Source organism: Seriola aureovittata, chromosome 6 (genome assembly GCF_021018895.1).
Source record: "Seriola aureovittata isolate HTS-2021-v1 ecotype China chromosome 6, ASM2101889v1, whole genome shotgun sequence".
In the NCBI taxonomy this organism is placed as follows: domain Eukaryota; kingdom Metazoa; phylum Chordata; class Actinopteri; order Carangiformes; family Carangidae; genus Seriola; species Seriola aureovittata.
The window spans coordinates 14,927,090-14,999,178 of NC_079369.1; the positions used below are offsets into that span (position 1 = coordinate 14,927,090).

Genomic DNA, 72,089 nt, shown 5'->3' on the forward strand with positions numbered 1-72,089 from the left:
ATGGTGTGCGTGTGTGTGTGTGTGTGTGTGTGTGTGTGTGTGTGTGTGTGTGTGTGTGCAGGGCTCTGTACAGCTGTGCGTGTGTGGATATGTAAGTATGCTTTTGGAGACAACAGGATGGTGAAAGACCATGTCAAACATTTGGATCTCTGCTGAGCCAGATCCCACCCCTATTGCCTTATCTTGACACCCCTGTGCATCCAGGGAATGCTCGCTCTCATGCCTCCATGCACCGTCAGCACTTCAAACACAAACATACAGCTCTGGTTAATAGGCAGCCCTGCTGAGCGCCGACCAACTGTGGAATATGAAATTACAGTTAATGAAAATCAAATCCTCATCCTGTTGTTGACATTCATAGTTGGGTGTAACTTTGCTTTGTGTCACTGTTTAGGAAAGGTTAGTGTGCTGCGAGGACATTGTGTGATTATGTGAATTTACCAAAAGAAATTTGTTTGATCTTTGAGCTCCATTTTCACTTCAATACTCCTTGTCACACCCACAACAACAATATACCGATATACTGTATATATGAACTAAACTAGGCCATCAGTAGTGATGTAACCAATCCATCATTAGCACCTTTCGTCATTCATCAGTACATGCAATGTGTGTGAGGGCGCTGCGTATGTATTGAGTAAGTAACCACAGACCAAATCATTTCTGTTTCTGTTTGGTTTTGTCCCTGTCTGTCCTTTTTGCCTGTCTGCAATGACATTGTCAATTTAAAATCAGTCCGCAGTGCAGCCCCTATTAAGTGGAATACAATATTAGACATATTCTAATGAGATATTCATTTGCCATGTCTTTGTGTTGGCCCTTATTTATGTTCATTCATTGATTAACCTATTGATATACCTATTCAGCTCATGAAAATACAACAAAACACGGTCAATCCATTTAAAAGGCCATCATATTAAATGTTTATGACAGGTTACATTCCTCTAAAAAGCTGTACAACTTCTTTTCTTCTCAGGAGTTCAGTTTTTTTTTTTTTTCAGTTGTTAACACATTTGAATGATCCAGCTGGCTGAGGGAAACTGCAGAACAGAGAAAGTGCTCTTTTCTGGACACAGAGAGTCATTTTGCTACATAGCACCAATGTGTAGTGTTTATGACAGGGGAGGATTGGTGCCAGTAGTCATCACTGATTGGTGCTGTCAGTGGTGATGTATGAGTGTGAAGGGACATCCCTGACCTCAGATTAGTACATTAACCCTCTCCCTGGCCGAGGCCAGCGTGTGTCCTAAACCCTGACCCCATGTCCCCTCACACCACCACAGGGGGTCCGCAGTCACCGCTCTCCCCTCCAAACTCTGCAAGATGCCGCATTGTGTTCCCCCCTTAGACTATTGTGTGCATCGCTACATAATGTGCATTCCACGTCCCGTAATTCTCATGCTCACTTCCAGGGTTGCAGGGCTTGAGTTGACAGTGTCCACTTTAAGTGTCATCCCCAGAGGGGAGCTTGACCAGGAGCTGCAGGTAGCTTTCATGGCTGCCTAGCAGGCCAGTGTCCCGCTGCTAGAAATTTGTTGTCTCCCTCTGGGTGTCTTTTTGGTAGTGTCAACCCTGGGGCCCCTGATGGGAGATTTGTTGATATGATAACTTGATTAGGCTCCAGGATGGATGACATTTTGGCAGAGAGCCAGTCAGCAGCACCCAGGGAGGCACTGACTCGTCTCCTTAACCTCTCCTCAGGAGGCAGCAATTAGAGGTAGTAATTGGTGAATTAGCAATGTTGCTACATGTATTCTTTGGTTCCTTCTCACTCTCTATGGGTTGCGGGTGGACAAGAAGCCAAGCAGCTGAGAACTTGTGCGATCAGCACGTTCTTCAGTCAATAGTTTTGCTTCACTACATTCATTCATTTCATGGCATCACTTCTCTCTCTGTGCACCACTGAAAACACAGAAGTGACTGCCCGGATATTTTGTTGCTGAAGTGAGGTTTGGCCATGGTAAATGCCTTTTCTTATTTCTCACTAACACCATTCTTTACATGGCTCCAGGCCTGCAGTTCATAGGAGATAATTCAATTAATGCAGCCAAGGCCTGCATTTCAAAACCTGGCCTTTTTGTCTGAGAGATTTGCATCATAAAACTCTGCCTCACAGCTGAAGGTCCTTGAACGTTTTCAGCTTTTAAATTGTTAAGATAGGAAAAATGAAATATACATTCGCTTTCAGACAAGGTTACCTCGACAACAAGATGTCCCCATTGTTTGCTCATGGAAATGTTTCATAACTACACCGCTTGTTACAAAATACAAGGGCAGAGTCTGTCAAAAGTTTTAGATGTTACCTCAAAGTTTTGTTCCCTGAAAGCACAGTGGATGCAGTCAGGAGATGACTTCAAATCTACTTCAAAGATCTACGTGAAGGATGTTCATCAGTTGTATAGTTGATAAAAATTTGTTCATTTGGAAAATGAAAAGCTGCCAAATTTTAACATGAAAGTCACTTTGGCCCTGGTTGGTTTTCATGAGCTGTTCCCAGAGTACAATCAGAGAAAAATAACAGAGATACTTTATTAAAACGTTCAACTTAATTCGGCAAAACTTTATTTGACTCAAGAGGCAAGATTCTTATCTTGATGATCACTCTATTTTAAGTATAACTCAACATGAAACTATGGAGTTTGCTCTTACAGACATAAGTCTAGTCAATCTTTACTGAAATCTAGTAAATCTGTTATGTACAGTTATCAACTAACATTTGTGATTGTTCTGAAGCTGCAACTGTTGTTGTGTCTAGAAAGATCTTACAGGCCCTTTCAAGGCTTTTTAATTACCTCGCCTCATCCTGCACTCGTTTGGAGTGGAGCTTGTCGACTTTGGTGACCTCTGACCTGTCATGCACTGTCGGTTTAGTCTGACGTATTCAAGGTGTTACCATCTGTGCCGTGCCCCCACCCACCCCACCCCCCATCTCTCTCTATGGACAAGTCCTCTGTGTCCAGGCCCACTGGGCTGGAAAAGTTGCTTACAGTGGACTGTTTGTTTGGCTTTGTAAATGTCTCAGTCCTGGAGAAAGGATGGAAAGAGAAGTAGCAGGGCTCCTGGAGGACACTTGTGTTGTGTTTTTTCTTTCTGGTTAACAGTGCTCCAGAGGACTGTGGTTATCTGCACCTACGAGTTAACTTGTGACCCAGTGACCCCTGACTCTGTGTCTCTAAAAAGAACAATAGCTGTTTCACAAACTTTACTTTACTAATGTGTGTGTGTTTGTGTGTGTGTTTGTGTGTGTGTGTGTGTGTGTGTGTGTGTGTGTGTGTGTGTGTGTGTGTGTGTGTGTGTGTGTGTGTGTGTGTGTGTGTGTGTGTGTGTTTGTTTGCATGCGCTTGTATGTGAACTTTTAGCCTTCAAGCAACCAATGTATTAAGGGATATACTTTATATATTATATGTTAGTCATACATTACATTACAACAAATAAATGAATATATGAATGAATATAAATTAAGCCATATCAGTTTTGCATACAGAAGAATTCTAAACTGTTAATGTGTATTTACAGGAGCATGCGATCTCTTTTAGCCAGTTTAAAATGATAAAACACCAAGCGGAGATTATGAAAAACTATTTTAAAGAATGAAATTCTAAAACACAAGAATCAATAAATAAATAGTACACATAGTATAGATGAGGGGATGCAGATGAGAGACAAACAAAGCTGCTTAAGAAAAACTTTGAGACAAATTAATGACGATGTTGCACTGAAGCATTGTATTAAAACTGCAAACTAAGAAAAGTAGCCTTATTTTCAACTTGACACTATGCATTTTGAGGGAATCTAATGGGTTTTAAATATACTACAAAGAACCACATGTAGTAGAATTTTCTGAACCCACGAGGAGCCTGTAGCCCGCTGATTGACATTTAAAGTTCCTATAAAATATGGAAATCATCAACATTTGATGGCAACATCCTGTAACCGATACATGACATGAGGTTGCAACTCTGGCAACACATATGCACAATGATGAGCACAACTCCGTCTGAACAGAGAATATTGAGCTTGTTTTTGCCACCTAAAATGCATGATGATGAACATATGTGAAGTGGACTGAACAGGTGTGATCAGTGAGAGGAGCTTTTACATGGATTCATCTGATCAGGTCTATGTAAGGTAGTGGAAGAAGTAAAAGTATCAATATCACACTATAAAGATACTTACTTACTCATTTATAAAGTATTATCAGCAAAACGTGATAATCCAAAAAAATTTGCTGTTTTACTTTGATCCATTATAATGTATATCGAATTTCATATAGTGAACAAATGTTTTGCATGTAAATGTTAATCTACAAACTAGTACTAGTACAGCAGGAACAATAATGTAGTGGAGCTAAAAAGTTCAAAATTTATGTGACACATTTAGTGGGGTGGAAGTTTAAAATAGCGTAAAATTGAAGAACTCAATTACAAGTAATATGTACTTAAGTAAATGTACTTACTTTCCACCACTGGGGTGTTTCCAGTGTGTGTGTGTGTGTGTGTGTGTGTGTGTGTGTGTGTGTGTGTCTGTTAGCACAGAGCCTCTCTGAATGATGAGCTGACTGCACCAGATACATCAAGCACCAGATGTAAGATGATCTTGTCAAAGGTTCTTGAATCCTTAGCAGCAGCCGTGTCAGCAAATGTACAAGTGCAAATCTACCACGCTCATTTATATTCCAGCCATTCAGATGCTTATAGTTTTCGCCAAACAGCCACAGCCTTCACTTTGTCAGCATGCTGACATGTGACTGACACTCGAAGTAGACTGTTGTATTGAGAAACATCTTTTGATGGGAAATCAGTGACGTCTGTGTGGTTTGAATCATTTCTGAAGATCAGTGTACAAATCAGCAGCTTAACCAGCTAAGCCATGTCCCACAGCCTTAAACAGATGGTGCTGCGGTGTCCACACACACCCAGGAATTCTCAGTGAGGGATGCATCATCCTTGTAGTAATGACACTGCAAACAAGAAGAGTTGGCCCTAACTCTGAGAACACATCCCATTTAATCCTATTCATCATATTCATCATTCACCCTTCTCCCAAAGGAACTTGTTTTGTTATGACATGCTGATAGTGAGGGAATATTTGGCGGTGCACTGTGGTGTTGGGGATACATTCAATAACACACAGTGCATGTTGCTCCGTGGATGGCAGTACCAGGGACTTGGGTTGGCTCAGACTTTAGGATTAGGCAAGTGAAAAATATCACTCTAAGTAGGAAAATTCTGCCACCTAGTGGGTGAAGGTTTGAACAAGCTTTTACTGCAGAAAAGTAACTGAAGAGGTAATCCCCAACTATTATACAATCCTGCCATCTATAGGTTATTCTTTAACCGTTTGAGACACCGATGAAACTGAACTGTCTCTTCGGTAACACTCTAATTAGTAAATGATTTGTCCTTGTGTAATAATTTATGCAAGGCATTAAAGTACACATTATTAATCTGTAATGTACCTTCAACTAAAGAGTAGTAATCCATGTTAAAGTTTGTATAAAAATGCACAGCAAACCTACATTTTCAAATAGGAAAAATAAGAGGGATGTGATTGTTTATTAGAATGACTGGATAACATGTAAGGAAAGAAAACACATTCAAAAACCTAAAACGCATCATGGTTTGGAAAATCAGTCATGGACAGGAGATGTCCATTGTAGAAAAGGCTCTAAAACACAAAATGAAAATGTTTTTGTTCTGCCTTTAATCTTGTTTATTATGGTTGTAATAAAATTTGCATCAGTAAATTAAAGGGATTAAAAAATGCATTTGACCCTTACCATAACAAAGGTATATAGGCCTACAGTATCTAAAATGACGCAAATATATAGTATTAAAAAGGAAAGAAAAACTGGAACATTTAGTTTGGTGACGGGGATGGAGTAATGTTTAAATCACTTTCAATCTAGAATATTAATATTAAATAATATTAGAGGGCAGTAGTTTTACTTTCACACATATCAACCTTCTGTCTTCAAAACTAGCACAGTTTTAAACTGTTCTAATGTATTAACATTTATACTTCCACAATATTTTACAAAGAATGGTTGTAAAAAACTGATTTAATTTATTTTAATTAGCGAGATTGTATTGAGCATTTCATAAATTAGTATCTTACTGTATCTAATGTGCAATATTAGTGAACTGGTGTAATTGCAGTGCTGTAACTTTAGACTAGATTTATAACATTTTATTATTTATTTTACTGAGATATAACTCTTAGTAGATTTCAGCAGAAAATAGTTTACAGGATTACTGCCAAACGTTTATATCAAAGTTTCTTTAGTTACTCTTTCCAGAATTCCTTATCTGCGTTCACTGGTGCGCCCTCTTGTGGAAGAATTCCACAACTACATGCATTTGTAAATATTAACCAATAGAAACAAATAGTATCCACAATGAGGAGCAGGAGTCTAATGCAGATTATCTGTGGCAGTAACCATTTAAATCACTTAATACAATATATCCAGTATATTACATCATTTCATTTTATTCATTAGGATCACTATTAGATCATTGAAAGCAGAGAGTCAGGTCATGAATGTGGTTAACATCATGGTGACATTACTGCTTTCAATTCTCCATCATTTATGAAAGCAAGGGAAGACAAGTCCACCATAAGATGACACTTCACAGTATATGAAATACTATAGACCTTTCGGTTTCCGAAAATGTTCCGCGCGGTTCAGTAAAGGGTGCGATAACGTTCCCCTAAGGTAATGCAGAAAAGTTTTCTAAACGTTAATTTTAGGTAAAATATGTGGTACGGGGAACGTTCCGCGAACGTTCCTATTATGATAGCCTATTTTATTTATTTATTTTTTTTTTTTTTTTGCCATTTTTGTCCATTTTTCCCCTCGTGGGGCCACCACTCCCCCTTGTCACAGCTTTTGTGAAGAGATGAAACCTGGCTGAAATGCAATACCCATTATTCCAGATCTGGTCTTTTGTTTGTGGTTTAAAACTGGGGCATTATGATGTTTCTTCCCAGGAACACCATCTCCAGAGCTGGATTTTCTATTCTACTCACTCTGACAATGACGACAGCTTGTTTTGTGGCTCTGGGGCTGAGAAGCTGGACCATCAATGGTTTTGGTCAACTGCTTTTCTTACTGCTTCTTGGAACCGTATTTGCTGGTAAGAAATGTATACATTTACACTAAAAATATATGCATGAAAAATAATTTAACTGTTTTGTTCCATAGTGTTGTTTTCCACACATGACTGTGATGTACTGTTATTGATATTTTGTGATGGTGTAACACACAGTGATTGCTTAAGCATAAAAATATGTTACAGAAATGCGATATGCATTGTTGTTCTCTGTTTCCCAAAAAAGGATAAGGTGTGATTATGACCCTTAACTGTTCTAAGAGAAAATTCACCCAAGAACATTGACTTTGTAATTCGACATTCAAATATGTGACATATTTTCCATTTCTGGGTCAAACAAGACAAAATGTGTTTTGAGAAAAACAGAATACTGGCAAAGATCAACAATCACCAATTATCACCAACCAGTTACTTTGACTGACATGGAAAATGTTAGCATCCCTTCTCTGTGCTTAAGGTCATTCTGGAAAATGGAAACCACAAAGTAAAAGGGAAGAAACCCTGAGGAAAAGTGGGAACCCCAAAAATCCAGTTAATATCACATCATGATATTTAACAGTATGAGTGTATTGCTGGGTGGATTTTATCTTTAAATAAAGCTGATTACTGTGACTTTGAACATCAGAATTTGTCTGTGAACAAACATGTATCTGCAGTGTTGTTGACTTATTATTGTGTTGCTGTTCTGTTCTGAAATTTTAATTTTAACAGTGACAAACCATAACAGTATTAGAATGAGAGATCATCTTTTTCTGTCTGTATTCTGTTGGTTTAATGTTCACTGAACAAAATGTCTCAGGTTCTTCAGAGGTATCGGAGCCGTGGAGAGGAACTGCCTCCAGGTCATCCGATAAACAACCACTCCCACAGCATTCCTTCGCCGCAGGTTATCAATGTTTCTCTGTACTTGCCTGAAGAGGAAACCAGGCCAAGTTAATATTAGTGCATTCCTGCCACATATTCATCCATCATTTTACCTTTTAACCATTTTAAAACCAAAAGCTCACAATTAAATATCCTGTCTTCTCTGTGATGTGCCCACAGTCTTGCCAGTGCCACTGCAGATTCAATATGACACCAACCTGACAGAACATAATGTCCACAGGAGGAGAAGCTCTGCCTCTGCTGACACTGAAGACTCTGTTTTGCCTCCAAATGTTCTGACCGCCTCTCATCTCTCTTCTCTCAGAGACCTGGTGTCAGACAAGAAAATCACAGGTTGCGCAGCTGCCCCACACCCTCACCACAGCATGATGAAATGTTATCCGACCTGAAGATGAACTGGATCAGCTACTACATTTTTGTTTTTGTGTCACTCTGCTCTCATGGTGGATACAAGGCAAAATGATCAGCCTTAATTTAGCATTTAAAAAAAGAAAGTTAACTCTGTGTTAGCTTTATTCGTATCAGCTCTATCTGTGATCACAAAACTCCTCAATCAAACCTGACAGCTGCACTCCTTACTGAAATGCCTTTCTTATGAAAGCTAAAATAACCTCAGCTGGGTGGTGTAAGGCATTGAGTTAGAGTTTTAATAATAATTATAGTAGTTAATTTTAGTAGACTCTGGTATAGTTCACAACCTTCCTGACCCTATCTGATGTTTCCGGACACGATAACTTCCACGTACTTAATGTAAGCCACCTATCCCTTGGCTCACATTAGTTGTTTTGTTTTTTTAAAGTGTAATTTTGAAGGCTTATAGACCTACTGGTACTGATGTTGTGCAACAAAAGAAGAGCAATAACACATTCAACCAAAAGCACTGTTACACTCTAGAGGTTGAAACACTGCGTAGTTCACTGCTGCGTAACTTTAGGTGGTGGGGATAGAAAATCCACTCAGGTAAAGCTTTCAACCACAAGATGGCAGCAAAAGAAAGACTTTCAGCTAGGATGCTACTTTTTAAATGCAAATATTTTTATGCCAAAGCTGCTGAAAGTAGTCACTGTTTCCACTGAGGTATTGCAACTGGATGGAAAAGCATGAACATGAATAAGACTGTTTCACATGAACAGACTCATCTTCATTTTGTGTTTGCACTGAGTCAAAATGGGAGGAAAGTCAACAGGAGCAAGTAAAATAAAGCAAAGTAAAGAAGCAAAATATTGTTGAACAGGTGTGTTCTGTCTAAAGGGCCAGAAACTTTAAAAATAACAGTGGTGTCCAGAGGGGGGAGAAAAAGAAGGAAGCAGAGTGTATAGCCAGCTATTGTTTAACACATCCGCCCACATCCCTTTAGGCAGACCATCATGGGATGGTGAAAAAAGTCCTCACTTAAACAAGTTCAATCATCTTTTATGTTTCATTTGCTCCTTTTGAATTATTCATTCTGTCAAGGAAAGACATTGTCTCAAAGTTTGTAAGAAATGTGTTCTGGCTTGACCCCACAAGGCATAGTGAAAAACTCTATATAAGAAAGATATAAGTTAAAAATACAAAATATTCCAATATATTATTGAAGCATGAAATGGAAAAAATGTGAAAATAAATATGGTTTTATTTTCCTTTGAAATAGGGAAAATTCTCCAACAAACCAAGGAAGAACAAAATGACTGGTTGATATCTGATATTTAATAAAAGGCCAAAGTCAGTTCAGTGTAACCCAGGTTGCAACAATTGTTTAACCTAAATATGAATATTAGCTGTAAAAACAGTTGTTTGTGTCATTCTTCTAGTGTAAGTCATATGTAAACTTCCCATTTTTCTTTTTCTTTCTTTCTTTCTTCCTTTTCTTCTTTGGTTTAAAGTTCGTTTAGGTCTCCGTGTATCTCTCAGCGGACCAGATAAGCTTCTTGACCCTCAGCTCCTCCTCTCCCTCAGCAAAGAGGTCAGTAATTCTTTTAAAGTCAAATAATAAAGCTTTTTGTAAATCAATATTGGTAGAAAAGTAAATAAAATTAAATATATATTTTTTTTAAGAGTAAAAACCCAAAGAAGCAATTAGCCTATATTATCAGTTAGACTGTAATGACCTGAGAAACCAGCGCATGGAGATTTTGTCTGAAGAGATGCCAAACAACAAAGTCACTGCCCAACTAATCAATGATCGCAGAGTCTAAAGGTCAAAGGCTGAAACCTGTGTGTTGGTCAGACTGTATGGTATATCATTTATTCATGGGTAAACAATGAGGCAATCCCACACACCCACTCAGCAACTGAAGTTATTTCATTTGTCTTTAAGTCCATGAACTTAGTGGCATTTCAGACCGACAGCACCTTTTAATTACAACGGAGGCATGAGTGGATTAAAGGATTAGAGTCTGGAGAACTCAATTGTTGACTTTTGATGTAGTGGAAGGTGGAAGGTATTCAAAAGGTCAAGCATTACTGAAACTATTCTTGACAAATATGTGGAAGAAGCAGGAGACACAATTAAAGCTCTTGTGCTGAAGTTTGTGCTTATGACTGTCGTGTCCTTGTTTTTTCTTTTCTGTGGGAAGCCTGGACTCTACAGCACTGGAGGGAAGGCAGGACTCTTTTCCATGAGAATAGTGGGAATAAAAAAAGTGAACTCTACAGCCTGAGATTTCATCATCCACAGCTTACACCACGTCTTTTGCATTACTTATGAGACCTTAATGAAATAAGGACAATGCTATGTCTTCTTGAAGACCACGTTATATGATCTTTTTGAGGAAATTAATTAAATTTTATCTTCAAACCGATGTTTTGTGTTTAATTAACCATTAAAGATTAACTACATTGTCTTGGGACAAGCCTGCGCTCCATGCAGCGACTGACAGTTGGACACGCCCATTAAATGGATAAGCCAATAGCAATAAGCGCTGAACATTTATTCCCTCCCTTTTACTGGTGTTCATGATGACCGTGAGGAAGTTCACCGGTCACTAAGGCAGCGATAGATGACTTGGCTGTCCATTGTAAATAAAAACGGATCAGCGCAGCCGTCATTGCGCAAGGATGGAAGACCCAGAGTCCCTGGAGGACACTCTGCCCGAGGAGGAGAGGGAGTTTCAGAGGATTATAGCCCTGATCGGTGGCAAAGAGAGGATTTATTTGGTCAGCGATGCCTGTCAAAGTAAAGAGGTGGACGCGGATGACGCCGGCATATTGCAGGAGTTGATACGTGACATGTTTCACAGCAGCAGCCACGCGAACAGCAACAGACAGCCCTGCTCCTTTAATTCAAGCAATCACGACGACGCTGCAAGTGCAACCCACGGCTGCAGCAAGACAGAGGCAGCCAAATGTAACGAAATACCTATGACAGTGAGGCCCAAGGGTTTGGATTTGAGAGCGTGCCCGCGGGGAGAGGACAGGCAGAAGGAGAAGCGGCCGACGCACAACGGCAACGCTCAGAGGACAGCAACGAGGAGGGCAAACATTTACAGCCTAAAGCGAGCGATAGACTCTCCCATCATCATTTTCATCTTCAGACAGACATTTGTCAGCAAAGATTCCAACGAAGTGTGCTTGAAAGAGATCCTGAAGGACGTGAAGGCACGTACGAAACGTGCCACAATCGCCCGACCAGCCCTGATTGGATTAATACGCGCCAGACAGGAGAGCGCCGAGACGCATCAGTGTGTGCAACTCCTGGAGAGTCTAATCCGCTCAGTGTTCTACAAACATCCGCCGGAGACAATATGGGCCGGTTGTTTCATCCCAAAGACAGAGGACAAAATTCTCAGCATCAAGCAAAACACGTGCAGAGTCATACACTCATCTCAAACAGCAGGTGTAATAATACACATTGTCCATGTTATTTGAAGTAGCCTGTAGTTCGTGTAATATAATGTAAAAAATATGTAATATTCAATTTGGATTCACACATGAACTTTTTTTGCTGGAGCACACGTCATCAGGGCAGATGCTTGTTGACATGAAGTTTGAACCCTGGCCACCATGCAGCTTTGGTGATGCATATACACTAGGCCTATTTGACACCCAAAATGAACACAGGCTACAGATTCTGACACTTTTAAAAAACACTTTAAATGATGGTTCTACTGCACAAATATCACACAATATCCAGTGCCATTGGAAATAAAATAAGTTCACCAAACTTTTATATAACCATAGAATCACAAAGTATCCAAAGCAATATAATAGGCAGTTATGATATCCCGGTAGATTAAATACCTTTGTTTATGATGGGATAATTGTAAAGCCATTCATGGGTAGTCACAGTGGAAGTTCTTGCAGAAATATTTGGCAAACACTAATTTGTGTTAGTGCACTCCATTATGTAGGTCAATCCATGACATTCACAAGACCATGCACACATTTTTCTTCCCAGGCTTAGTTGCAAAGACCCAGGAACAAAGGGAGCATTCATGACACAATCAGTCTCTTACATAAGCTGCCAAATGGTTAAAGACTTTATTATTGCCTTTTAGATAATACGGGGGATAGAGGGAACCCGCTTTTCTGGCCATTCCAATGTTTGTTCTGGCCTCAACGAAGAGGAGCCGGAGGCCAGGCCAACAACTCTGCAATCACCAGGCAAAGAGGTAGCTGCACGCATCATCCCAAAGCTGGATTCTTTTCTGTATCTTTTTCTTTTCTTTTCTTTTCCTTTCTTTTCTTTTCTTTTCTCTTTCCTTTTTTTTCCCATTTTATACAACAACTTAGTCCCACCGTTCAGGGTTCTCCTGAGCTCAAGACTGGAGCCTATCCCAGGATTGCACTATTTGGGCAAAAGGCATGGATATAGGTTGCCAATCTATCACCTGGCCAACAGACAGACAAAGACATTCACACATTAACTCTCCAAAGAGCTTCTCTGTGGTTCAGATTTCATTTGGTGATGATAAACTGTTATGTACAAATCTGCACTAGAGGAAGCAGAAAAGACCAACTTTAATATACGCTACCAGGATGCAATGTGGCAAATATTTATAAATATAAATATAAAACAGTGACTTCTGTACTTTTTCAGAAATTCAGAAAATAAAAAGAAATTCTTTCCCATTACAACCACTGCTTCTCCAGATTCAGGTGGTAATGTGCAAATGAAAAACTCTGGAAACAAAAAGTAAATTGAAACACTTAAAACAAAATAACATCTGTAATGGACTGATCATCAGATTCAATATATGCACAACAGGGTAACAGCATTTTAATATTAAATTGACCATTTAGCCATGAAGGCAAATGCTACAATACTGCATGTAGGAAACAGAGGAATAGCTGAATCCCACTGCAATCTGATTTGTATTAACTTGTATGTATGAACTCAATTCTGCTGTAAGTAACTATAGAACTGTTTTTCAGGTGACACAGGAAGTGTAGAGGAAGGCACCCCTCTGAAAATCAGTTCCATTACTGTTGGACGTCATGTGGATGGAGAAGCAGCTGGAGGGAACAGCTGATGTCAGGACACATGACCTTTGGCCTGCAGGCCTATGCGGTGGACCATCCTGTTTTTACTGTGAAGAGAAAAATTTGCGTCATGGTGCTACAGAACTTTAGTGCATTTAGTATTTCTTAACGGTGCTTAATATCCTCACTGCTGAGCCAAAACGATTCTATCTTCAAGCAATATGTTGTTTAATGGTCAACTCTGTTGCCATCTTGCTGATTTACACATTGTCTTTGATATCTAATGGTTAGTTACAAAGGGATTTATTGTGTATGTGCAGATCAGTCATACAAGCTGTATCACATTAACAGCAATTTAGCTTATTATAGGTTGGGAATGCAGAATAGCGACATTTTACGGAAAAGTATTCCTTTAACATGATCCATAGTCAAACACAGGACAAGATTACCTTCTGGACAAAGAGGGCAACTGCTCCATGGGCCACAAGACTTACTGTATCAACTGCTTAATGCGAGGTAAACCAGTTAGACATTTATTTGGGAATATACACCATTAAAGCACAATATCAACTATTATAAGGGTCTTGAGACAGGTTGTACCGTATTACTGTACCTAACTGTAAAGCCTTATCTTGAAAAGGGTCCCTGTGTGAAAATCCTACAAAGACCTACATTATGTTTGTTTGACATATACAGTTACTGAGTCCATTATTAGGAACACCTGTTTATTCATGCAATTATCCAGGCAGCCAATCACATGGCAGCAGTGCAAAGCATAAAATCCTGCAGATACAGGTCAGGAGCTTCAGTTAATGTTCACATCAAACATCAGAATGGGGGGGGGAAATGTGGCCTGTGGTGGTGTAATGGTGTGGGGAATGTTTTCTTGGCACACTTTGGGCTCCTTAAAACCAATTAATTATCATTTGAATACCACAGCCTATCTGAGTATTATTGTTTACACAATTTACCATCTTCTAATGGCTACATCCGGCTTGATATTGCACCATGTCACAAAGCAGAAGTTGTTTACTGAACATGAAAATTAGTTCAGTGAAATTCAGTCACATCCACAGTCACCAGATCTGAATCCAGTAGAACACCTTTGGGATGTGCCCACTGAGTGTGTATATTTTGCATATTCCTATGTTATTGTTAAATTATCGCACACCTAATCTTGTCAGCTAAAACTGTACTCACTGCATAGAGAACAGGAGTAACGAGTTTGTAAGGGACCCAGCCCTTTTAATTTTGTTCTGGCCATGGTCAAACAATGTGAATCTTTTTCTTTTCTTTTTTTTTTTTTTAAACTTTCATTTATTAGGATTTTGTGCCTTAGATCAGTGCTATGACTATAGCATTACCTTTAACAGCAATGGTGCAGTCTGCTTTTCACTTTAGTTTTAATGTAGGTTACAAACAGGTCCTATAAATAAACACATTTAAACTTGTGTGCATCTCATCTCTGTTGAAAAAGGTTGTTCTCTCACCAGACTAAAAGTCAGATATTGATTTAGAGGGCAGCTGGTATAAGTGGAAACATCCTTCAGACAACACTCTACTGCTATGTGTTACTTTTGCCAACACGACAGCCTCACTGAATTCAATTAGTATCATGATATCCAAACTTTTTTTCCTTTATTGAACTCTTAAGCTAATATGATGAAAAAAGCAGAGCTCAATTCAAAGTCAAATACCATAATTTGGACAGCAAAAGAGACAAATAGGAATTGTTGCTAAGTGAATTGTACACAATGTGGGTTTATTCTTAAAACTTTTTACTCACCAGTCTTTATTAGAAAACTCAGAAGAAGCACATAGAAGTGTGCAACACCAGTCAATATGAGGTCAAGATCATATAATACCAATAAAGGTACTATTATACAAACAAACAACATAATAAAGTAGAGCCACAGGAATGCTACATATAGTTTTAAGGGTCATCTTTAAATAACAACATGATGAAACATACATATACTACTTGCACCTTTCAAAATAATAGAGACATAGCTTTAATTTCATTAACCAGAGCCAGAAAAAAAGGTTTGCTGTGGATATAATATTTGGACCAAATGATGAGATTGATCATGTAGAATTGCCTTACAATTCCAGCTGAAAGTGTCATTGGGAAAAAAACACAATCAATATAAATGGTTTTAAGGAGATGGTTGTAAGATAATGGCTCGAATCTGTGAATCAATTTAAAGATTACGACTTTTATTGTTTTACTTATCATATATTTGTGGGACAATAGGCTATACATGATCATTTCCAGTCGAGTCAGTCGAGTAAATAGCATGGATGTGTGGTACACAGAAAAGCCGGTCCATAAATACGTCATATTACAATATTTTCATAATCCCTTTTAAATACGATGATGTAGATGTGGGACAATATTAGACTCAATCAAAAAAACATGGGTTGGTCCAATGGACGAAGATATAGCGGATATTATAATAGTTCTTGTGTCTTTTTAGTCAGGCGCAAATCAGGCCTAGCAAAACCGGAGGTCCTTTAGAAGGGGACTTGCGGCGGTGTTGGACAAAAAGAAGTTAGCAACGGCTGCATCTGATTCTTCTGTCTTCTACAACTATTGTATCTTCTTTAATTCCCCTCCCAAAAAATCGCACGGAATTCCACCGTCGAACCAGGATCTTGGGGCTGAGGAGGGAATAAAGAGCCAGTCATGATAACATCTGCCGGTAAGTCTTAAAAAGTGTCTTTATTTTGGTAGCCGTGGCTTTAGCTAGCTGCCATTGATTTAGCTGAGTCACACAGCTAATGTAGCAAAAGGCAGGCAGCCGTTCACCGGTGACAGATAATAAATCCACCAAATTATTATTCACGAAGGTATAACTCTTTGAAATGTGTCTTTGCTGTAATGAGGCAACGATTTTAAACATCAGTTAAAGTATATTAAAATATAGGAATTCATTATAAGCTGTAGTAACAATAATGCTAACTGTGTTGTACAGAATCTCTGCTTCTCAGATAATAACATGTTCAAGTTCGTTTTTATGAAAACATAAGAATGGTTTTCGTCTTGGTAACGGTTCACAAAGAAACAGGTGTTATATCGTCATCTGTCCCTTTTAATACATCCTACTGACAGTGTAGTTTTTCTAAACACGTTCAGATTTAATCATTTACCCTGCTCTTATTGCCTCGTTACAATACTCAGAATTTTTAAATCAGATTTGGAGTTGTGTCATTGAATATAGCTGGTATCCCCTTATTTGAATATATTCCCATTTTATTTTATTAATTTACTGAATGGCAAACTTTCAATTAAAGGCACTTTCCATCCAATGTCTGTAGTCCTATGAGCCCCAGACCAAAAAACTTGTGCTACTTCCATTTAAGAGCTGAGACTATCAATTAATTTACCAATAAGCATAACATTTGAAAATTGATGTTTATTTATTGTGAATAGGGTCAAGATTTTTGATGGATTATGTAGACATGTAGAGTTTAAGTTCATCTAGAAAAAAAAGTTACACAGTGCATTTTATCAAAATACTGTAGTTGTTGGATATGATATCATATGATAAACACAACAGTAATGCAAGAACTCAGTGACATGTGTAAGGGTTTTAGTGAAACAGACAGAACCTGTGTGCTGACAACGGCTTTATAACCAAGAAATATAATAGGCTAAAATTGATGAAGTGAAACAACAAAGAGTTACACCTAGTAATTTTTACTCAGATTTTACTCAAATCATACTGTCACTAACCATTCTTACTTCAAAGGGTCAAGAGCGTCAATTACAAAAATGTCAACGAAAACATTAACGACTAAATAACAGAGAAAACTATTCAGTAACGTCTTTACGGCCAAAATTAAATAAATTGAGTTGATTGTGACACAACTTTGATGCTCTCGTTTCAATTGGATTGCATTAATGACTTACAATGGAGGGTTAATAGCAAGCTTTATAGCTCATTTTGCTTATAGAACCAGGGCTAATGACATGTTGCTTGACAGTGACATAAACCAATTAGTTTGTGTGAAAACTTTATTAAAACAGTAGTCTGCACAGCAGTATTCCACTGAGGCTAATGGGGTTAATGAGGAAACCATTATGGAGAAAAGCACTACAGCCTCTATATGTTAATGCTATGTAATTCACTAAACCGCTTTTCAATATAATGTACAAGTGACTCATTTTATGTCTTGTAAAAACGTATGATATTTAAAATCTGTATATTGATGAAAAAGGTGTATAAAATTCTTGAGTCAAAAAAAACACTTAATCAATTTTGTTTTCAATTTTTTTTTTTTAGCCGGAATTATTTCGCTCCTTGATGAGGAGGAGCCACAGCTCAAGGTAAGAACTGCTTAATAAATGGTGGACCAGTTGGCTGAAGATGGCAGACTCACATGTCGTAACACTATTCAGAACTATAGAGATTACATGCAAATGTGTTTTTACTTACTGGTAAAAGCACACAAGTTGTAGGGCAGTAGCTCCTCATGAACTGCTTTATAACAAAAGTGACTTCTGGAGGTTTTCCTTAGTCCTTTTAAGTGTGGCATGAAGTCCTCTGTACAGAAAAGGAGGCACATAAAGTATAAGGGATAGTAAGGAGTTATACTGATCCATCTGCTCTCTGTGTGCATTCTTTGGTTTCACTTCCAATGTATGATGGACGAAATGCAGTAAAAGCTTAACGTTTTCTAATTACTGTTATAGTCAGCTTTGATAAGTTCATGTAAGACTTGAATAATATAACACAGAAGTTCAAGCTCAGTATGAAATGAACCTTCACATCAACTTTCTTCACGGACAGAAGATATTGGGTAAACTGAGCTTGATGTTAAATAATGAGACAGTTTCAATCTCACACAAGTTAATATGTAAATGTATTAAATTATGTGAATGCAACATCTATTTCATTTGCAGGAGTTTGCTCTGCACAAGCTAGACTCCATCGTGAATGACTTCTGGGCTGAGATTTCAGGATCAGTAGATAAAATGTAAGTACAACTACTACGAGCTTGGAAAGTAAAACTGACTTGAGAACGTTACATTAGGCTCCTCCCTTCTTTATTTCAGTGTTTGCAATAGGGAGAAAGATTTACTTTCACTCAAAATACACCAAGTGCTTGCCAAAATCACCTGCCTTGTAAGTGGTGACACATTAAACACAGTATTGGCACACATCAGCAGATGCAGGCAAATGTAGCAGGGCAGTGCAGTTTGCAATGTGCCTCATTTTCAGAAGCAGAGTGCTGAATATCCCTGTGGTGGGTATGATTGAGAGGGTTTCTCAAGCAGATCTCGTACTCCTTCCGAGTGTAAGAGGTTACTGCTCTATGGCACAAACTGCTCCGTGGGTCAGAAAACACAGCTTGTGTAGCTTTTGTAATACATGTAAATTATGTATTTGTATTAATTTGTAATCCAAAAATATCTCGTTAGTGTAAATTTTCAGTCTTATCTAACCATTTGTTCACTCACAGTGAGGTCTTGTATGAGGATGAAACATTCCGGAGCAGGGAATTTGCTGCCCTGGTGGCCTCGAAGGTTTTCTACCACCTCGGAGCCTTTGAGGAATCTCTGAACTATGCTCTTGGTGCTGGAGATCTCTTCAATGTCACAGATGACTCGGAATATGTGGAGACCATTATTGGTGAGTGATAAAACAAAAAAACTTGACCTCATTTACCTAACTTACCTGCTTGTTTAGTGATCTCGTGACATTTCTGTTGCTTGGAGACGTGACCCTTATCCTCTGCAAGCGTGAAGTAAAAAAAGTAACTTAAATGGAAAAATAAACACATTTTTTCTTGCCATCAGCTTACAAAACTGACAGGGTTTTCTGGTAGAGAAAGCTAATAAATGACATGGAATAAGATGTTGACTTGAACTACATTGCTGTTTCCAGCAGTGAAATGGACCCTCTTTTCATCCCTTTTTTTCTGTCTCATAGCCAAATGCATTGACCACTATACCAAGCTGCGGGTGGAGAATGCAGAGCTGCCAGAGGATGAGGAGAAGAAAAGCATTGACCCTCGCCTTGAGGGCATTGTCAACAAGATGTTCCTGCGTTGCCTTGACGATCACAAGTACAAGCAGGCCATTGGCATTGCCCTGGAGACCAGGCGCCTTGACATGTTTGAGAAGACCATCTTAGAATCGGTCAGCAGCTATTATTACTCACAGCTGATTTGACTTTAGTTTGGAATATCTCCTGCTAGCTTTAATACTGAACATAATAGCTCTAAGTCTTTTACAAGAGTGTGGCATACTATGCACGATAATACCCTATAAACCTTGATAGAGCTTATGAGAATCAGTTTATTCTAATACAATAAATGGCTTAGAATTGGTCTACATTACTAGTACGAGCATTATTCTCATACGAGAGTCTAGATATTGATTACTGCAGGTGACTGTCTAGAATTACTCTCTCCATGTCACAAAACACATTGATAACTGTTACTTTTTTCTTTATCTTCTCATGCAGAATGATGTGAGTGGCCTCCTTGCCTACAGCCTGAAGGTGTGCATGTCCCTGATGCAGAACAAGAAATTCCGTAACGAGGTGTTGCGAGTTCTGGTCAAGCTCTACATGAATTTGGAAAAGCCTGATTTCATCAATGTCTGCCAGGTAAACATAAAGTATAAAGAAATTCAGAATTATTGTAATTATGTAATTATATTTGGTGGTTTTTCAATTAGTCGTAGGTTGTCGGGGAATTTTAACCTATACTTTTACACTTTTTACTTCTTAACTTACTGAATTCTTTGATTACTTGCAGTATTTTTGATGAGCATCTATTGTACTGATGCTGCTATATTATAATTTGTATATTATCATGAGCTTGATGCTCAACATATAAAATATTATTTCTCTTTGTTACCTAAGGCTACTATAGCCCTGAGTCATACCATCGGCATATATTTCATGCATTATTTAGCAGTTATAGGTACTAATCTTGTGTATTGCTCCACTTCTTCTTCTTCTTCTTCTTCTTCTTCTTTTTTCCAAAAATGTTAACCTAAAATCCATCTCCAATCTTTTTTTTCTCCTCACCTCTGTAGTGCCTGATATTCCTGGATGACCCACAGGCTGTGAGTGACATCCTGGAGAAACTAGTGAAGGAAGACAACCTGCTGATGGCTTATCAGATCTGTTTTGACCTGTATGAGAGTGCCAGCCAGCAGTTCCTCTCCTCTGTCATCCAGAACCTGCGGACTGTTGGAACGCCTATTCCCGCAGTTCCTGGCTCTACAAATACAGGAACTGTGTCCACACCTGACAAAGACAGGTGGGAAGGGGAAAATAACAAGAACACTTTAATACCTAGGTTGATGCACTGTGTCTATGGTTCCTGTCAAAAGAGCTTAGGGCTTTTTCACTGCTTATGGTTCTGTTTAGACTCTCTGTGAGTCTGCAAACCTATACGGTGTTGCCCATAATTAGTCACAACAGTGAATACAGTAAATGAGGACACTAGGAAGGTACCAAAAGTCATCAGGCAGTATGCAGAACATTGAACATATGAGTAGAAAGATTCAGTACACAAGTTAAGATAATCAGTCAGAATATTTAGCCCCACAGGCTTTATGCTTTGGTGTGTAGCCTTTTCGTACATCATTGAGTTATACTTGCTGAAATGAACTTAAATGGCCAAGTACAGTAAATATATGGGACCTGAGGTACTAACTTGAACTCGACCTGGGCTTATTTTAGGCAAATATTTTAGCTTATTTTTACTTGTCAACACTGATTAAGATGTTTTTTGTGTGTTGCAGTGATGCAATGGAGACAGATGACAAGGTTGGCAGCTCCCCTGCTGGGAAGCCAGCAGAAACAGTAAGCCCTTAAGATTGTTTTGTATTGCAGCACTTTTGCGATACCAGGTGCCAGTTGTCATTTTTCTATCAAAATAGAGCAACTTTGATTTATTTGACAGATCATCATATTGCTTTTCTGTGTTTTTGTAGAAAGATGAGCCCAAAGACCAGAATGCCAAGATGATCAAAATCCTTAGCGGGGAGATGGCCATTGAGCTGCACCTGCAGTTCCTAATCCGAAATAACAACACAGATCTAATGATCCTCAAAAACACAAAGGTAATGTAGGCTAGCAACAAGATAAAATGGTTAGAGAATATAATTGATTATAAACTATAAATAAACATAAACTATTGTTTGCTTGATCTGATGAACTGCAGATTGTGTCACTGAATGTGTTGTTACAGCTTCCATGTGAGCTTTTTTTTTTTTCTTTTCTTCATCATTCCAGGATGCAGTCCGAAATTCAGTTTGCCACACAGCCACAGTAATAGCTAACTCTTTCATGCACACGGGAACCACAAGTGACCAGTTCCTGAGGTAACTGTGCCAGAACACAACAATCTTATTCCATAGCTTGAATAGAGAGACATAAAACATACTTACTCCAAGTGACATTTAGACTAAAACTTTTGTTTGTACTTAATAGAGAAAACTTGGAATGGCTTGCAAGAGCCACCAACTGGGCAAAGTTCACAGCTACAGCAAGTCTGGGTGTCATCCACAAGGTAAATTTATGTCACAATGATGAGAATATATTGCAAATCAAAAAACATAATTAATTTTATTCCAGATTCTGTATTTAATTTTGAACATAACATGTTGTGTTTTTTTCAGGGCCATGAGAAAGAGGCGCTCCAGTTAATGGCCACCTACTTGCCCAAAGACACGTCCCCTGGCTCAGCCTACCAGGAGGGAGGAGGCCTGTACGCTTTGGGACTCATTCATGCCAACCATGGCGGGGACATTATTGACTACCTGCTCAGTCAGCTCAAGAACGCCAGCAATGATGTGAGTATTTTGATGTTTACTTTGAATGCTGGTTTATTGTCAAATATATACTTGAATGTGAGTCACAAAATAATTAGCTGAGACCTGCAGCTAGTTGAAATCACTTTGTCAGCTGGTTGGTTTTATGTTTTGTGTTCCATCTCTCATGGTCTGCTTTCTTCTTTTGCACAGATTGTTCGCCATGGTGGTGCCCTTGGCCTTGGTTTGGCTGCATTGGGCACAGCCAGACAGGATGTTTACGACCTCCTTAAGTCCAACCTGTACCAGGATGATGCTGTCACCGGTATGTAGGCAGTCGACAGTTCTGGTCTTCACCATTGTGCTTACTAAAAATAACCTTTTAACAAAAATCTATTATAAGCATTTTTACTTCCTGCTCGTCTTGACCAGATTGTTAATAACTGAAATGAATGATGTGTGGTCAAACAGATAAAAACAAGAACTAACAAACTCCTTTATCCTGTATGCTACGGCTAATGATTTTGCCACATGTCTATAATATGCATAGCTGTTTAATCTAGTGTAGAAATGTACACTAAGAAATATCTGTTGATTGGGCAATTCTGACAATATCATGTAACCTCCCAGGTGAAGCTGCAGGCCTGGCTCTGGGTCTGGTCATGCTGGGCTCCAAGTCAGCCCAGGCCATTGAGGACATGGTAGGCTATGCTCAGGAAACACAGCACGAGAAGATCTTACGTGGCCTGGCAGTGGGAATTGCCCTCGTCATGTATGGACGTATGGAGGAGGCTGATGCCCTCATTGAAAGCCTTTGCAGGGACAAGGTAAGGCTGGAATGCAAATCTTGTACACCATAAGGTCAGAGTTGCTTTATTTTCCAACAACAAGGAAGATTTTCTTTATTTTTGTGGCAGTGGTACAGCTTATGCCTATAGTAGCACGATACATTTGGAATAGCTGGATTAATTCAAAAAGAAAATGTAGGTGGGAGGGTATTACAAAAAAAAAAACTCAGTGTCTTATAAGGTCATTGCACTTCATAACCTTGCAGTGACAAGTTCTAATGTTTGATACACTGAATCCTGCACGTACTCATACAACCCCAGGTTTTGTTTGTGTATTTCATGTCATATGGGAGGCTCTTCCTCTGTACTGTGTGCCAGAAGCCCTTCCATAAGAGCTTGATATGGGAAATGACTCAAATTATGTTTATTTTAGTTGTACATTACAAATTCACACACAAAGACTCAAAGCTCTGCTTCCTTTCACTGTCTATGATAGGACCCCATCCTGCGGCGCTCTGGTATGTACACTGTGGGAATGGCCTATTGCGGCTCCGGGAACAACAAGGCCATTCGACGCCTGCTACATGTCGCTGTGAGTCTTTCTTCACAACACAGTATTTCACTGAGTGAAAGACAGGTTTATCATGCTGGTAGTGAAACAGATGCCAAGCGCAATGAACAAGGCTGTGTAACTGTAGCTGGCATCATAATTCATATTACTTTATGTTTATTAAATACAATTGATACTATCTTCTGTTGGAAGGGAAAGATTTGATTATCCTTAAATGATTAAGGATTAATGATTCTTATCTTTTACAGAGGACAACAGTGATGCCCTTAACTGTTTGTGAATGTGTGATTTGAAGTTCTGAATTCATTAAGTCCAGAAAGTTTTTATTGAAACCAATGCTAATTGGTAGAACAACCAGAAATTAGTGTTGGGGCTAACATTAAGAACTGGTTTGCTAAACCGCAGTTTAAAATGATGATACTACAATTTAAGGATTCATGTATGTGTCATTCAGTGTGCTTTCAGTGGCTACATTTGCAAACACAACATACTTGAGAGGTGTGAACAGTTCAGCCTGTTGTCCTGTAGATGGTGCCTTTATACAAGCTAAAGCTATTAGATAGTGGCACATGTGCCTCATACTGCAACCTAAAAGGGAGCTGTATCATGAAGGCTACTTGCAGGAATTGATGACTGTTAGTATCTACTTTGGTTGTTTGACTGCTTTGCTTATCTCAATTAAGGTGAGTGATGTGAATGATGACGTCAGAAGGGCTGCTGTCGAGTCCATCGGCTTCATCCTGTTCAGGTAAGATTCAGACTGAATGACTTGAACTATGAACACTGCTTAGTTTCTTTACATCCACCAGAGGCCTCTCTTTTTGAAACCTCAAGGTCTTGGCCAAAATTGCAGTTCTTATCCCTACACTAACACACACCACTTTGTTGAGCGAATGCTGATTCATTTGTGTAGTTTGGCTCACTTTGTGAAAGAAAAAACAGTTTTGTGAAAAATTCGCTTCATGTTGGTATAGCATGGAAACGACTAGCAATAGAGGAACCTTTTTATTAAAGATTTACTTCTGAAATAGACTCCATTGTACAATATTCAGTGTAATCTCCTAGGTTGTCTAATGAGTTTATCATAAATATATCACTAATTTTTTTTACCGTTTCCTGCTTTCCATACAAAACTTAAACAAACTCATTTGACCTTATTTGATTAGAACTAGTAAAAACACTGGCTACACTCAAGACTGGACGTAAGCACAGTGTAAGCACAGTGTGGACACAGCACTGCTTATCCAGGAACCTTTGTAATCCTGTTTTTATTTTTAAATGAAGCATTTATTTATTCTTTATCATGGTTTCTGTGGGCCAGGATCAGACACATTTTTAGTTCTGTTACACTGTTGTCTAGAATTTGTAATAACTTCCTGGTCTTTATGGAAGGTATTCGTCTGTCAGCGGAGGCTGGACGTTCTTGTCATTGTCACTCACACATTTTCTTCCCTGACTATTTATAGGGATTTAGCCATCAGAGACTAGAGTAGTGTTAAACAGAGAGCCTAGCCAGTGCACAAATATCTTGGTGTACATTTTTAAGCCCAAAAAAGGCTATGTGATATTCTGTGATCAATTGGCCGCTAGATAAACCTTGTGTAACTCTTCGCAGTGTTTAGAAAGACTTCTGAACCAGAACAATTCAGTTGGCCTCCTTTTCTCCAGCTTCCCACCCTAATGGCTCAAGGATAACTCCCTCCACTCTCCAAACATGCTCACTTGCACAGAAGCAGGACACCTCCATATGTAAATGTCTTACGTTTCTTCTATTCAGTCTAAATCAACACAGTTCCTGTTTGTTAACAATGAGACAGGTGTGATCTATGTAAAAATAGAACAGTGACACTCTCCAAACTCACATACCAAGTGCAACGAGCCGTATCTAAAGTTCGTATTTCTTGCAGCATTAATCACACACTTACTTCATACTTTGTTTACTAGGTTGAATTTGTGCCATTTAATTATTATGTATTTGGAAGTGCTCTTGCTTAAAAAAAATACTACAATCTGTTATTAATAAGGGTAAAGGGACTGGAAAATTGCTGCTGAATACACATTCATACACTTTTCCTACTTGCCCATTTAAATCTACAATCCCAGGGATATGTTACAGTAGTCCTTCATTAGATAATATCTGCTGGCGTTTAGAGAAAAAAATATATTCAGCTGTATTGAGTCACCTTTAAGTAACAGTATTTGCCTTCTAAGGCAGTATGGTTAACTCTCATTGTGCTTTGATCAATGTGGTTCACAAGTGAGGCATTTGTACTTAAATTGAAATAGTATAAGAGTGTAAACATTAACAGTGAAAGAACACATGCTCAAAATTGGTACGGTTTTCTTTCAGTTCAGCGACACAGAAAATACTTTATTGAACACATTTAGGTTTCCATTTATTCTGGATTTTGTTCATTCTTATATACAGTCTTTAACATGGAAATCTTTTAGCATGTTAAAACATCAGGCTGCAATACTCATACAAAAGCGCTTCCCATAGGTCCAGCAAATAAAATAAGAAAGTAATAAAATAAGTCATATCAAGAGAACAATGCATTGTGCAATGCATGTGTCTGTTGCAAAAGAGATTTGAAATGTATAGTTGTGGCTGTCTGAAAATATAAGCATGTAGTCTGCAATGGTTTACCGCATATTTAGTTAGCCTAAGTTGAAAGGATCAGCAAAGGAATATATTATATACTGCAATCATAGGGTTTACGGCTTGTCATAATGTCTTCATTCCTCACATTTTTGTCTGGTGGCCTGAACTTTGTTGAATCTAGACCTTTCATAGACCTTTCACATCCTCAAACTCTGTTTGTGTGCGCTATGAATGGTCTATGAACGCTGTCTTTGAAAATTCACAGTGTTGAAGTAGCCTGTTTTTAAAAACCCACCGAGTAATATTTTCACCATATATATTCATAAATATAATGGAGGAATTTTATTATTATGGATGAAAAGTAACATTTTGTGTGTTTTTCCAGAATGACATACTTGAAAATATTGCCTTTTCCTGCTTTTGTTATAAAAAAAACATTGCTGATATAAACAAACAGCTAGATTTTGTTGTAAGTCCTGACCTTGTATCAAAGTGAGTGCAACAGCAGCTTCCAATCATGCATTTTGAATTATGATGATAGAGCTAGCATTTTGTCTTTAAAGAGATGTAAAGTTTGCACCGTAGATCTGATCCACTTCAAGTGCTCCCTTTTTAATTGGATAATTTTTCCAAATAGCTCTATACACAGCTAACGTGTTCCTCCTGCTTACCATCTTCATTTTCAGTCAGAAGGATTGTGTCTAACACAACACCAGTGGATGACTGTGCAGGTGTTTGCCGGCACCTTAGTGGACTTTGGTAGCTCACTGCTCCAATGCCATTCTTCATTCCCCGTTTCATGAACAGTTTAGAGTTTTCTGCCATAGAAGACCTGAATGAAATCCGTGCAAAGGTCCGATCTGCATTTGAAGCCCTTGGGTGCCTTCCTGGCCTATGACTTGCACAGCTTTTGTAATTACAGGTAATATAACGCGCGAATGCCTGTCTGAAGGTTTTGTTGAATAAGGTGTAGACAAGTGGGTTGATACCTGATGACACATAACCAACCCAAACAAAGATCTCCATGAGGCGAGCGATTACATTAACATCACAGCTGGTGCACAGCACAGAGGTAATATTAGTGATGAAGAAAGGGCACCACATTACCACGAACAAAAGGAAGACTATGCCTAGCACCTTTGAGGCACGCTGCTCATTGCTCAGAGTCTGCATTGACTTCTTGCCTATTGTTGACATTCTGCGAAAGGACATTTCATCTCCTGTAGGAGAGTTCGTTGTTCCCGTGTTTGATTTTTCTTGCATCCTGGGAAGTCTGCTGTCTAGCATTTTCAGTTGCTCTGCTTGAGGTGAGGTCACACCATGTTCCCTTTGAAAAACTGTGGAGACTGTCGGGTAGCTAAAGCGCTGGCTCACCTTTGACTTGAGCAAATAAACCTTTTTGCGCAACACTTGGACAGTAAGCAGGTAGATGACCATCATGATGGTCAAAGGGATGAAAAATGCTGCCAAGGAGCCAAACATGATAAACTCCCGGAAGGTGTCTGTTTTCAGCAGGCATGTGTGGTTAATGTTGAAGGTGACATTTGTGGTTAGATGGTAGTCCTTAAGCCCCTTAATTGGAATCGGGATTGCGATACCTGTAATATGACAACAACAGTTAGTATTGCAACAATTGGCACTTGTTATAACAATGATGAACTGATAATGAGCTACTAACAGTTGAATTATTTTACTTTTGATATTCTCAACACCAGCTACATTTATGTTTGTTTTTCATCTGAGGGAAAAATGTTTCGGTGTTTCATTTTTCATTTCATAAATATGGTAGTAGCAGTAATTGAAAAAAAGATTGATGTTTTAATAAAAGGGTAATGTAACGAATACCAAGGCAAGTTCTGGTTGCAGAAATTCCTTTTGTGTTTTTAAAATCAAGTAAAGCAATCATCCATGGCCTGCCATGATGCCTCTTAAACAGAGCACCAGTATACAGTCAGGGTAAAAGCTCTTCTGCTGTCAGCAGTGTTAAGTGCTGCTCCCTTCATTCCATCTGATCTTCTGGTTTTACTCATGAAATGCAGCTCAAATGTAACCAAACCCGACAGCCAAACGGACTGCGCTTTTAGTGGTCTGAGAACTGGGCACTGAGCACAGTAACGCCTCAGTGAAATGGCCAAAATTTTTACTCTTTAGTTTCTTATGGGAAAACTAAAATGATTAGCCAATCTTGAATAATGAACCTCAACACTCAGATAAGATCTATGGAGGATAAATGCAGAAAAGTGCTTAACTTGCCATGAGTTTTGATGATCAAAAGGACTATAAAGGAGGAATGCTTTCTATTCTTAAAACTTTCATTCTCAAAACTATAAAGCGACACATTTAATGTTCTGTGCAAGCCTGTCGCCATCCAGTCTTTACAGATTGTAGAGTCTCTTTTTTGTAGCTTTTGTTTGTATGCAGGAGTGTAGATGTGAACTGCCTTTTTTTTATCTTTTAATTTCCCTCTTGTTTTGAAATAACTCAATTCCTTCAGCTTTTTAGGCCACTTGGATAAAGCCAGAAATAAACACCACCCAAACATTTTAGCTGTTGCTAAATGTGAGCCATTTTGTCAGGTTTGCAGTTAACCATATTGTGCTGTTAGGTTTTGTTAGTTTATTGTTGGTACTTTAATTTTTACACCTAATTACCCACAGTAGTGCAGCTTGCTTTGGCTGCACAAACTACATTGACCTTTGGAAAAACTCCAATGTCATGAAAATTGACTGGGATGTCACCTTAGGATATTATCAGTAACATCTCTAAGGTTCACTGTCACAGATGCCCCTCACGTACCGTAATTATTTCCCATGTATGTTGTAGCTTACAGGTTGCTGTTTGTATAGTATCTCCTTTAATTGCATCTGGCAAATATTTCTGAGTCTATAAACAAGGTCTGCCCATTGATTTTATGTCAAGGAATTGGAGTTAAATTAAATCTGAATTTATGTGCTTACAAATGGATATGAGCCACACCAGTGCGATCTTCACCATCGCTTTGGCTCTGGATTTGTACTGACTGTGTTGGATTGGCTTCTTGATGGCAATGTAGCGATCCAGTGAAATGGCGCATAGGTGCATGATGGATGCAGTAGAAAACAGCACATCAAGGAAGAGCCATATGGGGCAGAGGAACTCCGGAAGAGGCCAGCCAGAGTCTAAAGAGAAGATGAGAAGGAAATGAATCCTGTAAGATTTTAAACTGTTGTCTTGCAGTTGTTTTTTATGCCTCTCCCCCATGACAGCCAGGGCCAGTGGCATTATGTTTTTGGGTTGTCCGTACGTCTGTCCCCCACATTGTCATAAACGCAAAATCTCAGTAATGCCTTGAGGGAATTTCTTCAGATTTGGCACAAACATTCACTTGGACTCAAAGATGAACTGATTAGATTTTGGCGGGCAAAGTTCAAAGTCATGGTGGCCTCACAAAACACATTCTTGGCCACAACTCACAAACTCATACACTACTTTGACACAATTTAACACAAGTGTCAAATAGGATGAAATGATGACAGTTTATATCCAAATGGTCACCAGTCAACTGCACTGTAACATCATAATGTTCTGTAAAAATGCTTTTGGCTGTTATTCAACACTCACACAGATGTGGAGATTGTGACCATATTTCCTGCAACTGGGAGGCACACAACCTAGTATCTAGTTTTTTTTTATATATCATTTGTACAATCTGTTATCTGTGGTAGTGTCTCTACATTTAGTAACTCATATGATGCGTAACTACAATGTGTAACCCATCTCCATTCCAAAAAGAACTTGAGTTTTGCACACTGCTGGTTATGGGAGATGTACCACAATGGCAAGAGATTAGAAGTAACACTCATGCAAAAGATTGGTGTTTGTTTATCTCTGTGAGGAAGAACTTTACTGGAAAAAGGAGGGTTCACTGAGTGTTTATGGAGCTACAAGCTCTTTATGTAGATGTGGAGACTATGCTCAACAGTAGTGTTTATTTTCTGTTCCAGGCATAAAATTGGCAAGTAATTGTTCTGGCTTTTGTCCTGTCACCCATTAACATTGCAAAACACTGCTATTGGAAATATTCCTTTACATAATTTTCTTTTGTTATGCCACCCTCCCCTTCCTTTCCTTCCACCACTTTCTTGTCACTTTTGGGGGAATTCTTGAGTCATAGTTTTGATTAGGTTTCATCTGGTTAGCTTATTCATTGATAAATACTTTGCTCACTTTAGTAGACACACACACACACACACACACACACACACACACGTCCCATGCCTAATTTAATTAACACTGTAGCTTGCAAGGTCCAAATAGCTATAGAAATGGACATCTTTTTATTCTGTTTAATTAAATTGAGACGTCCTCTGCAAAAATCTATTTCACATGTAAATTTCACCTCCCACGCATTGGAGCAAGTGAGGTTGTATTAGTTTCTTGGTCTTGTGTCACATAAGATAAGTCACACTCACAATAATTACATTATTGTGCAGGCCTTTTGAAAGGAATAGGCTCAGGTTTCTAAGCAAACAATTGATTTTTTTTTTTTTTGTAGTATTTTTGTTCTGATATATTGGTTTGATGAATTTTCTTTTTTGTGGCTTGTTTATCAACTCATAGTCACTTATAGTTATACTTATAGTCATATAAGTAGTGTAGTGGATTACACAGACAAAAAAATCCTCTGATCCACAGCTCTTTAAATAAAAGAGAAGCAATTACAGAGGTAGAGAACCAAATCATTTGTCAATTCAAAAAAATTCTCGTTGATAGTGTTTTGTCGCCCAGTACAATATTTTACACTGCTCACATTTTAAATATCAGGTTTGCCTGTATGCATCGAAGTCATCTGTCTAGCAGATGTGGAAAATGCCTGGCAGTTCTTACAGGTGTGTAACTGTAATCCAGTCACTTTCTTGTCTTGCCTTTTCAGGTTAAATCGAAGCATCTTCTTTAACCCTGTTTACACTACCATTAAATATCGAATGCTTTGTGGCCTTGCAATAACATTGATCTTTTATCTAAAGCCATTCTCTGCCAGTTTTGGGAATTGGGGCCGTAAATCAGTGATGTTCTGCTGGTTAACCATAGACAGTATACCCTGTCCTGCACTGCATTACTCTGTGCTTCTCATGAGAAACTGATCCTGTCTGGCAGTTTGAATGTCCATACTGTTGATAGCCCTGCTATGCTTCACACCAGCCTTTCACACAAACACTGTTTGTGCATGTTTATGTCCCCATGACCTCTCCTTTCTCACCTCAGTACTGTGAGCTTCATCTGCCTAAAAAGGAGAGTAATGACAGCTGCTTGAGTCTGAAAAAATATTTGTCTACTGAAGAATATATTTCCAAGATTTCTTTTCCCCAAATACATTAGCCGACATGATTATTGCATTGATACAGTGAATCATTATGTTTAAATGTCATTACCTATGATAATATATATTATCATACATCATATTATTATACAATATTGTTTTTTTAATTATTACATGTAAGGGAATATAATCACTTTCAAACTTTTAAGTTTTTAACAAATTCTGCACTGGCCCTCTACCAACCCAAAAAATTTAAACTGCTCTATTTTAAATTAAGCTGTACTTTTATGCTTTTAATGAAACTGTGCTCATGCGCTTCTCTCAGTCACAGAGATAGGCACGAAGGCAGGCATGAATGCTTTTACATCTCACTGCGTTGGATCCCAACCTACAGATCAGGACTACATATTACCTTTTTTTTTTCCATATTTGTCTTTTGAGCTTTATGTTTCTTCTAATGATATACGGGGTATGTTTTAGTCCCTCAGCCTTCATAGCCCCTTCAATTTAAGCATCTTTTAAAAGGGAAAAAATTTAAGGAGTCATGAAACTGAAGAGCGGAGTTTATTCCTTTTTCTATTATTTAGGTTAAATACATTCACTATGTTATGTGGAAACCCTGTCAGTTGTGGTCCTTTTTTAGTATCGATATAATAGTAAATTAATTGTATGGCTGTTGCTTATATAACTTCTGCATTAAGATAAGATGCACAGTTTGACTTGTGCAGGCCTATCAGTGTAACACATCAGTTCTCATGGATAACATGCATAGACAACAATCAGTCCAGTTTCGCACTATATTCTCAGTGTGTGTGAGACATAATTATGATCTGGCTCATCATCCTCCATTTGAATTACTGGGGAATAAATGCTTGTATTTTGTAGTAGTATAAAAACATAGACAATAGGAATTTGAATAAATTTCTTTGCAGCAGTTTTTAAACAGCACTTTCACTGGAATTAAAATAAAATGGTTATCATTTGCATGTTTTGTCTTTGTGTAATGATCTCCAGAACAGTAGTTTAATCCAAGCTGTTCAACTGCTGCCCTAGCACTGCCAGAGGAAGTAGCATGTTTATTGCCCACTATCTCTTGTTATATTTCATCTAGAGTAATTTGTTTAGAGAGTTGTGATTGTATCTAGTGTCCTCACCAACTATTTTTATCCACTTTTGCTACCCCTATGCATGTTGGCTTGTTTTTCTTGCTATATTATTAAGGCTAATAAAAGTTACATACAATTTTCAGATGAAATGGAAAATTTTAAAAATCTCTGCAGCTGCTTGTCCCCATCCCACAGACACACTCACTTCTGTAGCCTATAGGGATTAAAAACAGTTCAAACATAGCAAGGTGTTAGATTAAGGTTCATCATTTGTTTTAACATTTCATCAGAATGGTGTCAAGGAATTGATCTGAGCATTGAACATTTCTCTCCCAGCAGAGTCAAGTATTTATTGCTTTTGTATGACTAAGACTTGTTTCAAAGATTAGAGATAAAATCAGGTTTTCAAACGCAAAGGCCCCAGTCTAAACTTACTGTAGAGAACAGTGACGAGGGCAATGGGCATCACTAGGAGTCCCACCAGCAGATCAGCCACAGCAAGTGACATCAGAAAATAGTTGGTGGCGTTCTGCAGCTTCCTTTCAAGGGACACAGCAAGAATGACCAGGATGTTACCTCCGATAGTGGGGATGATGACCATGACAATAAGCAGGGCAGCCCATTTCAGCTCAACCCCGGACTCTTCTCCTGACCGTGAGCTGTTAGTCCCGAGTAGAGCCGCGACTGCCTGAGACATGTTGCTGCAGAGGTTACAGCAGGCCTGAGCGTGGATCGGGGCTCTGATCTTCCTGGTGTTGGACACTCGGTCAGCATGGTCACTGGGTCCCACAGGCAAGGGCAGAGGGTAGGGTGGGACAGCTCAGGGCCAGTGAACAGGGTATGTCATCCCTTGTTTAATGTACAAACCAAAAGCAATAGCTGACAATCAGTAGAGGATCCACCGAAAACGGGTCCAACAACTACGGCTTCCAGTGCTGGCAGTAATCCCAACACGATTAGTAATTCCACAGTGAAATGATAGCAGGGGTCCTCACTTTCCCAGGCATTTGAAACTCTGTCATCCGGTGCATCCTTTAAAAAGGACAAACAGGTCAGTTAAAGGATACCTTGTTACCCATTTGCTTTAATTGTCTGAATGTTGACGTAATAATGAGATGTTTATGTTTACAAATGAAGAGGGTCTTTCCTGTGTGGTGATTATTACTGTTTCCGCATTATGGAAAAGAAATGTACCAAGCTGGAAAATATAGGATATAGTAGTTTACATGTTTTTTCCATTTCTGCTGTGTTACTCAATAGTTTAAAGTAATTATAAAACAAATTTATAAAAGTTTTAAAAACAGAGGTTGGTTTTAAAATTACTTAAAAACCTCCGTCAGATTTTATATTAAAGGTACAAGACTTGTCTCGCTGTCGACAGTCTAAGCATGTACATCTATAAAAATGTACACACCTTTATCTGGAACGGATTACACAATATTACACTTAAGCAATAGCAAAATACAAAACAGTGTCAATTTCCATTAATTGTGATTTTGCAAAAGTTTCTTACCTGCTCCTGAGGGTAAAGTTTGTTGCTCTCTGACGTTTCAATTCTTGAAGTGTTTTCTCAAGCCGCCACGTCTTTCATAAACATTAAAGCAGCATTTTGCGCTGGAACACAGTGCAGCCAGACACCTAATGCGTTTTGGTGTTTGTACACCACTTAGTTTACTTTTTTAACATCCCCTATCTCATCTTTATATTTCCACTCTCCTTAAATAAGAATGTGACAAAGAATGCCCTCCCTCAGCAGCAAAACCTAAATCTGTCTCTGTCTGAAGTAGTCCATGATGTGGAATTTGTTTTCCTTCCACATGCTGGAGGAACCCCCAGTCTTGTTTCGCATCACCTACCGCGATCACAGGTTTAAAACTTTCAGATGTTGTGGCTCGTCTGCCTCTCTCCCACTCGCTGCCTCTTGTTCACAGCCTGTGATCAGCTCGAACTCTCTACCGTCTTGTTCGCTCTCTCACTTTCCCCTCCCTCCTCTCCGTCATGCCCGTGAGTCAGACTCTGTACAAAACAGATGAATGTCTTCATGCTGGCAACATGCCAGTGGTTCTGGGAGGTAATTTCCTTCAACACAGCCGTCCCACTGTTTATATTTGTCACTTTCTGTTCTCTCCTCTATTTGAAGCAAGCAGTGCTGGGGGAGGTAGTAGTGGCTTATGGGGAGAAACCTTTGGGGTTTTGGTGAGGTGCATGTACACTGTAGATTTTCCATTTTGTCCTCAATGAGCTCACATTTTCAGGCTGCAAAAGTCATTTAAATACAATCCTAATTTCATTTAGATGATTAAATTTAAAATTTAGACCATATTTGTTTTTTTCCTTTGATCTCCCTGCCTTAACAAGTCAAAATGTGTATTCTCTGTGTGCACTCATTGTTATACTTTTAAAAGCAGATGCAAGACATTAAAACATGTAGAAATAAACAATCTCTTGAGTTTACAGTAACCAGATGATGCTGAGTGATTCTCACAAGAAAATGTGAGAAATACGGCCAGTAACCCCCCCCCCCCCCCCCCCCACTTGGATCTGTATATCCTTACGTCTCCCAGCGAAGAACTGTCCAAAGAGCAAATGTTTTAGCTGAATCAATCTCCCTAATTCACTTACAGTGCTATTATCCTCATATGATACTGTCCTGCATAGGATCCCTTTGATCATCTTTTTCAAATGAGTTAAGTTTTGGATCTAGATGGAATGGTGTTTAAATTCTAATGTCTCAGAAGAAAGCAAGTGCATTTCTAATTTGAGGCAGCTAGTGTTAACAACCAGAGTCTAAGCTGACCCACATTTATTACAGGAAAGATCTGAGGTCACCTATCCAACATCTACTGACTTTTTCTCATTTCTCTGTTAATTTCTTGATTTTTGTGACGCCAGTGGCAGCTTTTGGTGTACTGCTAAAGGTATGCTGACCTCTGCCATCACATGAAATACTTGCCACGCAGGCACTTTTTAAGAATGACATCCAATCTTGCTGGCTCAGCTTGCAACCTTTTTTGCTGTAACAATCAGCAGTTTTTGTTCTTGTGAAATTATTATTATTTGAACACCATATATCATGTTGTTTTAAAAATACAATGATTTCTATTTTCTCAATAGCTTATCACGTCAACAATATAATCAGTTCCCTTTCCCTTTTATGATCAGCACATTTGTTGTTACTCACAGCTTTTTTCTTCCCCTTTTCCCATTTGCCATACATTGCTTGATTTTTAATTTTTTTTTATAAGTGTTAACTACATGTATAAAAGCCACACAGCTTCTTAATTTGTCTAATATTAACATTGTCCAGGTGCTTTCATGATTTATTTGGCTGACTGGTTGTAACAGACGGGAAGCAAGCTAATCAGATCTGCTCTCTTGCAGTTAGAGTGCATTAATAACTGCCAAGATCACATTTCATGGAAGGAAAAACCTATCAGTAATTTGTTTGGCTAAGCTGTATTCCTGCGTCTTTCGCTGACCTTTCAATATGTATGTTGCTTCTTAGGGGGAGTTAAACCTTTATCAACCTGTCACTCACACCATAATAAATGTGAGGTATGGACATATGATCATAGAGAAAAATTAATCAGTGGAGTAAAAGCCTATTGCATTTTTGTGACCTTTTTTAAGTAAATATTTATTTTTCTAATCCTACTGCATATGACCAATAAAGTCTTTGAGCTTTTATACAAGGGTCTTTGAGTACAGCCGCACCACTGCGCACTGCTGAAAGTTTCATTGTCTACTGTTACATTTAACAAGTGTCTTCGATAGATATTTCAGTTTTTATTATTCTTTCTCTTTTTATCTCTCTTTTTCAATAGTATTGCAATTCATTCTGAGGTTTGTAAGGCCATAACACATTAAGAGGATATTTAAGTGTGGCTTGAAATACAGACATCACTACATCACTGCTTCACTGCTTTTTCAGATGAAACAAATGCTGGATATTGATTTCTTCTTCCATTTTTGCTGATGGTTGAAGGTAATTGGCCTATCTTTAACTTTGAAAAGGTTGAAAAGGCTTTAGCTTAAACTATTTGCAAAAGCCACAGCTAAGTTTTCTCAATTGTGTCTCAAGCTACTGTAGTCCACTATCGCATTCAAAATTTGTCATAAGTTCTCAGTGTATCAAAAGCGCTTAAACTTTTGATGGCCCGTGTCATACATTTTTATTTCTATAATGGATGCACAGCATGCTTTACTTTTTCTGCAAATGCTGGGATCAGAGAATTCACAGTCTCAACTCACAACCTACATATTGGTCAGGTCAAGCCAGATTTATTTATGTTGCTCAAAATCACAAATTTGTCTCTGAGGGCCTTACAATCTTGTCAGCATCCAGGTATGGATTGAAGGGAATCATCTGACTACCATAATAGAATAAACTCAATCCGTGCAGGTGAAATTGAAAGGCAGGCAAGATGTTGCCATGATTGCCATTTGTGATTTAGTTAAATCCTCATGTAGTGGTTGAGCCAAGCCTCGAATTCCAAACAAACCATGCTTTGAGAACATGACACTTACAAGTCAAATACAAACCACAGGAAAGTTTTTACTTATTAGGACATCATTTTCAGGACTTAATTGAGGGTATTTATTGGTTCAGAACTGATGGAGGGTTAACTAAAATCATAGTAGTATCTGTTTATTGAACATTGTGTACATTTAGGCAACTGTCTCTAAAGTTGAATGTAGACAGAAAGATGTGAACATCTTGGCCACCTTCTATTCTTTCATGAACAATTGATGGGTCACTATAAGGTAGCTGTAGCTCGTAAAATATTGCATTTATTCTTTTCTGTAGTATATTTTTCTTTTTATTTGGTTTTTAGTAATCTGGCCCAGTTACGTGAAATCAAATAGCAAATAGAAGCTGATGTCTTTACTAAAGCTGTCACTCTAAAAGTCCTTTCATTTTGCTTATAAACCAGTTATTCTAAACGCAGCTAGGTGATTTATCCATCTCTTGTTTTTCCTTCATTAGATGAATGAGCTTTTAGTTCCTTGTAAGAACCAAAGGCAGCACTTTCAGTTGGAGTAAAGTGTTTGAACACTTGGTACACTGTGACATTTTAGTAACATTGTGGCAAAGGAAACCAGATGGGGGGGTTATCAATTCAAATAGATCAAGTTATACAAAGTTTCCTCGGCCAAAGGTCAGAAACGTTAGTTGTAGCATTTCAAGGTAAATAACAGCTTTAATAAGGAGTGACTACATAACAGGGCTTTTGGAAAATTATAATGAAGTGTTTAATTTTACAAAATGAAATAAAGTGTAGCTCGATTTTCCATTTTCCTTTATGGCTAACTCCAACACTCAACCAACAGTCTCAACAATTTTTATAATAAACAATCTCAACAAATCTTAACAGCTGAACAGCTTTAACACATCGTTTTCTCTTTCTTTCAACAAAATGTAATAATTCTCAGTAATCTATACGTTAGACATCCCAATCCAGATAGGATGGCATCTGGGTCCAGATCCACACTGCGATTCGACTGTTGGTGATCTTTGAGATGGACTATGATGCAGGCTTTCTGACTGGATCTACAAATTTTAAATATGATTACAAGTTTGTTGATTCACTTCCTTTGGTCGTTTGAGGCAGATAAAACCTTTCTGTGAAATTCAAAGGCACTGAGTAATCTCACCAATCAACTCGTCTGTCAGGCCCAGTCAGTGTTATCAGCACAAGCTTTCTCAAGCGAATTGTCAGATAAGGTTGGTGGTAAAAAACAGTTTACGTCATCCACATACTTGTTTTTTTCCTTTGCTTTCAAATGAAATATCTCTATAGGACTAACAGAAAAACCCACAACATGGCTAAAAGTTTCTAGCAATTATAAAATGCAACACATTGTCGTAGGGTTATCCTAAAATGATTGATGTATTCATCCTTTTCTGAAATCAGGACACCACCTAATGGGTGCTTGGCCTTTTCCCCTGGTGACTCAAAGCTGATACAACAGGACTTAACTTCAGTGTTGCTGATTGAAGAGTCTCTCATTGTGACTGGAGAGCAAAAACAGGGCAGATTAAATTTGAGTGTTTGTGTTTGCACTGTGCTCAAGAATATCATTTAGCACCATGAAGTTCACTTTAAGTATCCACATATATACATGGTATAAAATATGCATGCAATTATATCTCGAGCCAAAGATTTGGCTGAAATAGTTTGGCTGTGTGATTTTGGTTCTCTTTATTTGACAACAGCAGCACCACTGGGAGAAAAGGCATAAAGACTTTTTCAGAGACAAAAATCAAAGCTGCATATTTCATAACCAACTCTTTCACTGTCCTTTTCCTCTTTCTCTCTTTTTTCTACACTTTGTATAGTTCTTTCCCAGAAACATTACATTTTCTATCTCTGTCTCATACAGTTCCTTTTGGACATATATTACCTGTAGACTTTCTGAATACAGCAAAAATACCAGTGAGCCTATAGATCTGAGGGTGAATGCAGCTGTGGAATTAAAATGTATGTGTTTATTGTATTTAGTTATTGGCACTTCTATATGTTATGTGTTTTAATATGTTGTACAAATTAGCACCATATTGATACAAATCCCAGGCATTTCAAAGCCTGCCCAAGCATGCAACCCACATCCTCATCATTGTGGGCACAATCGGCTTAATTTATAAAAGCATCCTCCACGTGTTGTACCACATTCAAACATATGTTGTGATTAATTAAAAATTACATTTATCCTCCAAACATTTATCCTCCAAATTGCAGTAATATTTTGTTAGAAAAGATTTATTAACTGTTATTATCTTAATCCAAGGTATCGGTGCTGGTTGTATCTTCTTTTTTTCCCCTTTTCATGTTTTATATAGTGATCACAGGGCAAGATGAAGCCCATGCTCTTGTCCTCTCTCCTCAAATCCTGAAGCCTCAATTTTTCTATGTTTCTCTGTCTCTCTTCAGGACTCCAGAGCAGTGTCCCAGTGTGGTGTCTCTGCTGTCAGAGAGCTACAACCCTCATGTTCGCTGTGGTGCTGCCATGGCTCTGGGCATCTGCTGCGCTGGGACAGGCAACAAGGTGAGTGCCTCCTCCTTAACCCCCCACCCCCCACCCCCCTTTACTTAACTTGGTTACCTTACCTTACCTTTATCTCTCATGGTATTCAGCTGCCTTTATTCCAACTCAATGTTAAAGTGTCAGGAACTTCTGAGTTTTGCCAGCAGCTTCACATTGATATCACACAAAGAAAGATTAAATAAAATAAAAAAATAATAAATAAAATAAAAGCCTATTTCTAATAAAGCGGTGGTTCTCTAGTTAGTTGAGGTTCAAAAGGCCTGGCCACTATTTGAGAATTTATGATGTCTGTGATCTTCCAGCTCCCATTAAAGACACAATACACAAGAGTGAGCTGTACGGAAAAAAATGTTGCATCACATTACCACACAAATAGCCTTAAGCCTGTTTTGCTAGTAATCTCTTCCAAGTTATAAATAATGAGTTCTTATTTAATAACATGTCTGCACAAGAGCATACTCCTGTTGGAATCAGTGTAAGGCTGTGTACCAGAAATGCTTAGATAGCTTTTTTTTTTCATCCACATAAGCAGTATTGGCCCTACTGTCCTCATTTATTGTGTGCGTTCTTTGTCTTTTGGCTTAATATGTGCATCACTGATGCAAAGATCACCTATTCTGCACAAACTCCTCTGTGAGGGGACTCACTTTATTTAGCCCCTGCAGAATTGGCTGAGAAAAGATTGTTACTTTTCCCTTGTCAGATGTAGTGATGCATTCAGAACAAATAATTCTGTACAAAAACTAGAAACCATGAACTGGGTGTGAGAGTGTGGCTCAAATATAGGTTGTAATTATCCCCAGTTGATCCTACAAGACTATTGCTGTCTCAATTTGCATACTTCCATACTCACACTCGCACCCTCCACGGTCGCCATTTTGGCTATGTGGTGGAATGGGAGGGACAAGCTGTATTTTGACACTTGTGAAAACAGCGACTGCGGAAGGAGAACACATTGACATTGTGCTAAATTGTGGCAGTGTTTGATTTGGGACAGCACTACCCTTTTGAAATTCACGCACTACTAGAGGGTCGGCACAGAGGAACTTATAAATTGTGGAAAGTTCTTGTAACATTTGCTGATAAAATGGCCTAAATTGGCTCACAGTCGTCAGGCTGTATCTTGTCATCATGTTTGGGTTCATTGGAGTCTGAAAAGGAGAGTGAAGAAGACAGAAGTGTTGCGTGCTGCCAGTTGCTGAGTTGTTTAACTATGTGGGTTGATGAGTCTCAGGTGGCTTAGCCCAAGTAGAGTCATGGCTCATTGCACCCTGAGCCTTGGAGCACTAGAGTGAGTGTTTTGGACCAGATCAGACAGAGGCGTTCTACAGAGCTGATCAGCTCCAAAGCTCCACTGCTTGGATTTTCCGGAATAAGACCATAAGCACATTAGGTCCTTGGTGAGAGTAATGATGTTGTGGCAGGAGAAGTGGGTCACCTATTTAGATGGAGCATATTCCTTTGCCATCATTTGTACACCTTGGGCTTTGGATATTTTTACTAGACAAGTTGTATACGTAAAAAAAAAAAAAAACTGCACAGGAAAGCCATTTTGGCCTTTCACCGAACAGTTCGGCTTGTTCGCTGAATTAGATGGAAACATTTTTCACCATTGTAAATTTTATGTTAAACACCAAACAGACTCGCAGGAACCGTTTCAGTACACTGTCATGTGATACGGTTTTATAAATATGTATTGAAATGGAAATTATGTGGTGGTAAAGCATGTTCTGCACGGTTCTATTTATTTACACAAGCCTCTAGCCAGTTTTTAGCAGTACTGAATTGAAACCTATGAAAAGACTCAACTCTCATTGAGGCAAAAGTCTGTAGAAAACGGTCGACAACTGTACATGGATTAAGAGGATCTTAAGCAACCACATTTTGTGTCGACCTGCTCTGCTGATTGGGCCTGACAGTAAATACCCTCAATTAAACCCCCTGACAACCTATCAGGAACAGGATGTGGTGGACTGGTGTTGGCTTTACACTCTGACTTATCATCCCTGTACGAGGCTTTCTCAGCCAGCTGAGTCGAGAGCATTGATGTTACATGGTTTATTTTACCTCCACTGTCATCATCCTAGTTTGTTTCTCTTTCCTCTGTGGAGCTGACACCCCCCTCTGAGTCTAGTGGTATGAGTTACAGCCATAACTGCTCAGCAAGAACAGAGGAAAGAGCAGAATTACAAGGGAAAAGAGTAGGTGGTCCTCACTCACTTCTTCATTCACAGCGATCATGGGAGGAAATTGAAGAAGGCAGGGCTTTTCGTAACTGTTGTTACTGTTGTCCCAGGCAACCAGATATGGATGACACTAATTCCATTAATTTGCATGGTCTGGTTGCCTCTGTTGATAATCCCTTTCCTGTATTTAACCAAACAGAAGTGCCCCTGTTGCACTGATCTGCTCTGTTGGGAGTGGCTACCACTACTACAAGACTACGGATGATTTAACATAGCTCATTATTCTGTTGTTGTAAAGTTATACTAATTAGTATTATAATTACTTATTTCTTCCTCAGCGTGTTGATGAGTGACAAAAACAAATGAACCATTCATCTCTGAAATATCACTCCCAGATTACAACATAAAAATATGGAGCCATTTTGCCTTAAACTTTTAGCAACCAAATGCTGGTTTTCAGTCAGGCAACCAGTTCTAAAACTTACGGTTGGGCTGTTCAGGCATTAATATATCATTCTTAACACAGCCCTACGTCCCATTTCCTACACTGTGTCAATGGTAGTCAGAGGATGATCATCATTCACTTATTTATCTCCCAAAGGTTTTTTCCAGCTGATGACCCATTCATATAAAATGCTTTCTTTTTATATTTAGATTATCTGTGCCTGTTCGCCCTCAAGCAGGTTTTTAGATGACATAGTTTCTAGTGTGGCACATTAGGTCTGCAATTACTCTAGATCTTTGTCTGAAGTAAATTCTAGAGTAAAGGAAATTTAAAGAGTTATATGCACTTGGCCAGTGAAATTGCCTCGTCTATTTTGTAATTAGAAAACTTTAGCCAATTGCACAGCTCTCCTTTTTGCTCTCCATTGCTGGTCCTAATTTTCAGCGAAGATGTCAAATGAATACTGCAGAGTCATGACAGATCAGTTTCTTTATCCACTCCACCTTCAAGAAGCTGGGCCTTTTATTAAAACTTTGATCTTTTTTTAATGTTATGCCTTTCAATCCACAGGAGGCCATCAATCTGCTGGAGCCCATGACCAATGACCCAGTAAATTATGTGAGACAGGGTGCCCTTATTGCCTCTGCCCTCATCATGATTCAACAGACTGAAGTCACCTGTCCAAAGGTATGTGTGTATTTTGTTGGTGAAGACTTGTCTGACATGCTTCTCAGTTATCATAGTGATAACAGAGTTGGTCAAAGATTTAATGTACTGCATAAATATAAAACACTAGAGGATTTCCTTTTTGAATATGACCCAGTTTATGAAAAAGGTATGGAGTACAAACAATACTACCCTGTTTTATGTCTTGGTGACGTGTTGGTTATCTGCAAAATAAACAAGCCTGCCTCAGTGTCTCTGAGAGTGATGCTCAGTACCACTGAGACCTGAGTAAAGAGTGAGGGTAAAGAAAGGTTTGACTAAAAGCAGAAAGCATCAGAATTGTGAAGACAGAAGGATAGACGTCTGTGTCATGGAGGACCGGCCAGTGACTAGTCCAGGCATAAAATAATGCACTGACCGCCTCATACTTTATCATAGAGGTTTAAGATATGCCATGAACATCTTCAAAGACTCCTGATCTGCAAAGCAACATTCCTTAAAGCTCAAGGCGGTATGCAGGCTTGTGCAAGAGACACTTTTTTGTTCAAACTGTGGAACATCAAGAGGTATTACATCCATGACTGTTTATTTCAAAGTGCCAGTCTTTGTAATTTCCAACTCTGTTTAGCAGTTGTAGACAACAGTCTTAGATCTCTAGTTTGATTGGTCTATTTGACTGACAATGAACCAGCACAGTGTTTACTAAGTGTCACTCAGACTATTGAGTTTTGTTGTCATGGGTACTACACCATCGTCATTGGTGTTGCAATGGTGTCATGGCTGTGTTGTGAATGTTCTGCTGTTAGTGTGCAAATTACTTTTCACATTTAAACATATAACTTCCCCTTGGCACAGACTGACTTGACATTTAAAAAACCAAACCATATACTATTTCTGTAGTTTTTAAGAGCATGTGGGAATTCTTAAACATTAATTGCATTAAAAAAATTCACTCTAAAAAGCTAGGTTTACTTGGTAGAGCTGTGTTGCATAGGATTCCCCAGAGTCGAGGTTTAAAGTCAGTGTTTTTTGTTTAGACTGAAATGTTGCTAGTAAGCAACTATATTATTTTTTATTGATGTATTTCGAGAAATTCAAGTCCCTATTATGTACTCCAATTCTTGAATTCAAAGAAAGCAAACTATTGTTGATTCAGAGTAGCATAACACAAATAAAATGTTGCGGTCAGCCACTAGTGTCACACCAGTAGCTGTGGGCTTTTCATCAACATGTTCTCCATCCCTGCATTTTTTTTAGGTGAACCAGTTCAGGCAGCTTTATGCGAAGGTGATCAACGACAAGCATGATGATGTTATGGCCAAGTTCGGCGCCATCTTGGCCCAGGGAATCCTTGATGCAGGTTAGTAGCCGAACAGTAACAACAAGACACATTTACCTGTTTATACAGACTGGTAGTTAGAAATATGGTCTGATAACTGGAAAGACACTCGTTGGATCTCCTCAGAAGGCATGGGTTTATCATTTTATGTCCCTGACAAAGAGATCAGAATGGTATGTGGTTCTGCTTCCTGTCCCTGTGCTTTCACTCATCATGGGTATCCCAAAAGTCCCACATTCTTAATTACACAGTAAATCAAGTGAACTGCCCTAACTGTAATGTGGGTTTTCTGGTTTTGTGTGTGTGTGTGTGTGTGTGTGTGTGTGTGTGTGTGTGTGTGTGTGTGTGTGTGTGTGTGTGTGTGTGTGTGTGTGTGTGTGTGTGTGCTTGTGCGCGTGTGCGCGTGTGCGAGCTCCTTATGATCAAGCAAATACAGCGTAACCTTCTTTGGCTGCCCACCCGTGCACTGTGTCTCTGGAACAGATCATGCTATGGTGCATTAGTGCCTGGCGGTCCTACCTCAGCTCTCAGCCCATATGGCCTGTTGGTCTCCCCCTGGTGATTACTGTTTGTCTGATAGTCTCTGTGTTTGTGTGTCTGTGCGGGTGTTTGTGGACACAAGCACGCGTTTGTGTGTGTGTGTGGGGTCCCAGAGAGCTGCACATCATCACATGGAGCGCTGCACACTCACATACACAGAGAGCACACCCATATTCCCATGTGTACACAAACCTTCAATGCGGGCAGGAGCAGAAACCCATTTTCTAGCACCAACATAAGACCCTGTGTGCTAAGCCAGAAAGAAACCAGCTCTATTTACACACTTCTGTCTAAATACACTATCAGGTGTTGCAACCTTGTGGTAGTTCTAGGACCTGATAGGCTTCTCAAAAAACAATCTCAAGTATTTGCACGACAACTTGAAGTGGTAAGTGCAGTGTATTTGTTTTTGCAATGTTGTGACTCATCACTGTTTTTCAGCACTCATGAAATTGCCTCTTGAATAACTCCGCCCCTCCTGCAGCACTATTTGATGATGATTTGGTTCTGAGCAGATTAGCCGTCTTCATGACAGACAGGACATCAATCATATATCACATCAGGCACATTAACTGCAATAAACTCAGGCAACATGCCAAGATAACTCTGTCTGAGACCATCCAGACAAGCCTTTACCACCTGTGTCATTTTTCAGACTGTAGGTGCACTCCCAGCTCTCCCTCCTGCTCTCAAAGCCAAACTTCAGTTCAGTGTGTAGCTTACAGCTTAATAATTACATTTGAGCAGGAAACTAGACACTCTGGTTTTCAATGTCAGACATGCTCAAGCTCATGCAGTGTGAATGTTTTAGTATTCTGGTTCTTGTAAGGAGTTAGGAGCATTTGAGGTGCAAAGGTAATTGTATTTAATTTGATGGGCGGAAGCCATTAGAGAGCAGTTTCATGATCTCTGGTGCTCATTACCAAGGAAATGTCAGGCACTGCTCATTCTCTCACACTCTCTGTATCCATCTCTCTCTCGTCCATCCCCCATTTATAGATTTTATAGATTTTCCCTCACTGATTGATACAGTCCATTAATTAGCTTTAATTAGAGTTTTTTTTCTCTCATCCATTTAGTAAAACATGTCCCATTGTTTCATCTTTTGAAACTAAAACAACAAGTAGGCCAGTTGCTGATGTTGTCCCATCCTGCTTTGAGGAATCACTGCTATCACTGTGCCTCCCTCACCAACTCCTTGGAATGAAAATTGCTCCACCAAAATAAGAGTTGGCAAAAACAGTGGGTGGGGGGAACCTGCAAGTCAAGTGCTCTCAACCTCTTCTCAAGTTTTTAAGAGACTCTTAAGTGCCAAGTTGTAGTCCAGCGAGCAGACCTCATGACTCATTTTGGCCAACATTCAGTTTGTCTGGCTGGAATGGTTTCAACACTGCCTCAGATGTTGAGATAAGGCCCCATTATTAAATCATCTCGGTGACCTCAGAAAAGAGTGGGTGCAAAGCAACACAATGGCAGATGATGAAACTGGTATTGTTTAGGCTGATTTCATTTTTAGTCGGAACGACTACTCCCTAGTCACCTAAGCCCTTTTTAAAGGAACGTTTCCTTTTATCCCCCAGAAATGACAGATTGACCATAGATGCTATCCTCTCTTCCTCCTCCTCCCTCTGTCTTCCCTTTTGCGGTTCCTCCCTTCTGTTTGTCCCAGAAAGACCAAGGGAGGTGTGTTACTCTTTTGTACTGCTTCAAGGGGCCCTTGACCCCTGTTTATCACCGTCTTTTTAGTCTGCTCCACTGTCAGACGTAAATTGACCCAAGTACTTATTTGGTAGAGCACACACTTCCACCATGAGTGGCCACGGTAAGGAGTTAACTATTGTACAGAAACCCCAAGAAATTTGTTTTTTTAGTTCTTTGGTAAATTTATTAATCAAATCCTAATCTAACATCTGTATCTGGAAACACTGTTGCAGTAATCCCAAAGGATGCCTTTTATTTCTCTGGAATGATAAGACATAATGATAAGAGAATTTGCAAACTACATGTGAAACAAACCATCAGGTACACCTTAAACTAATTTAGTTAATTTAGTTTACTCGCATTGATATCAATGGAGTGTGCATAACACTTGAAACACTTCTAAATATACCATAATTTAATACCACAAACTGCAGTCTTAAGAATGACCACACAGTTGAAAGAATGCCTCTTTTAAAAGTTTCAACAAAACTGAACATTATAACCTTCATGGTAGCATTTATTGCAGGACTATTTTTTGACTGCATTCATCTCAGTGAGGTGTACCTAATAAATGTAAATAAATACCTAATAAAGTATGCTTAAGTCTTAGTTCTATGCTTAGTTCCAACCACAAGACTTCCTCTCTGACCTTGGTCCAAAGTCTAAATAAACATGACTGAAAATCGGATTTACCTTTTTTGGGGGAAAAAGACTTTTTGTTAAATATCAAGCTGAAAGGGAGTTCTATATTGTCTGTAACTCCTTCACCGCAGCTGTGAAAGGCATCTGTTATTTTTGGGACAGCAGACACACCTCTTGTGATCTAGATAAATTATGAATCTCCTGTGTAGCTCCAATCTAGTGATAACGAATAGATCCTATTTTTTAAATTTAAATGCAGGATGTTGTAGACAATGCATTCCTGGGTTTGATTGGCTTGCCAGCGTGTGTCTGTAATTTAACTCCTGTCTTGGGATCAATATATCAGACAAGTTGAAGCCAAAAGACAACCTTAACAGGGTGGTGACCATCCTGGTCTACACTGTGATTAAGCTCCAAATTCCTCATCGCACAATTCTTGTGCCAAGTTGCAAACAGTTCATGTAAGTAATGATTGTCACATCAAAGAAAAAGCTGTTTTAACCATTACATTTTTTTAGATACTGGTTTCCACAGGGACTCATTGTGTAAACCCTAGCAATGATTTCACCCACAGTTCACATGTGACCAAACTAAAAAGTAAAAATTGAGTACATTTTGCCCCTATGATGAAACTGTCGACATCTGAGCAGTATGTTTTAACTTTTGTATATCAGGGATACGTACAGCTTGCTTGAGGTTTGCTGAGTATGCATGCTCTTTTTCAACCCTGACCTCATTCACATTTTGTACAAAACCCTGCAATTTGTCAAAATTCTCTCGTTAGTTGTTGGTACATAATGCAGCAGCAAGTCTGTTGTGCCAAAAAGGTAACAACACTGCATAGCTTCTCTAAACTGGGTGCTCGCAAATTTTAGAATTAAAGATTTAACTGATCACCACTAAGGCTCATACATATCTTGCAATCTGTTTAATCCATTTTGATCACTATCTTAGTTTGGCACCAGCATTGTGGATCATTTTGTGGCTTAAGTTCAATTAAATTTAATTAAATTTTAATTGTATAGCACCAAATCATAACATACATTATCACAAGGCCTTACAATATAATAGAGAGAAAGCCAACGGTTCCCACAATGAGCAAGCATTTGCTGGCAGTAGAGAGGAAAAACTCCCTTTTAACAGGATAAAACTTCTGACAGAACCAGACTCAGGGTGGGTGGCCGTCCGCCTCGACTGGTTGACAAAGATTAAATTGTTAATCTTCTGTTGCAGTTATTGGAATTGTAGAGAACATGTGGTTGTTTACCAAGTCAGTGGAAAGATGGTAGCAGACAGGTGGTGCGCATTGAAACAAGGACAAAGCTTCTTAAAATGTTTCAGCAAAAAAGTGCAAATATCACAACACAAGTGTATGACACAACTTGTGCAGATAAAGTGAAGTGAAAATTAGCTTCATGTTCACTGAAGCTGTGGCTCAGAACTACATAGTTGTTTCATCTTAGTTTAAAGAAAGAAATTGTACAAGCAACTCTAGTAATGGATAGCCATTTTATTTATGGACTGACGGATAAGAATGTCTTCCTGGGATGTATGAAGTAGGAACGTATGAATGTAGGGCCGTTGTAGAGTTTCATGTGGCAATTGACCAACATCATATAGCTGTCAAACCCTCTCTAACCTTCATGCTTTCTGTTGTCCAGGTGGACGTAACGTGACCATCTCTCTGCAGTCCAGGACAGGTCACACTCACATGCCATCAGTGGTCGGTCTGCTGGTCTTCACCCAGTTCTGGTTCTGGTTCCCGCTCTCCCACTTCCTGTCATTGGCCTTTACACCAACTGCTATAATCGGCCTCAACAAGGACCTCAAGGTACTGAAACGTCTAGATTTGTTGTGATAGATTTGTCAGAAGGAATGTCTATATGTGTGTGTAAAAGCAACCATAAAACCTCACCTTTGTTTTCTAACACAAGAGATCATTTTCATTCTCAGAGCTTCAAAATATCAAGCTAAAAGTCACACAGAATGTCTGTAGAAACTACAGTAAACATGTTATGTAAGGAAAGTTTATGACAAGCTCTCAACAGAGGCAAGCCTCTACATTGTGCTTTATTTTCAGTAATGGCACAGGGTGGAGCAGATTATCCTGCATGTACTGTAGATTTGTCACATAGCAGCAGTTGATACATAATAATATGCATTTGTACCGTGTAAACTGCATAACTACAGTTGACCTGAGGGGTAAAAATATGGCTGCTAAATTTGTCTACTGAATTTGTATTTGGCACCTGCCTTTGTTGCGGAAAATATTTAGCTTCTTGTCTTGATAACAACGGTCACCAGCAGCCTATCCATAATGAGGCCGTCCTGACTGTGGGCCTGTTCTGGCCCCCCGCCACTCGCACACTCATGCCAAGGGATCAGTGTGACATATTAGGGTCTTAAACTGGCATAAGCTGGGCATTATCTCTTCATTACTACCCGAATCAGCAGCACCCATCATCACAGACACATGCACACCTTTGTGTATTGTGCATCCCTAATTTAACAAGGCACTGAAGAATATACTTGGTGTAAAGCCCAACATAAATACACCAGAGATAGTGTGCAGAAGGAAAGTAGGGGGTGGGGTTGCAACAGGTTTTAACAGACCTTGTGCTGCATCCTGCCAAGGCTCGTCAGCACCTGTTTAACTACACAGGACGAGCCTTTACAGACTTTAACTGTCCCTACCTGACAAAGAACATCTTTGCCATTTACCAATTGTTCTTTTTTGGCAAAAAACATGTACCTTAGCCTCCAGACTCTTGCTATACAAGCAAAATCCCTTTGCTGCTATTCAGCCTCCGTAATGCAGTGAAACAGCTGAGTTATGAGGGAATATAAAATAAGATGTCCCCCTGGTCACACATGGTGCTGCACTGCTTCTCTGTTAGACCTCAGAGACAGTTTAAATCACTTAGTTTCAGTGAACTGTTATAATTTGAAGGCTCACACTAAACAGAAGGCATCTGGTATTGCTGTGGCTGGAGATCTTCTTTCATGTTTGTCTAGGTAAAGTTGACAAAGCCCTTTTTCATTTGTACATAAGGTTGCAGCTATTAGAAGAAAAGCATTGTAACTCTTTTGCCTAGCTGGTTAAACAGTTAAAATGTAAATTTAATTTAAAAAACCCAACTAAACGAAGCCAAGGTATCTCCTTCTCCAACCTTTCCTTTAACACTTAATTCACCATTAAATTAAATTTATTTTAATTAATTCAATTTCTCACAAACTACAGGAGCAAGAAGTGCCAAGTCTTGTCTAGACAAGACACATTCCGTTCCATGACAAGACAAAATAATTATCACTGTCTCACTGTTTCATTCCTGTCTTGATCGTCACAGCAGACTTATGTAGGCAGGTAAATCTCTTGCGTAAAGAGGAAAAAAAAGCAAAAACCTTTTGGACAGATGGTACTAGAGAACAGAAAACATTAGCTCAGCCAATACTGAATGGATATGAAATAAGCATACAGTTTTACTGGTCCTTTGTAATGTAACAAAAATAGACTGTGTGACCAGAATAAGCTAAAATAAGTTCAAATCAGTGTTGAAATATGACATTTGAAACAACCTTAAGATGCCAAATTTTAGAGCAGGTTTTGATGTGACATTTTCTGCTACAAAATACAAAAATGAAAGAGAACTACTGTCTATTATTGTGCTTTTTTCAATTCACATTTAACTTTAGTATTACGTTCGACTCTAGAGCTGAGGTCCTACCCCCTTTCCCAGCTTGCCTGTGTCCCACTACTGTCTATAACTCAGTGGGTTTTCTCTTTGAGAATTTCTCTCATCAGACTTTTTGTAAAGCTGAAATATGATTCTGCACATATCCTCATCTCCAGTAAATGTGTGTTTCTTATTGTGCTGCATCATCATTTAAACTATGGGAAATAACACGGAACAAGGAAGTTAATAAAGCTAGCTAGGAGAGGAGGCCATACTTCAGCTCTGTGTTTATTTCAGTGAGTGTTTAGTAAAGTTGTGTTAAGGTTACAAAAAAAGACAAACAAGTCTTTCTGGTTGAGTTTGAGATTCTTGACATTGGAAACGGTACTTGACAAAACAGTCTCACCTCAAGGACCATTTAGCCTCTAAATGGACGCTAAGGTTTATTTACATGATTGTTTCCAGACAGCACTGATCATTAGATCTGTCTTAGCTTAAGATTCCCCATGGAGATTTTGACCTCCAGTATCACTACGGAGCAGTTTTTCTACAGTCCCTGCCTTATTAGCAAGTAATCGGGGATGGAAATGATTTAAGATTCTTTAAAATATTTTGCAAATGTTTCATTAGGAGGGAAATACATTCATCATGTTATACCTCAAGGATGCAAATGGTGTGTTTTGATGAGTAACACTGAAGTAAACATATCTTTTTTATTGTTTGTTTGTCGTTTACAAGAAAACTCCCCAAGGCTAACCCTTCAAAATTAGCATGAAAAACGTACTTACAATAATGATGTTAAAATTACAGCTGAAAGGATTAGTCTATTAATCGGTCAACTTAATCAATAGAACAATAATCAGCAACTATTTTTAAATCAGTTAATCATTTTTCAATCAAAAATGACAAGCATTTACTAATTTCAGCTTCTCAGTTGTGAAGACTTGTTGCTTTTCTCTGTCATCTGTGCTAGCACGCTGAACATTTTTAAAGAGGTCACCTTTGTGATGGACAATTTTCACTTAATAAAATAAATAATCAGCAGATTCACTGATCATGAAAATGGTCCTTAGTTTCAGCTGAACATGTTGATGTTTAGCAGGAATCATTTTTTATCACATTCACCATGCTAGTTTAAACATTTCCCTTCAAACAACACGTCAATCTCATGTGGCTACGAGACTAAAAATCAGGGGATTACCTTGTCTTCAGAATTTATTCTCTAGTGAACAAACTGTATATGTCTGAGTAAGTTTTCATAGCAATCCATCGAATAGCTTCAGAGAGATTTTACTTTTGACAAAAGTGTTAGACCAACCAACACTTCCAACCCCAAAGCTGCACCGGGGATGGAAGTGTGGCTAGAAATCGCCACAGAAGTTATATCAGTTCACTCCCTGAAAGGATGTTAGAGGTCCATCCCCCCTAAAGTGCATAGGACAGTGTGACCATCTTTTTGTCTTCCTGTTCAGATGCCCAAGGTGCAGTACCGCTCCAACTGTAAGCCCTCCACCTTCGCCTACCCACCAGCCCTGGAGGTTCCCAAGGAGAAAGAGAAGGAGAAGGTGAGAACTGAGGCGCCACAACAGATCAGCTTGTTTTGCTTTCCTTTTACTGAAATTATTAGTTGAGGAAAGTTGATCTTGCTTCATATTGATTTGTGAATAATTTCAAACCCTTCCTGTTAGACTCATCATTTTCTTGCCCATTATGTTTATTATTTTAGCATCTCTGGCCTATTTTTCTCAGCTTCATTTCACAATCGTAGATGCTCTTGAAGAAAGTAATGAAAGACCAAGCAGCGTTTATTTTGTGGTTGACTAGTTTTGTACATTTTAAGCCATGTTTGTAGAAGCTCTGAGTGTCTATGGTATTGTCTTACATTGTGGAAATGTCTCCACACTCTCTCTGCATGGCAGGTATCCACTGCTGTTCTCTCCATCACAGCCAAAGCCAAGAAGAAGGAGAAGGAAAAGAAAGAAAAGGAGGAGGAGAAGATGGAAGTGGTGAGTGAAAATGCCCAACACTCAAAAACCCTCTTCTCTCTCAGTACTAATGATCCTATTTTATTTCTTTATTTGTTTTCTCTCATTCCATTTTATGACATTTTCATAACTCCAGCACATACTGTCAAAACTTCCACAAACTGTATATGTTTGATAAGAGTCCTGATCTGAACACAGTCCATTGTTAGTAATATAAAAAGTCATTAATTTTATTTTGTTTGTTTGTGTCCTAAAGGTGGTGTTTTTTATTTAAGCGTTGCATTATTATTATTATTTTCTCACCACATACCTTGTCTTGAGTGCAAAAAATCACTCAATACCTTCTGGTTCAGATAAAATAATAATAAATAATAAAATTATCTGAATACCTAATGGGGTATCGTAGGTAAATGACATGCACTTTTTACAGTCTTTTTTTGCTCTTCGACACCATACAGTCTGTCTTAATCTTTTCACTCCCCTACGCCCAGTGTTAAGACAGACTCTGTCAGTCCAGAGCCAGTGTTACTTTCATTGGGATTTTCTCTGGGCGTTAGCAGCCTGTTTGATCTACTCTGCCACGCTACATCTCAGCTCTGGTGCTGAGAGACAATCCTGGAAATGTCCAGCGTGCTCACATCTCAGGCTTTTGATTTTATTTGGCTTAACTCATTGAGCGTTAGCCTCTCCTTCAGCTGCCATTTCAAACTTTGGTCAAACGGTTCAGAATTCACTGGTTGTTATTTTTCTGGATGGTTTTGTAAAGCTGACTGTCATTTCTACATTTCTCTCTTATTTCTACACTCGCTTTATCAACACTAAAATATATTCAATACAATGGTCGAGATGGAAATGGAAAGAGAAAGAAAAATGTAGGATACCGATCGTATGTGGTTTACACAGTATTAAAATGAATATTGTACATTCATTTTGAATAAAAAAAAAAAAAAATGTATGTACACAATCACAATTGTCTCACAACATCTGCAGGAGATGATGTAGTTTGGTCTAGAAATACAAAACTTTTTTTTTTTTTTTATCACTACCTCCCGTGGCATTTCATCTCTTTCATTGTATGAGTTTCCAGTGTTGACCTGATAGCCCAACAAATCACCGGCCATCAAGGGCACCAGGGCGCAGGAAAACACTGAATCACAACATGAACCAGAATTTATTGCTCATAATTCCTGCAAATAATGTCAAATTTATACTAGAAAAATAGATTCTCATTGTGGTGTAAGTATGGTGGATTTAGACTCGTCATTATAGTGCATCATCAGCAATTTCTCTCAAGAAATATCTCAATGAAATTGATTTGGGTATTTTATACACAAATATATACAAATTATAAAATACTTTAAAAGAGAGAAATGTAAAAATAAAATGTATATATAAACCACAGAAACAGGCAATACAGCTGCAGAGTCAACAGGGACAAGAACAGTACAAGTAAGCACTGTAGCCCTGATGCAGAATGCTGATTTTCTGCCACAGGAGGTCCTGGAGGGTGAGAAGGAGAAGGAGAAGAAGGATGAAGAGAAGGAAAAAGAGAAGAAGAAAGAAGCAGAACCAAACTTCCAGCTCCTGGAAAATCCGGCCAGAGTGATGCCAGCTCAGCTCAAAGTCCTCAACATGCCAGAGACCTGCCGATACCAGCCCTTCAAACCGGTAACAGCACTCTTTGTTTGCCAATGTGTTTGTGTTCCCAGCTAAAGATGATTTAAGTGGCCTTAGAAAAAGTCTCTCACCAAGAGTGCTTCAAATGAGACAGTAATGGTTTGTTCAAATAAAAAGTTAATGAAATAACGCGTCACCACCAAGAGCTTGTCGATTTGACTAAAATGGCTATCTTAGAACATTTAAACACTTTATCAGAATAACTTTTAGTTGAACAAAGAAGTTATTTCTAATTTAATTTTGGCCCCAAGGGCCACAGAAAGGACGATTTCATACCTGTAGTTTGGTTCACGTGATCTAGACTAAAGACTTTTGGAGTTGCTCTTTAAAGAACTTGTATGTGTAAATTAACCTGCTCATAAAGAATAAGTACTAAAAGACATCAACCAGCAGATAGATTTAATTGTCATTTAGCTTTTGAATTTTGAAAGAACTTGGCATTTTTTTGTCTTATTAATATCTAGGTCCACTAACTTGGTTTTATAATATACCTTATATTATAAAACCAACTTCTAATATGTCAACAGTAAATGGAAATTTGACAATGCCAAACTTTCTGCATCAAAGAGAAAATGCTTCTCAAAAGAATCGGCATGTAACAGAGACATACAGCAATCATCTATGGAGAAATCATCTAAGAAATAGATTAAAGTACTATACCATGGCTTTCCCAAATAAGGTGTTAAATGTACTTATTCTACTTTTTACTACTTCTCTACCACCTTTTTTTTAATTATTATTCATAGCACCATTATATCTGAGAATTCTAGGGGAGGCACCTGAATTGAAACATTTAGACACAATAACAACCAGAATGTACTTAACATGAGTTTAATGATATTTAACAATGTAAAATTATCTCTGAGAGGAGTTATCCCTTTTAAAATGAATCATTCAGATCAGGATCCAGCCTGTTGGTTGGTTTTGGCCTCTGCCAAGTATCTAGAAGTCTAGAAACTCCCCTGTCCTCAGGCCTATAAACCAGACCACTGCGGTCCTGCTGTAAATGTTAACAGTTTTCCGTATTAAACGACGTGCAGTCACCCAATGAGCACTCACCCCAGTCCTGTAAAAAGGAAGTACTGTTTGATTTTGTGTCCAGCTTTGCTCAGAGTATTACATTGTGCGACTTATTGTATCAAGTGCCAAAATGGTATCTTTGCTTGACTAAAGTTTTGTAATGCCGCACTCCTTTTAAGGCTTTGTTTTTACACTCAAAGACGGATTTAGGAAGTGAAGAGGTTTTACAGACTTATCTTGAAATCTGGTCAATGTCAGGAGGTTTATTGAAAGCCTATTATGTGAATCAACTTCAATTAATATAAAGTTTCCTGTCTTTGATTCTTCATTGGAGCTGAAAGACTTCACAAATTGTTATTTTTATACTCCACTTTAGAGTTTCATTCAGAACAAACTGCCCTCAAAACCACTCAGTACACATATTTATGACCTTTACTTTTGAATGAAGTAATCCTCCCAAATCCTTTTTTTGTCAGTATTTTTCATTTGTCCACATTTGTTTACCTGCTTTATGGTTGTACTATTATATTAAGTTGAAATATTGTATATACTGTGGATTATGCATCATTACATTTCTTGTTACAGTAGTTTATAGCTCATTTTGGTTCTGTGCCCCGTTGAAGATTAGTCTGGCCCAGGGTTTTAAACAATGTTAATACTTTAAGAGGAAATTCTTACGGCTGCGACAAATTTCTCCACTTTACCTTTTTTACGGCTGCATCACCTGCTTTCTGCTTAGTCATTGTAGTTTAGCCAGACTGTAGCACAGCAAACTGTAAAAGGCTGAGTTAAATTTCTTTCCAGCTATTACATAACCATGAGATAACTTACCAACAGTGAAAAGTGAGATGTAAACAATTACTTCTGACTTTGAGCGAGGATACTTTAAACATAAATATCAAAATTATATATCAGCCTATCTTGTCCTTTTGCTCGATGCTGATTGGTACTTTTGTCACCAGCTCCATACAGGTGGGATCATCATCATGAAAGACACCAGTGAGGAGGAGGAGGAGCTGGTGGAGCCTGTCTCGGCTCACGGCCCCAAAATCGAAGAGGAAGAGCAGGAGCCAGAGCCCCCTGAGCCTTTCGAGTACATCGACGAGTAGAAATGTTCTCACAGTGAAGGTATGTTCACAGAAATCATTCCCAAGCCTTGTTATTCATTCATAACTTAAGCAACAAGAAGTGTCGGCTGATGTTCACCACACTGGTTTTGTTTTCCACATTTGTCTGTCCCACCTGTTGCATCACTGTGTTTGGATAATCTTAGAAAAAGATCCAAAATGTCTTACATTTTTAGTTTGAAATCGTTTGATCTTAACTGAAGGTCTTTAAAGCTTTTTTAGCACAGTTACATATAACGTTTTGTTTTTAAAATTTGGTGGTTAAGAGACAGTTTTCCATCCCAGTCAAATGTCAGCTGATATAGGTTAACCAGTCATACATTAAAGCTGAGACTTGCAGACCCAGAGTTTTACAACAGCATGAGCTTCACAATAAGCAAATGAAACCAATCAGAGTGTGTATAGTGTGTCACTGATCTCCAAATACTGTTCTGGCTTGAAGACGCTCCCATATAGCTGTCAGACATTTTTCTTAGGAAGTAATTCTACGTGATAAGACATAATGCAAGTCTGTCCTGCTGGTTCCAAGCCTAACCCAGTTTCACCCTTCACTGACTAAGGAATGTAAACGCCTCTGCCATCTCAAAACACCAGCTCACAGGGCAAACCTTCTCACTGCACTCACCAATGAAGCTGGGTGCTTAATGATTCCTGGCTGCTTATCAAGTTTGTGTTGGATTGGCTGCAGCCTGCCTCCTGTGAAGGAACTTGCTATGGTGTGTGATGAGACCGATGAGGTGTCAATGACCAAAAAAGGGCCTCTGAGCACACTATGTCATCTCTTTATGAAGTTCGAGTGCTGTGTGACAGATTAAACACTGCAGATATCAGTTTTAGGCTGACTTTATGGGTTAGGCAGCACAGCGGGTGGTTAGAGTGACCGAGTCATTGTTTGAAGGACACAGGTTTGATGCCCAGAATCCAAACATATCCAGTCACAGTGCCCTTGCACAAATGTTTTCTGGTTCTTAAGCCCCTACACAGTCGTGGTGTTTTCAGCTCTTATATTTTTCAACAATCACATCAACTCTGCAGATTCAACAAATATTATTTTCTTCATTAATATAAGTTTGTCATTTGGTAAACAATAAATTATTTATAGTATACAACATGCCAAAGAAATTGCTGCATTATAATTCACTAACTCAATAAATACGCTTTAATAAATATTATAATTCATAAATGTTATTATATTAAGCTATAAATGTTTTTATTTCTATTTTAACACAAAGAGCACTGTCTTTTACTGCATTATCTTTGATTGATGATCAGTATTGGTATCTTTTTAGGAGAATTTTTATATATTAAATAATTGAATATTTAAAAATTTTTACCTGGAATTGGGAGCCTTTTTTTTTGAGTAATAGTAGTAACAGTAGTCTGCGGTCTTCCTGATAAGCTGCATACAGCCCCAACAACCTCCACTGAAAAGCTAGAGCAATTTGTATGTTGCTTAAAAGCCAAGTCCAGGACAAAAAAAATTGTATAAATCACTCAGTTCTCCGTGTAAAGTTTAAATGCTGTGAGCACACGGTAATAACTGAAGGTAACTCAGATAAGCATTTGAACATTATGATCAACTCAGAGATTTTTCCATCTGAAATTTGGTGGTTAGACTGTTAAGAGGACACGGTTAGTGCTGTTTTAGTTTGTTAATGAAATGGAATTTTGAAAAGTGAGTGGGATATGTCCCATCCATCCCAAGTGGAAATTTTTATTATAACTGGAAAACTCAGATTTTTCTGAAAGCTTCCTGACTTAATGCCCATTAATGGTCCAAGTGTCTGAAGACCAAACAAACATGAAATCCTCATGTTAGCCAAGGCAACAGGTCCCACTTTTGTCATCTATTCAGTAAATTTTGTTCCAACAAAAATGTCAAATGGCTTAAATTCACAATAAGGGATGGAACAGTTTCTTTTTTGACATGGTCATCATTAATAATCAAATGTTTGCTTTAAATTTTAATATTTTTTTCTGGGTTTTTTATTATTCAAATAGAGTAAATCACCTCTAATCAGCATGTTTTCTTTTCCTCCTCAGGCATAAGAAGAAGTGAGATCTCAGCATGTTGGTCCAGCGTCTCCCCTCTGTGCATCCATCTATCCACCCCACCCCACCCCACACTTTACTTTCTCTTTTACACGTTTCTTTCCTGTTCTGGCTCCTCATTTGCCAGACGAGGAATGTTTTACATTCTCAAATTGTAAAATTTTCTGTCCGTAAAATAAAAATGATATATATTGGAGAGACTGGAGAGTATGTGTTTATTTGAGTAGATATTTCAACAGGCATGCGGTGAGGGAATCTCTCTAATCCCATACATTTAGACTGGTTTACATTTTCTGCACTCAGCAGCAGCTGCTGCAGTCCACCCAGCAGTCTCTCTCTGTACAGTGAGCTTAGTCTACTGTATATATACTAAACAACCCTGGGAAGTGGTGGTGGTGGTGAGGGGGGGTGCCTCCAGGAGAATAACTCTCTGGGAAGCTTGACAGTCAAAAGTCAAGAAAACAATTGTTTTTACAAGTTTTTAAAATTGCTCAGACGTGCTACTAAAATGTACGAAATGCATTCCAGTGAGACATAAAGAAAAACTTCAAGACACTTTCTCTGTTTGAACATTAATTTTGTCTTTTGTTTACTTGTACTTCAGATTAATTCAGTGAGTTCTTCTATGTGAGCCCTTCTGTCTGAAACCTTTGAAAAGATTTTAATTTGAAATCAAATTAAGGAGTATAGTATTTAAAACCAGCTCAGTTTTAAATATAAAGACTTAACTGTGTAAGCAATTGCCTAATTTAGCAATTAGCAATTACTCAATATAGCAATTGAGTAATTTTTATCATAAAAGAAAAAAGAACACATTGGCATTGGAAGACTTAATAAAAAAATTAATTTATTATTGGTAGTTATATTATCTTAGAAAAAAAAATTGTCACTGAAAAACACAAAATCAAAAGAAAATAAGATAATAAGATTGTTGTATTTTTCACTGCAGCTTTTTCTTTGGTGGCAATTAAATTTTTTTCAATTACTAAACTGAAATTATTAAGTGTTTTCAGTGCCAAAGTTTCTTTTCAGTTGAGGTGGTGTTTTCAGTGCTCTATAATGATAATGTCTTATTAAACTGGCTCATTGTCAAATTAATTTTTTTCTCTTTCCTTTCATAGAATTATTTTCTGAACCTAATGCTTAACTCCTTTGTTTCTTTGCAACTGAATCTTAACAGAGGGCTAAGCTGAGGTGTTAGTTTGGGTTTATAGATCGAAAAATTCACCATCAGTAAAAACTTCAATCCAAACATCTTCCTTGTAAATAGACTCAAGTCTGCAGGAGAAATTACTTTATTTTCTTGTGGTTTTTGGTCTTTAACCCGAGATCAAGTTTATCCTCTTCAAGTGACCAGTTTCCTCAACCTAAGTATGATTATATTTGGTAAATGAAGCTTCATGTGGAAAAGTGGTTTGGGAGGTGGTCAGCAAATGATAACACAGGCAGTTGCTTTCTGCATGAAATGTGTTGGAATGCCTCTCGTTTGCTTCTTAATGCGTAAGACTGGTGGAAAAACATCTCTGCTGTGAAGTAAGTGGTCGTCAAAGATGATTTGCTGCTAGTTGATTCCCATCAGAAAACCAGCATATGTACATTTTGGCCAGACATTTAGTCTAATCAACTCCTCCCTTCACATTCCCAGATATTTGGTCATGAAGGGCAGTTTAACAACTCCACAGTCTTTCCGAATCTTTCCTCATCTTGGTCGTCTAGGAATGAAATTGTCTCAGGTCTCTGACTTTGAACCTAACAAGCAAATCCATCATCATTATCACTCAGCATGTGATGCAAGGAAGTAGAAGAAGAAGCATCTGCTGTTTGACTGATGCAGAGCTGGACCCCCAGCGAGCAGGTCCGCATCTGATTCCACACATCCTAAATATAGAGACTTCTGAGTCCACATGGATGAATTTTGTATTACAGGATCACATTCCTGAAGATGCTGTAACACCATGTAGTCCCCATAGGAGGGAATGTTTAGTCATACTGAAAGCCCTCCCTCCTTTTCCACACTCTTTTCCAGCTAAAATGAGATGAGGTCTGCTGCAGCCTTCATTTCTCGTATGTCCCTGTGAAACCCGGGTGGGATCTAGATTTATCTGTCTGGGTGTGGAAAATCTCCCTCTCCACATAGCCATGTCCCATACTGAAGACTTGTACACTACACACATTTTTCTATGATGGAGTGGACATCGTCTTCATTCCTCTGTTTCTCCGCCTGGCAAACTAACAGGTGAGAGGAGCCATTCATCCACCAAAGAACCTTGCAAAGCTTTCCATCATTTTCACGTTTCTTACAGGAAAGCAGTTTTGCAGCTCTGTATCCTCCATTAGCGCCATTCTGCTACATCTAAGATGCCAGTATTCTTTTAGATGAATGTCTTGGTAGAGGTCCCGGATGTGTTGGTGCTCTATGCAAACTCTTATTCAGACCCCTCAGCAGTTTTTATGCCTCCACGACAGTGACCGAAGGCATTAAGTTTACTGCCTCATTTCCACACGTGTCCGTAATTCTATATAATTCACAAAATATGCCCTCTAGTGTTCAACGTAAGGGAATGTATTTCTTTACAGGTGGATCAAACCTATAGAAATGTTAAACTAATAGTTAAACTAACTGAAATAGTTAATTCATTAGTTATAGTAATAGTTAATAGTTAATTAGTTAAGTCTACAATTACAGAATTTCATAGTCAAATGAAGAGTCCGCCACTAAAGTTCAAAGTTTTTAAAATACTCAGGACAAAGCCAGAATGAAAAAAAGAGATCACAAAGGTTCCCATAGGAATGAATGGACTTACGGAGCTATGCAGAAACGAAGCGTTCGGGTTGCCCTTCCATCTGTCTGTACATACTTGTGAACGTGATATCTCAGAGGGAATGTTTTCAAATTTGGCACAAATGTTCAATTGGACTCAAGGATGAACTGATTAGAATTTGAAGATCAAAGGTCACCTCACAAAACATGGTTGGTCATAACACAAGAATTCATACTCTAATTATGACACAATGTAACACAAATGTCTAAAAGGATAAAATGATGAAGTGATGACATTTAATATCTAAACGGTCTAAGGTCAACTTCACTGTGACATCATAATGTTCTCCAAATGCCCTTCTGGCCATTATTCAATGCTGTAACTCAGCCATATTTCCTGCAACTTGAGTTGCCGGTGGAGGAATACAATAGCGAGGCAGCAATTCTAGAAAAACTAAAAATACAGTTGTAAGAAATTTGAAATAATTTAGATATTTTTCTTCTCCACAAGTTTTCAACACAGGCCTGTAGCCCTGTTTTAGCTGTGCTTGCTGTGTGACTATGTTTATGGGCCAGTCCAGACCTTTGGTCCAAATATTGCAACAAATATTGGATAGATTGCTCTGCAATTTGGCTCAGATACCCATGGTTCCGAGATGATGAACCCTAATGACATAATTTTTCCTTTAATACCACCATTAATCACATCAAACCTGTGACCTTGTGCTTACAAATCCATGACTTACCTCTGAACTTGGATTTGTGCATTTTAGGATGTGTGAAAGATTGTCACTCGAAATTCCCCAATGAGCACAAGTGCAAAGCACCATACAAGGCGAAAGGATTGCCTCCTGGTTGCGTCCAATCGTGCAGACTAAGCTGTCGAGAGGGAAATGGAGGCAGGCAGCGGACCAGCAGCGACTAACGTCTGTCAGTAACCTGAAAAAGCAAACATCAAGGAAGGCAGAGGAAGGGGAGAGGGGTGATGGTTTGTGTGAGCAGTCAGAGCATGTAGTCACCGTCTGTGGATGCAGTGATGGTGACGGTGTCGATGAAAGCATGGAGGGTCAGCTGTCCGTTGAAGCAAACAAGCAGACCCACCAGAGAGCTCATTGGTCAGGTCAGTGAGTGTGTGGCCTGCAGACAGGTCCCAGATAGTTCTTGGCTGGACTCAAGAACCAGCGAGTGATGTGCCGTTGGTCCATGATGGAGCTCTGGACGAGGCAGACCGTTCTGTCTCCTCTGGATGGAGGTTCACACTGAACAAACTAAGGATGTTGTGGATTTTGGCCCAGTGACCTGCAGCTTGTAAATTTCCTTCTATCTTCGATGATGAAAAGATAGACCTCCTACAAGGAAAGCAGCAGACTTTGAAGCAACTTGGAGGGCAGTTGATATAAACAGTTCTTGGGATAATAATCCCAGCTGACTTTTATACACACATTGAGTATTTTTTGTATTGTGATTACTTGTTTCTTCTTAGCCAGTGTGTTGATATGCCACAGGTTCACTTCTTTAAAAGTTACTGAGACAATTAATTCATTAATTAATTAGTTTATCAGTGGAAACTTTTTCAACAACAAAATTGAGTTATGATTCATGTTTAAGTCGTTTATAAAACAAATTGCTAAACATTCATTGTTTCAAGCTTCACAAATATTTGGATTACAATATTAGATTTTTGTGGCCAATACCTCTTGAGCGTTTAAGAAAAAGTCTGATAATGGAATATCAGCCAATATTTGTTTTCTTTAACATGTATTTGTTTTTTGACTTTTTATGCCTTACGTCATTTTTATGGCTTACTATACTATGTCGGTTCTATCACATTTTATGCCTTACTATACTGCCCTACTGTATAATGAAATTTTTATGCCTTAATGTAATATGAAGTTTTCATGCCTTACTATACTATAAAATTTTTTATGATTTTGTATGCCTTACTATATACTATGATGTGTTTATGCCTTACTTTACTATGTCATTTTGATGACTATTGATGCCATACTAAACTGTCGTTTTTATGACTTTTCATGCCTTACTACACTATGTTGTTTTCATGACTTACTATACTGTAACATTTTCACGACTTATTATACTATGTCAGTTCTATCACATTTTATGCCTTACTCTTCTGTGACGTTTTTATTCCTTACTATACTATGTCAGTGTTATCACTTTTTATGCCTTACTATACTTTGCCATTTTTTTGAGTTTTAATACCTTACTATACTATGACATTTTTATAACTTATGCCTTGATATACTGTAATGTCTTTATGCCTGTACCTATGTCATGTTTATGACTTTTTAAGCCTAACTATACGATGTCATTTTTATGACTTTTTATGCCTTACTATACAATGTCTTTTTTTTATAACTTCTTATGCCTTACTATTCTATGTTGTTTTTATGATTTTTTTCCACTATTATGTTATCATGTTTTTATGACTTTAATGCCTTAATAAACTATGACAATTTTATGCCTTCCTATACTTTGCCTTTTTTTATGACTTTTTATATCTTCCTATACTGTCGTTTTTATGGCTTACTGTAGTGTGACATTTTCACGCCTTGCTTTACTATGTCATTTTTATGACTTTTTATGCCTTACTATACTATGTTGTTTTCATGACTTTTCATGCCTTACTATACTATGACTTTTTATGCCATACTATGCTATGTCGTTTTTATGACTTTTTATGCCTTACTATACAATGTCGTTTTCATGACTTTTTATGCCTTACTATACTATGACTTTTTATGCTTTACTATATTATGTTGTTTTCATGACTTTTTATGCCTTACTATACTATTACATTTTTATGACTTTTTGTGCCTTACTATACTATGACGTTTTTATGAGTTTTTATGTCTTACTATACTATGAGTTTTTATGCCTTAATATACTGCAACTTTTTATGGCTTACTATACTATGTCGTTTTTATGACTTTTTATGCCTTACTATACTATGACTTTTTATGCCTTACTATACTATGTTGTGTTTATGACTTTTTATTCCTTACTATACTATGACGTTTTTATGACTTTTTATGCCTTACTATACTATGTCGGTTTTTTGACTTTTTATGCCTTACTATACTATGACGTTTTTATGACTATTTATGCCTTACTATACTATGTCGGTTTTTTGACTTTTTATGCCTTGCTATACTATAACTTTTTATGCCTTACTAAACGATGTCGTTTTTATGACTTTTTATGCCTTACTATGAGTTTTTATGCCTTACTATACTATGTCGTTTTCATGACTTTTTATGCCTTACTATACTTTGTGGTTTTCATGACTTTTTATGTCTTACTATACTATGAGTTTTTATGCCTTACTATACTATGATGTTTTCATGACTTTTCATGCCTTACTATACTATGACTTTTTATGCCATACTATACTATGTCGTTTTTATGACTTTTTATGCCTTACTATACAATGTCGTTTTCATGACTTTTTATGCCTTACTATAGTATTACATTTTTATGACTTTTTATGCCTTACTATACTATGAGTTTTTATGCCTTACTATACTATGTTGTTTTTATGACTTTTTATGCCTTACTATACTATGAGTTTTTATGCCTTACTATACTATGTTGTTTTTATGACTTTTTATGCCTTACTATACTATGACTTTTTATTCCTTACTATACTATGACTTTTTATTCCTTACTATACTATGACGTTTTTATGACTTTTTATGCCTTACTATACTATGACTTTTTATGCCTTACTATACTATATCGGTTTTATGACTTTTTATGCCTTACTATGCTATGACATTTTTATGACTTTTTATGCCTTACTATACTATGAGTTTTTATGCCTTAATATACTGTAACGTTTTATGGCTTATTATACTATGTCGTTTTTATGACTTTTTATGCCTTACTATACTATGACTTTTTATGCCTTACTATACAATGACGTTTTTTTTTACTTTTGATGCCTTACTATACTATGACTTTTTATGCCTCACTATACTATGACGTTTTTATGCCTTACTATACTATGTCGTTTTTATGCCTTACTATACTATGTCGTTTTTATGACTTTTTATGCCATACTATACTATGTTGTTTTCATGACTTTTCATGCCTTACTATACTATGACTTTTTATGCCATACTATACTATGTCGTTTTTATGACTTTTTATGCCTTACTATACAATGTCGTTTTCATGACTTTTTATGCCTTACTATACTATTACATTTTTATGACTTTTTATGACCTTTTATGCCTTACTATACTATGAAGTTTTTATGACTTTTTATGCCTTACTATACTATGAGTTTTTATGCCTTAATATACTGTAACGTTTTATGGCTTATTATACTATGTCGTTTTTATGACTTTTTATGCCTTACTATACTATGACTTTTTATGCCTTACTATACTATGACTTTTTATTCCTTACTATACTATGACGTTTTTATGACTTTTTATGCCTTACTATACTATGACTTTTTATGCCTTGCTATACTATGTCGTTTTTATGACTTTTTATGCCTTACTATACTATGACATTTTTATGACTTTTTAAGCCTTACTATATTATGTCGTTATTATGACTTTTTATGCCTTACTATACCATGACTTTTTATGCCTTACTATACTATGTCGATTTTATGACTTTTTATGCCTTACTATACTATGACTTTTTATGCCTTGCTATACTATGTCGTTTTTATGACTTTTTATGCCTTACTATACTATGACTTTTTATGCCTTACTATACTATGTCGTTTGCATGACCTTTTATGCCTTACTATACTATGTTGTTTTTATGACTTTTCATACCTTACTATACTATGACTTTTTATGCCTTACTATACTATGTCGTTTACATGACCTTTTATGCCTTACTATACTATGTCGTTTTTATCTCTTTATATGCCTTACTATACTATGTCGTTTTTATGACTTTTCATACCTTACTATACTATGACTTTTTATGCCATACTATACTATGTCGTTTTTATGACTTTTTATGCCTTACTATACAATGTCGTTTTCATGACTTTTTATGCCTTACTATACTATGACTTTTTATGCTTTACTATATTATGTCGTTTTTATGACTTTTTATGCCTTACTATACTATTACATTTTTATGACTTTTTGTGCCTTACTATACTATGACGTTTTTATGAGTTTTTATGTCTTACTATACTATGAGTTTTTATGCCTTAATATACTGCAACTTTTTATGGCTTACTATACTATGTCGTTTTTATGACTTTTTATGCCTTACTATACTATGACTTTTTATGCCTTACTATACTATGTTGTGTTTATGACTTTTTATTCCTTACTATACTATGACGTTTTTATGACTTTTTATGCCTTACTATACTATGTCGGTTTTTTGACTTTTTATGCCTTACTATACTATGACGTTTTTATGACTATTTATGCCTTACTATACTATGTCAGTTTTTTGACTTTTTATGCCTTGCTATACTATAACTTTTTATGCCTTACTAAACGATGTCGTTTTTATGACTTTTTATGCCTTACTATGAGTTTTTATGCCTTACTATACTATGTCGTTTTCATGACTTTTTATGCCTTACTATACTTTGTGGTTTTCATGACTTTTTATGTCTTACTATACTATGAGTTTTTATGCCTTACTATACTATGATGTTTTCATGACTTTTCATGCCTTACTATACTATGACTTTTTATGCCATACTATACTATGTCCTTTTTATGACTTTTTATGCCTTACTATACAATGTCGTTTTCATGACTTTTTATGCCTTACTATACTATTACATTTTTATGACTTTTTATGCCTTACTATACTATGAAGTTTTTATGACTTTTTATGCCTTACTATACTATGAGTTTTTATGCCTTACTATACTATGTTGTTTTTATGACTTTTTATGCCTTACTATACTATGACTTTTTATTCCTTACTATACTATGACGTTTTTATGACTTTTTATGCCTTACTATACTATGACTTTTTATGCCTTACTATACTATATCGGTTTTATGACTTTTTATGCCTTACTATGCTATGACATTTTTATGACTTTTTATGCCTTACTATACTATGAGTTTTTATGCCTTAATATACTGTAACGTTTTATGGCTTATTATACTATGTCGTTTTTATGACTTTTTATGCCTTACTATACTATGACTTTTTATGCCTTACTATACAATGACGTTTTTTTTACTTTTGATGCCTTACTATACTATGACTTTTTATGCCTCACTATACTATGACGTTTTTATGCCTTACTATACTATGTCGTTTTTATGCCTTACTATACTATGTCGTTTTTATGACTTTTTATGCCATACTATACTATGTTGTTTTCATGACTTTTCATGCCTTACTATACTATGACTTTTTATGCCATACTATACTATGTCGTTTTTATGACTTTTTATGCCTTACTATACAATGTCGTTTTCATGACTTTTTATGCCTTACTATACTATTACATTTTTATGACTTTTTATGCCTTACTATACTATGAAGTTTTTATGACTTTTTATGCCTTACTATACTATGAGTTTTTATGCCTTAATATACTGTAACGTTTTATGGCTTATTATACTATGTCGTTTTTATGACTTTTTATGCCTTACTATACTATGACTTTTTATGCCTTACTATACTATGACTTTTTATTCCTTACTATACTATGACGTTTTTATGACTTTTTATGCCTTACTATACTATGACTTTTTATGCCTTACTATACTATGTCGGTTTTATGACTTTTTATGCCTTACTATGCTATGACATTTTTATGACTTTTTATGCCTTACTATACTATGACGTTTTTATGACTTTTTTTGCCTTACTATACTATGTTGTTTTTAGGACTTTTTATGCCTTACTATACTATGACTTTTTTTGCCTTACTATACTATGTTGGTTTTATGACTTTGTATGCCTTACTATACTATGACATTTTTATGACTTTTTATGCCTTACTATACTATGACATTTTTATGACTTTTTAAGCCTTACTATATTATGTCGTTATTATGACTTTTTATGCCTTACTATACCATGACTTTTTATGCCTTACTATACTATGTCGATTTTATGACTTTTTATGCCTTACTATACTATGACATTTTTATGACTTTTCATGCCTTACTATATGATGTCGTTTTTATGACTTTTTACGCCTTACTATACTATGACTTTTTATGCCTTACTATACTATGTCGTTTTTATGACTTTTTATGCCTTACTATACTATGACGTCTTTCTGACTTTTTATGCCTTACTATACTATGACTTTTTATGCCTTGCTATACTATGTCGTTTTTATGACTTTTTATGCCTTACTATACTATGACTTTTTATGCCTTACTATACTATGTTGTTTGCATGACCTTTTATGCCTTACTATACTATGTTGTTTTTATGACTTTTCATACCTTAATATACTATGACTTTTTATGCCTTACTATACTATGTTGTTTACATGACCTTTTATGCCTTACTATACTATGTCGTTTTTATCACTTTATATGCCTTACTATACTATGTCGTTTTTATGACTTTTCATACCTTACTATACTATGACTTTTTATGCCTTACTATACTATGTCGTTTACATGACCTTTTATGCCTTACTATACTATGTCGTTTTTATCACTTTATATGCCTTACTATACTATGTCGTTTTTATGACTTTTCATACCTTACTATGCTATGACTTTTTATGCCTTACTATACTATGTCGTTTACATGACCTTTTATGCCTTACTATACTATGTCGTTTTTATCACTTTATATGCCTTACTATACTATGTCGTTTTTATGACTTTTCATACCTTACTATACTATGACTTTTTATGCCTTACTATACTATGTCATTTACATGACCTTTTATGCCTTACTATACTATGTCGTTTTTATCACTTTATATGCCTTACTATACTATGTCGTTTTTATGACTTTTCATACCTTACTATACTATGACTTTTTATGCCTTACTATACTATGTCGTTTACATGACCTTTTATGCCTTACTATACTATGTAGTTTTTATCACTTTATATGCCTTACTATACTATGTCGTTTTTATGACTTTTCATACCTTACTATACTATGACTTTTTATGCCTTACTATACTATGTCGTTTACATGACCTTTTATGCCTTACTATACTATGTAGTTTTTATCACTTTATATGCCTTACTATACTATGTCGTTTTTATGACTTTTCATACCTTACTATACTATGACTTTTTATGCCTTACTATACTATGACTTTTTATGCCTTACTATACTATGTTGTTTGCATGACCTTTTATGCCTTACTATACTATGACTTTTTATGCCATACTATACTATGTCGTTTTTATGACTTTTTATGCCTTACTATACTATGACATTTTTATGACTTTTTAAGCCTTACTATATTATGTCGTTATTATGACTTTTATGCCTTTCTATATTATGACTTTTTATGCCTTATTATACTATGACTTTTTATGCCTTACTATACTATGTCGGTTTTATGACTTTTTATGCCTTATTATACTATGACTTTTTTATGACTTTTTATGCCTTACTATATACTATGTCGCTTTTTATGACTTTTTATGCCATTCTATACTATGACGTTTTTATGACTTTTTTTGCCTTACTATACTATGACTTTTTATGCCTTACTATACCATGTCGGTTTTATGACTTTTTATGCCTCACTGTACTATGACATTTTTATGACTTTTTATGCCTTACTATGCTATGACGTTTTTATGACTTTTTTTGCCTTACTATGCTATGTTGTTTTTATGACTTTTTATGCCTTACTATACTATGACTTTTTATGCCTTACTATATTATGTCGGTTTTATGACTTTTTATGCCTTACTATACTATGACATTTTTATGACTTTTTATGCCTTACTATACTATGTTGTTCTAGGACTTTTCAGGCCTTACTATACTATGACTTTTTATGCCTTACTATATTATGTCGGTTTTATGACTTTTTATGCCTTACTATACTATGACATTTTTATGACTTTTTAAGCCTTACTATATTATGTCGTTATTATGACTTTTTATGCCTTACTATATTATGACTTTTTATGCCTTACTATACTATGTCGGTTTTATGACTTTTTATGCCTTACTATACTATGACGTTTTTCTGACTTTTTTTACCTTACTATTCTATTTTTTTTTTTTGGACTTTTTATGCCTTACTATACTATGACATTTTTATGCCTTACTATACTATGTTGTTTGCATGACCTTTTATGCCTTACTATACTATGACTTTTTATGCCTCACTATACTATGACGTTTTTATGCCTTACTATACTATGTCGTTTTTATGCCTTACTATACTATGTCGTTTTTATGACTTTTTATGCCATACTATACTATGTTGTTTTCATGACTTTTCATGCCTTACTATACTATGACTTTTTATGCCATACTATACTATGTCGTTTTTATGACTTTTTATGCCTTACTATACAATGTCGTTTTCATGACTTTTTATGCCTTACTATACTATTACATTTTTATGACTTTTTATGCCTTACTATACTATGAAGTTTTTATGACTTTTTATGCCTTACTATACTATGAGTTTTTATGCCTTAATATACTGTAACGTTTTATGGCTTATTATACTATGTCGTTTTTATGACTTTTTATGCCTTACTATACTATGACTTTTTATGCCTTACTATACTATGACTTTTTATTCCTTACTATACTATGACGTTTTTATGACTTTTTATGCCTTACTATACTATGACTTTTTATGCCTTACTATACTATGTCGGTTTTATGACTTTTTATGCCTTACTATGCTATGACATTTTTATGACTTTTTATGCCTTACTATACTATGACGTTTTTATGACTTTTTTTGCCTTACTATACCATGACTTTTTATGCCTTACTATACTATGTCGATTTTATGACTTTTTATGCCTTACTATACTATGACCTTTTTATGACTTTTCATGCCTTACTATATGATGTCGTTTTTATGACTTTTTACGCCTTACTATACTATGACTTTTTATGCCTTACTATACTATGTCGTTTTTATGACTTTTTATGCCTTACTATACTATGACGTCTTTCTGACTTTTTATGCCTTACTATACTATGACTTTTTATGCCTTGCTATACTATGTCGTTTTTATGACTTTTTATGCCTTACTATACTATGACTTTTTATGCCTTACTATACTATGTCGTTTTTATGACTTTTTATGCCTTACTATACTATGTTGTTTTTATGACTTTTCATACCTTAATATACTATGACTTTTTATGCCTTACTATACTATGTTGTTTACATGACCTTTTATGCCTTACTATACTATGTCGTTTTTATCACTTTATATGCCTTACTATACTATGTCGTTTTTATGACTTTTCATACCTTACTATACTATGACTTTTTATGCCTTACTATACTATGTCGTTTACATGACCTTTTATGCCTTACTATACTATGTCGTTTTTATCACTTTATATGCCTTACTATACTATGTCTTTTTTATGACTTTTCATACCTTACTATACTATGACTTTTTATGCCTTACTATACTATGTCGTTTACATGACCTTTTATGCCTTACTATACTATGTCGTTTTTATCACTTTATATGCCTTACTATACTATGTCGTTTTTATGACTTTTC

General features: G+C 37.3%; 3 protein-coding genes across 4 annotated transcripts; 2 read left to right on the forward strand and 1 right to left on the reverse strand.

Annotated features, from left to right (window-relative positions):
* Positions 1–8,190: 8,190 nt before the first annotated feature.
* Positions 8,191–14,851, forward strand: LOC130170553 (uncharacterized). Its single transcript, XM_056377974.1, has 5 exons — positions 8,191–8,330; positions 9,863–9,942; positions 10,556–11,814; positions 12,476–12,589; positions 13,353–14,851. The coding sequence occupies exons 3-5, from the start codon at positions 11,037–11,039 to the stop codon at positions 13,448–13,450; spliced, it is 990 nt and encodes a 329-aa protein (XP_056233949.1). The 5' UTR covers positions 8,191–8,330; positions 9,863–9,942; positions 10,556–11,036; the 3' UTR covers positions 13,451–14,851.
* Positions 14,852–15,918: 1,067 nt separating this feature from the next.
* psmd1 (proteasome 26S subunit, non-ATPase 1) lies at positions 15,919–58,839 on the forward strand. The gene is made up of 25 exons (XM_056377970.1): positions 15,919–16,102; positions 17,687–17,730; positions 18,307–18,380; positions 18,867–19,036; positions 19,337–19,545; positions 19,874–20,017; positions 20,452–20,678; positions 21,166–21,226; positions 21,358–21,486; positions 21,659–21,747; positions 21,857–21,935; positions 22,045–22,218; positions 22,390–22,501; positions 22,807–23,003; positions 23,461–23,556; positions 24,219–24,283; positions 39,475–39,589; positions 42,791–42,907; positions 44,144–44,246; positions 48,770–48,939; positions 52,255–52,347; positions 52,702–52,788; positions 54,262–54,435; positions 56,427–56,592; positions 58,635–58,839. The coding sequence occupies exons 1-24, from the start codon at positions 16,087–16,089 to the stop codon at positions 56,571–56,573; spliced, it is 2,892 nt and encodes a 963-aa protein (XP_056233945.1). The 5' UTR covers positions 15,919–16,086; the 3' UTR covers positions 56,574–56,592; positions 58,635–58,839.
* htr2b (5-hydroxytryptamine (serotonin) receptor 2B, G protein-coupled) lies at positions 25,653–34,601 on the reverse strand. 2 transcript variants are annotated; one of them, XM_056377972.1, is made up of 4 exons: positions 34,056–34,589; positions 32,978–33,574; positions 29,095–29,295; positions 25,658–27,735 (listed from the first exon to the last, which is right to left on the reverse strand). In XM_056377972.1, exons 2-4 carry the CDS (start codon positions 33,237–33,239, stop codon positions 26,777–26,779), a joined length of 1,422 nt encoding a protein of 473 aa, XP_056233947.1. In that variant the 5' UTR covers positions 33,240–33,574; positions 34,056–34,589; the 3' UTR covers positions 25,658–26,776. The 2 variants fall into 2 exon arrangements, with proteins under 2 accessions (XP_056233948.1, XP_056233947.1); XM_056377973.1 differs by lacking the exon at positions 29,095–29,295 and having other exon boundaries at positions 25,653–27,735; positions 34,056–34,601.
* Positions 58,840–72,089: the final 13,250 nt, after the last annotated feature.

What these genes read in the sequence shown, in the direction of transcription:
- htr2b (XM_056377972.1), bottom strand. Translation starts at nt 33,239, where the DNA reads ATGTCTCAGGCAGTCGCGGCTCTACTCGGGACTAACAGCTCACGGTCA. An exon ending in CCTCGTCACTGTTCTCTACA is followed by an intron (nt 29,296 to 32,977) that starts GTAAGTTTAGAC and finishes TCTTCTCTTTAG; the next exon opens with ACTCTGGCTGGCCTCTTCCG. An exon ending in GGTGTGGCTCATATCCATTT is followed by an intron (nt 27,736 to 29,094) that starts GTAAGCACATAA and finishes GTCATATTACAG; the next exon opens with GTATCGCAATCCCGATTCCA.
- psmd1 (XM_056377970.1), top strand. An exon ending in GTCTGGGTGTCATCCACAAG is followed by an intron (nt 21,936 to 22,044) that starts GTAAATTTATGT and finishes TGTTTTTTTCAG; the next exon opens with GGCCATGAGAAAGAGGCGCT. An exon ending in AAAGCCTTTGCAGGGACAAG is followed by an intron (nt 23,004 to 23,460) that starts GTAAGGCTGGAA and finishes TGTCTATGATAG; the next exon opens with GACCCCATCCTGCGGCGCTC.
- LOC130170553 (XM_056377974.1), top strand. Translation starts at nt 11,037, where the DNA reads ATGGAAGACCCAGAGTCCCTGGAGGACACTCTGCCCGAGGAGGAGAGG. An exon ending in ACACTCATCTCAAACAGCAG is followed by an intron (nt 11,815 to 12,475) that starts GTGTAATAATAC and finishes ATTGCCTTTTAG; the next exon opens with ATAATACGGGGGATAGAGGG. An exon ending in TGCAATCACCAGGCAAAGAG is followed by an intron (nt 12,590 to 13,352) that starts GTAGCTGCACGC and finishes ACTGTTTTTCAG; the next exon opens with GTGACACAGGAAGTGTAGAG.